A 72,089-nucleotide genomic window follows, 5' to 3' on the forward strand; every position below is an offset into this window, starting at 1 on the left:
GAGAACTTTCCAGTGTTTTGATACTGTCTAAAGACGGAACAGCTCGTCTTACGCTTTGAGTTTCTCTTTGTGAGGGTCTGAAGGAGCAGTTTGCAGGGATGTGGTAGGGCAGGTGCAGACGGTAGAGACTCTGCCCTAAAGCTCCAGGTCCTCATTCTAACTTGGACCTTTATGATCTGTCTGCGTGGTTTCAGGCAAGTTATTGAACTTCTCCCAGGCTGTTTTCTCATCTGTGAAAACTAGGATGAGAAGCTCTCTTTTGCTTTGTTGTTGGGAGAAATAAATTATGTGGCACTTAGTGAGCGCCTGGCGCAGAGAAGGGACTCAGTAAATGAGTGTTTTCTGGATTCTTCTGTTACAGGTGGGGTCTTTCTTTTCTTGAAATGCTGCTTTCTCAACTGCTACTGCTACTTCAGGGATTTTATTTGCTTTAAGCAGCTGTAATCCATGAAGATGATATAGCTTGTGTCTTATTCTCCTTGCTTAGCATAAGGCTGTGTGCAAAGAAGGGCCTTCATAAATACTATAGATGAAACTTAATATGGAGTCTTAGCTAACAGTTCTCATACAAGGCCAAAACTTGTATGAGAATGCATCTCTTGTCTACCCCTAAAATTAAACCCTGAGTCACAAGTAGACACATTTGTTCACGCAGAATTCCGTGCACAGACACACCTGCATGCACACACACAGATTGCACCTAAGCAAATGCACATGGTATGTAGACAAGCACGGCCACGCACACCCACAGACACAGACAGGCAGACTTTCACTTCCTGCTCCCCATAATAAGAAGATGGAAGAAGAATGTGCCTGTGGGATGAGTCACAGAGGCGGCTGGGATGAAGAGCAAGATTCAGCATCCCTGGGGAATCTTTATTTATAGCCCCGGCTGCTGGAGAGGGGGCCTGGAATCATTCCTAAGGAGCTTCAGTGATGCGGAGTGATAAGATAACCAAGAGATGTCATTCCCACCATCGTGCTCTCTTGGAGGCAGGCGCCTGTTGCTGCTGGAGCCCAGAGAAGCAGAGAAGCGCTGTGTCACTCCAGGGCTGTGGTTCATGGGGACGAGTTGAGCTGACTGCATTCCAGGTGGTCCATCGGCAGCCGGCAGCAGCCGCTGAGCCCCTTTCTCCAGTGCAAAAGCAATCTCTATGCTAATCGGAGCAAATCCTCCCAGGTCCAAACAAACAGAAACCTTTCTGGGCCTGCAGAGGCCACTGATCATGATCCTCCGTGATCTAAACTACATGTTCGTAGTTTAGATTCAAAATGATATAGTCTAATCCGCTGGCTCAGTGGTCCCGCCTCTGTCAGCAGTGTGGTTTCTGTAATGAGTAGAACAACTGGCATGGAGAAAATGCAACACAGGACCCAACCTGCCTTCTCAAGGGCCAGGGTGGGGTGGGAGGAAGCAGCTGACTCTTCCCTGGGCTTTGAGGGACACCAGCAAAGTCTCGTAGGGGGTGGGCAGTGAGTTCTTTGTGAGTGCAGACACTGTGTCTCACCTCCTGTTGCACCCTCAGCACCCAGCACCCTGGCTGACATAGAGGCAGTGCCCAGAAGATGTTAGTTGACAACTGGATCCATTCATGATCTCTTTAATTTCCCAGTGTCTGAGGACCCCAATTTTAGTTCCTGGGTACCATGCATGGTAGAGAGGAAAGAACATTTTCTAGGGAGCCAGGAAGACTAGGGCTCTAATCCTGCCTCTTCCTCTAGAAGACCTTGGGTGGGTCACCTAATCTCTCCAAGCCTCAGTTTGCTCATCTGTAAAACGGGACTCACAGATCCCTACTTTGTTTGGGCGGCAGTGCTAAGGATAAGAGATGGTGCAAGTATGTTATTTCACTATAGTGTGTGTGACCTGGGAGGAATGGGATATGAAGTTGTTATCAGCTAATAACACTTCAGTTGAATTTATTGGTCAGATTGCACCTGGCAGGACAAAGGGTCCCCATCCCATACCTCAAGACTGCCCAGGACTGTTTATTATATTGGCTCCTTACTTCTGAGCCCTCCTGCATGGCCCGGAGCCCAGCTCTGAGTGTGGGTCCTCCTCTCAGCTCTTGCTGCTCTCAATTGGCTCCTATGTGAGCCTGGGCCTTTGTTCCTAGCTGAGGCGGGAGACCCTTTGGACTGGGCGCCAGCTGTCTAGTGCAGACCCTGTGTCTGCCCTCACATGCTCTTCCTTTTGGCCCTTGCCCCTCCCCTTGGCTCCTGGCTTAGGTAATAGCCGCTGCATTTCTTTGAACTCTGTTGATTCAAGTGGGTCACCCTGGGCCTGCTGGTCCTGACCTCCCCGGCACGTCAGAGTTGCCTGAGTCTTGCCTGGTGTTTGGTTCTGGCAGTTTCCACCTCTTATTCATGGACCTATTTCAGCCCTAGAGTCCTGAGGGAACCAAGCTGAGGAGTCTTGAACCTGTTCTTCCAGGATAAGGAGGACCACAGCCAGCCCTTCAGCCTTGAAGTTATTCCCAGGCGGGAGGTCAGAGGGCAAGGAGAACAGGAATGAGGCTGGGGAGAGAAGGAAGAATCAGGAAGTGGAGGACAGTCACCTTAATGATGTAAAGCTCATCGTTATCCTTGAGATAAAGAGTAGTCACTCCAGCCACCGTTAAAACGTCATGCCTAGACTGGAGAATAATGCAGTGGTTGTTCAAAGTCCAGGCTTTTGAACCAGACAGACCTGAGCTTGAAACCTGGCTATGTTGCTTGCTAGCTGTGTGGCCTTGGGCAAGATGCACCATCCATCTGAGCTTTGGGTTCTCATTTGTAAAATGGGGTCGGTAACAGTACCAACCTCATAGGGCTGTTGAGAGCATTAAATGAGATGATGGATGTAAAGTACTTAGCACAGCGCCTGGCACGTAGCAGGCAGTCAATAACATGGCGGCTATGATGACTGAGATTTGTTCTCGTGACCCCTGCCCTAGTGGCTGCTCAGGGTCATCAGGAGGATCTGATGAGATAAGAGATTTGAATGCATTTAAAAGAGGGCTGGAGAGCATGATGTCAATATAGAGTATTAAAATAATTATTTTATTTCTCAGTTTTTGAAATTTGCCAACTGATACACTGTTGGACGTGGATTGGGTGCCTGGCAGCCAGAGCACGTGAGGGACTCCCCAGACCCGGCTCCTGTATGACATTTCCGTCTGGTGTGGTGGGATGAACCGGCGCTGACAGGGCCCTCCTGTTGTCGTAGGGCCTTCTGAGGCCATCAATGTTGCTCAGTCCTTCTGGTTTAGCAGAATGGTGTATAAGTGGGGAGGGCACATAGGACCAGGAGGTAAAGCTTTATTTGCTAACCATTTCCCAGAGCCTGTGGCTCCGAGGCTGCCTGGAACTGAATGAGCCAAGAAAGAGGTGACAAGGAACCAGGCAACAAGCCCTGGTGTATGACCCAAGGCTCCCATTCCAGAAGGAACATCATCAGCCCTTTGGGAAAGAGCTTTAACTAGATAAACTGCCCTTCCAGCTGTGGGATTGAGTCCCAGGCCTGCTCCCAAGGGTAACCCCTTTTATGTACCCCTTAGGGGGAAGAAAACCCAGACAGCAAATTCTGGGACTGGGTCAGGATGGGAACCTGCTTCCTACTTGCCAGGCAAATACCTGAAACACAAGCACCAAGCTTCTAACAGTGGAAGGGAGGGGTGGTGGGGTTCATAACAAATGATCTTACTGTCAGCTGGGCATACAGAGTCCAGAGGAAGGGACAAATAGTCCTTTATTTTGTTTCCAGCATTATCTTACAACCCCTATAGACACCATAGGGGCTGATTCTGCCCACCCACATTTCAGCTCTTCCCCAGCATCCCAGTTGATATGGGGCCATTATAGTAGAACCTTGGGATGCCCTGCATGGCCGCACCTTTCACAGGTGGTGAGTGTTACAAACACCTACCATTCTCCCCATCTTCCTTTTTAGCAGAACTGTGTGGGCAGCAGTGTGCTAAGGTAGACTCCTTCACTAGATCCAGGGATGAACCATGTTTGGTCTCACTCAAACATGACAATTCCATTCCCATTTGCCAATGATTGGTTTAAGGGTGGTCATGTGGTACAGCTCTAGCCAATGGGACCTGAGGCAAAGTCTTCTGGAGTCTTCTGGAAAGAGTTTGCTCTTTGTTAAGAGAAAGACATGGGAGAAGAAACTCCGGTCTCTCTTTTCTTTTATATGTCATTGGGGGAGGATGTGGTGCTTGGAGCTGTGGCAGCCATCTTGCCACCATGAGGAGAAAGCCAAGAACACTGCAGAGAAGCTGATCCAGAGTCTTGAAATTATTGAGCCACTGATTTAACCCTGTACCTAACTGCCGACTTGTAGACTTTCTGTTAAAATATTAAAAGTCCTTATTGTTTAAGCAAATTTTAGTCAGATATTAAAAAGCATTCGAACTAATACATCAGGGAAACCTTTCCTCATTTGACCTTCTCTCTTTCCTCTTTCTTCCCTGCCTTAACCCAGGGGACTCAAACTTGGATACCTGCAGAGGCCAGTGCAGTAACACAGAAAAGCGAAACTGGCTGTGTAAGCGAGGCAAAGTGGAGCGTGAGTGCTCCTTGTGAAGGCGCTGGTGCTGGCTCCTCAGCTCCAGCTGGTGGTGGCCATGCAGGAAGGCTAGCACGATGTGGCCAGACATTTTTATCTTTTAAGAGAAATTGGAAAACTGTATCTTTGTGTAGAATCTCTCAATTTTATATGAGAGATTTTATATTTAAATTTTAAAGAAAGACACTGTACAAAGCAAACCAACACATCTGAGCACTGTGTATAGTCCTGAGGTCACACATTTGTGACCTGGCATTAGCCTCAGGGCTCCATCTCTTCCTGGGCTTGATCTCAGGTGTGGGCTGTCAGCGACTTCTTTCAGACTTTGCTGTTGGGTGGGGCTGTGGCTGTGGGCTTGGTGATGTAGGGATGGGAGATAGAGGATGGGGGGAGGAAGGACAAAGGACTTGACTGTGGCCTGCCATTAAGGTGGAACATTGGCAAGATAACAAGCCTTTACCCTGTGGGATAAACCTCTTCACATAGGTCCTGTGTGTGATTTTGCTAAAAAGGTCACTGTCACTTTCTCTACTAAGTCCCATTACCAGAGGCCCACTTCTCTTATCCAAAAGCATCACTATGGTTCAAGCTCTAAGAACAAGGTGGGAGGAGAATCTAGTCCACTAAAAAGCCATAAGGCTAGGAAGTTGGATGCAACTTCCTAGGAAATTGCCATCCTATCTGACTTCATTAGCGCTGTAGAGATACATGTTTTGTCTGGGAGCAAGCTTCCTCAAGCCCATATAGCCCAATAAGTGCTCAGTTCTTTTCAGCATAATAAAAATATCCCATGGAAAGGCCAAGGACACTGTCTGCAGAAAGGCTTGCACTGAAGTCTCATTCCCCTTCCATGCTAAGAGCATTTTGATGGGTGGGTAAGTTAAACACGTCCCCCTAGGGAAGGCTAGGACAGCTATGGACGTTTTAGACCTTTGCTGAAGAAACTTTCCATGGACCTGGGGACTCTGTTTCTCAAGGGCAAGTCCAGAGTCCCTGCATTATCCAGGTAGGTTGCTTAATTTAAGCCTACACGCTGTAAAATTGGAAATCTTCATGTTTGTCTCTAGGTCATCCAATTGAAAAGTTTTTGGAGTGCTTTTGTTGAAACGCATCAGAGAAGAGCTAACATGAACCTCATACAGTGTTCTGTATATAGCCCAGTGATGCCCCTCGATGACAAGAGAGGATGAGTCACCACCAGTTTCAGGGATTCGGAAGAAATGTCAATGAAGTCATGAATAATAGGCTCTGTACCGACACCTAAGAAGGTTAAGGGCAGGAATTAGTTGGCAGGGAAGAAAACAGTATGTGGGGGAGGCCCTCTACCGTCCCACAGAGCTTCTGTAGCTCATTGCCGTCTGACTGGATAGCCAAGAAAACAGAAAATTTCTTTCCTTTTAAAGGAAAACAACATGTGGGTGTTGGAAAGAGAGGTCTTTATTCAAAGGCAGAGAGGTGGACTTGATGGCTTCTGGAAGCCCCTTCAAGCTCCAGGCCTTTATCATGGCTGAGGGGGCTAGCAGTCAGAAATCAGTGAGTTTGAGTACTTCTCCAAGCTTTCTGGGCTCTTGAGAAGGAACATTCTGCAGAAAGAAAGAGCCCAACCTTGGCCACTTCTAGGTAGACCCCAACATCGCAGAAGTGCTAAGGAACGTTAGGACGTGTTTCAGTCCCCACCGTCAGGATAGTAAGTGGCTCAGAAGACATTTCCTGCCTCTGCCTAAGAAACAAGAGAGGTTAGAGAGCTGGTGGTTGTGTTTACATAGACCCGCCAATCAAATACTTTCCTCGTGATTCATTGTGGGGGGACCAGCAAAGGATGATCATCAAGAAAATGACCAAATGCCTTGCCATCTGACAGCATCCCCACTTGCTTGTCAGTCTAAGTTAACCAGAAAATCTCAGTGAGGGCAGATTTAGAAGACTGTAGACTGTCTAAGAGGAAAGGAGGTGACACTACCCCAATTGCTCCCACTGTGATGGATGTTGCTGCTCCGTCAACTAGGATGTATAGATTGAGGAGTTACAGGCCAAGATGAGAACATGAATAACAACAAAGCCTGTCACAGGTTGGGTTCTCTAGAAGCAGGTGCAGAGACAGGGTTTGGCATTAGGGATTAACACCTGTGGAAAGAGAGGGCAGTGGGAGAGGTCAAATAGAATAAATTTCTGTTGTTTTAAGCTGTTCAGTTTGTTAGAGGAGCCCTGGGAAACTACACAGACCCCAACTTTCAGCTACATTGAGTCACTGAGCTATTTCCTGAAAGCCCAGTTTTGGCTGATCTCAGGTCTTTGATCATGTTATACTGGACACGCATCATATTTATATTTAATGCATGCAAATTTAACTATTTATTTGGCAAAAATAAAGAGAGAGAGGCTAATTGATAGATTGAGAGAGATAGCGAGCGTGAGAGCAAGAGTGAATTAATAGTGAAGGTACTGGGGACATCTCTGCCTGCTCTCCACATGGTAAGTGGTGAGTGCAGGGTGCAGGAGGCAGGGCAAGGCCTGCTCCTTCTCTCTGCTCCCATGGACCTCGCACTATGTGTGAGTTCAGCATTTAATAATTCATATTTTTCATACAACACGGCACCTCAGAGCAAGCTCGCAGATGTATCTGATGCTCAACTGAAGCAACAGTGATTGCTTTCAGGACTAGAGGCCACACTGGCTGCATTAGATTTCTTGTGAGATAGTATGTCATTCTCCAACATGGTCCCTGCTGAAGGGATTTTCAAGGGTACTTTTGTCTATCATTTAGTTATGATTTTTCTTGGCTTTATGCATTGCTTTTAGAACCCATATGCTGAGTAAGATTTGATTCCTTCGAATTCACTTTGCTTAGAATTCCCTGGCATGCTTCAACATGTCACCTTTTCCAAAAAATTCTCCCTTCATGCCCTCGTCTGTGTTGAATTTGTAGCTTCTTCAAACTGCCATAACTGTTCCCTCCATATCCCCGATGTATCTTCGCTTATAGGATCTTGTGTACATAGCAGCCTCCTTTACAGGAGTTTCTTGAGATTGGGGACTACATATCTTTGAAACCCCCATAGGTTGGATGGATGGTTTGATGGATTGATGAATGGATAAACTGATGAGTTTATAGATTTCAGAGAAAAATCACGTGGAAACTAACAGCTGAAGTAAAGAAAGCCTGTCTACACTTACACTGTCTAATGTGAGGCTTGATGCACAAATTGAGACTCAGATTGACAGGTGACTCCATACCCTTGCAGATAGCTGGCTTCCTTTCTCTGTTGACTTAAAATAAGGCCAGGCATGGGGGCACCCCTTTAAGCCACTGGTGCTGGGATATGTTTGTAGTGCAACTCAGCTTAAATGTCAGTTCCTCAGAGAACTCTTCCCTGCACCTCCCAGTCTAAATGAGTCCCCTTCCCCTCTGTCATATGCTATCATGGCATCTTCCTTTTTATCTTCGTAGCAGTTGTCATAGTTTGAAGCTATATTTATGTTTTTGTGACTTTTAGTTTAATATCTTTTATACTCTCCCACCTCCTTGCTGACTTGAAACTCAAGAAAGGTCAGATTCATGTCTGTTTTCTTGACGCTGGTGAAATAGTGTCCAGCTCGGTGCCTGACATACCACTGCAGCTCCCAAAGTCTAAGATTGGTCGACTGTGCATTATATGCCAGGCGCTGTTCAAAAGTGCTTTTCCTAAATCATCTTCTTTCATCTTCACAGCAACTCTATGAGCAGGAACTATTATTATTCGCATCTCATAGATGAGGAAACAGAAATACAGAGAAGCTGACTTGCCCAAAGTCTCACAACTGAAAAGCGGCAGGGTTGAGATTTAAACCCAGCCAAGATTGTCCCAAAGTCAGGACCAGTCACTGAATATTTGTTGGATAAATGAATGAATCATGATAAATATTACTGTGTATTGAGGGACTTTGGGACTCAGAACTGGGAAGACAAGTATATATCTTCTGGGCTAACATCTTAGCCTGTGCAGAAATGTCTCCTACAGCTACTCTGAGAGTTAGTTCTCCAGATCCTTCTGAAACACTTTTGGCAGCGGGGACCAACTGGCTTTTCTAACTGGGCAACTATAGCTATTGGGATGCTCTTTCTTACACGAGGCTGAAATCCACTTCCATGGTACTTCCACTTGTGGATACTTGTTCTGCCCTCAGTAGTTTAAAAGAACTTTAGTCCCTCCCACTTAGCTCTGATAAGAATTTCCTGTTGGATGACAGCTTCTGTCCCAGGAATAGCTCCAGCCTCTGGCCAAACCCTAATGTACTGTTATCCCTATTAAACCTTGGTGTCCATATCTGGAAACAAGGCTTTCCAGGCACGGTTAGTGTATGGTGGAGAAGGGTGGGATTTTTCATTTCTGTATCTCTGGGGACTGATGTGCTTCTTGTTGTTGAAATCAAGTGATTTCATAGTGGGCATAAAAATCCCTTTATTTTATAGTTGAAAAGTTACAAAACACTTTTGCATGCAGCCTTCAGGACTGAAACACCACCGGAAAGATACAACTTTTCAACACTGATTATCAACTCCTTGTGGGAACTTCCCAAGGACATTTGTCCAAATCCTACTCATTCTTCACAAGTGCTTTACATAAATCATCTCACTAGCTCAGCTGCTATCTACTCTGAGTCGTCTTTCTCAAGCCTTTCAGCTAGAATGAAACTTTCCCTCCTACATACCACCCTAGCACTTCTCATCTCTCCCATAAAACTTACCTAAGTCTGCCTTGTATTATGGATGTTTTCCTGTTTCATTCAGCAATCAGTATTGATTTATATATTCACCCTCCATTTATTATTTTTGTTAGACATGCACCAAACCGAGCACTTTGCATGTTTTGCCTTTTTGTGTTTTTTTTTGCTTGACCTTCTTTACTCTTTACAATGACCCTATGAGGTGGGTGTTTATAACACCACCATTTCACAGATGAGGAAACTGAAGCTTGGAAGTTGTCATTTTCCTGAGATTACGTGTTAAATTGGTGCCAAATCTCAGTCTATGAGTTCCTGGAGGACAGAGGCCATGATCCTTTATTCTCCCCACTTGTTAGTATAGTGTTTTGCACACAGTAGGTGTTTTAATGATTTTTTTTTTCTGTTGCTTATTGCCACAGACCCAGAAAACGTCACACCACACTCAGAGTGTAGAAAGCTTGTGGTGCCGAGGAATCAAAGCCAGGTGGATACGCTAGGCATTGGACTGGGGTGAAAGCTGTTGTTAGGTTGAGCAAGGAGGGCGTTGAGGAGCTATGTTATGATAGCAGCTCCCTGCCAGCTCTCACTGTGTGGCCACAGGAAACACTGAAAGCAATGGGCAGTGGTCTACATCTTTGATTTTAGTCTTAGGTGGAAAGAGAGGAAGAACATTTTTATTGTCTTAGCAGTCGGTCTGAGAATTCTTTCTGAGGAGAGATTCAACTTGGTGGGAAAAAACCTCTTGAAAAGCCCACTTACAGTAGAAGCTGAGGCTCTAGCTGTGCAGCGTGGCTGGGCCTGAGCAAAGAGGAAGAATGTATTGTTGCTCTGGAAAGGGAGAGGGAAATATGGGCGAGATGGGGGGTGGGTACAACCAGCAAGATGGTGACTCGGCTGTGCTGGGTTGTGCATGATGTAACTGCTCCCCAGAATTGTGTGATCTTCAGTAAAGTCTGGAAAGCTTAGCAAATGGTTGGCACAAATAGGTTTCTCTTGGAAAAAGGGGAAAAGACTGTGCCTTGGGTCATGGAGGTAGAATGGTGACAATGAGCGACATGATAATATTCTCAACACTGGGAAACAGGGAAGATCTTGAGGACCATTTAAGTCTTTCCCATGCTGTGGAACTGGGGGTTCAGGGCAACATCACTGAGATCTCAAGAGTTTTGGGGGGCAGCTGTCTGTCATTTGGTAACACAGCCACAAGTGATCATATGACTAATTTGAATTCAATTGAACAAAGAGTAAATAGACATTTTTTGAGGACAAACCCAACACCAGGCACTCTGTTAGGTTGGACATCATCCCAGGGCTGACTAGGAGAAATTGTGAACTTGACCCATGGGAGTGCTTCCCTCATTTTTTCTGCTGAGAATTCTTTCTCAGTTCTGCTGGTTGCTCACTGGTTCCTAAGGTAATTAACCCAGATTATTCTTCTAAGTGCCAGGACCTCAGTCTAGGAGCTTTCTGCTTTTTTTTTTTTTTTGTGAGGAAGATCAGCCCTGAGCTAACATCCGTGCCAATCCTCCTCTTTTTGCTGAGGAAGACCAGCCCTGAGCTAACATCTATTGCCCATCCTCCTCCTTTTTTTCCCTTTTTCTCCCCAAGGCCCCAGTAGATAGTTGTATGTCATAGTTACACATCCTTCTAGTTGCTGTATGTGGGACTCGGCCTCAGCATGGCCGGACAAGTGGTGTGTCGGTGCGTGCCTGGGATCCAAACCTGGGCTGCCAGCAGCGGGGCGCGGGCACTTAACCGCTACGCCACGGGGTCGGCCCCTGGGAGCTTTCTTTTCCCCACTTTCTCCCTTCAAAACTTGTCCATTTACAAAAGGCGATAGGATTTCTTTGAGAGTGTTGTGAACTTAGACTTGGGAGACCTAGGAGGAAATCCCTGTTCCAGAACTTTCTAGCTGTTTGACTTAGGGCAAAGCATTTCACTTTTGGGAGTTGTATTCATTTCGGTCTCTCTCTCTATAACGATTTTTACATATCTGTCACCCCATATACTGTGAGTGGCTCAAGGGCAAGCAGCGTTATCTTGTCTGTATCTTTAGCATCCTAGCACAGTGCTTGACAGTCAATAGTTTGTATAGGAATGAGTTAACGAATGAACACATACCTCTCCTTGCTACTTCTGTGAAGCTCGAATGAGTTAATGAATATGAAAGAGGTTAAAAAAAAACTCCATAATTTGCTTGTTTATTAGAAACCTCATCACAGCCAGCTGCCACATTAGAAATTATAAAGCTAAACCAATTTATTTAAGGCATTAATGCTTGAGAGTTAGCATTATAGGTTACCTCTGCTGGGGGCCTCTTGTGTCCTCATGTATGGTTTTTGGGGAAGAGTATTTATATTTTACAAAGGAAATTTAATTAATCCACAAAAATTATGGACAGCATTGATGGGTATACTGAAAAAGGAATTTTTGGACAAAGATCCAAACATCTTGGTTTCTTCAAGTAGGAAATAAAATCTGCCACCTTCCATCGTCCCCACAAATGCTACGACTATAGCGTCTTTTCTAAGACTCCTGGAAAAAAGCAGTACAGTGTGACAGGCTGTATCTTTAACTCAGTCTCCATTTAAAACGAAGCACAAGAAGCCAGAAACAAATGACCAAGCCACTCAGCGACTGAGGAACTTGGCGATCAGCGTGGGCTACGAACAATACGAGTCACATTTTCCTTTGGGTTTCATGCAAAACCTTTTCCCATTTCATTTTAAGTTGCATCTGCTTTGCACAAGTGATTTTTTTTTTCCAGAGCACCATGAATGATTTATGACTTTCTGACGCCGCATCCCACAAGATTATGTAAGAAACAGAGAAAAACAAGTGATTGAGCCAAACTTAAAAAAAAAAACCAAACATTTTCAAAAAGTAGATTTCACCTTGGCTTCAGTCAGGTAACAGTTTTCTGCTCACCGAAAGCGCTTCCTCATTCCAAAGTGCACCCAAGTTATGCGAGGATCCCCCCAATTTCCTTCCACTGTTGCAAGACACTTCCATCCAATTAATGTTGGCGCCGGTGATGTCCGGAAATGTCCAACTGCCCCAGTTCCTCCTCTTCTCCCCCAAAGTGACCTTTGCAGTTGGATTGCATAAACGGCCTCATTAGTCTGGTTAATGATTGGGCAAAAGCATTGATGGGAGTACTATCTACCAGGCTCGTCATTTCTTAATCATAGGATAATAGAATTTCAGAGTTTGCAGGAGCCTGGGACCATCTATTTCTATCTGTTGTCTGACAGATAAACTGATGACAAGAGAGCTGAAGTGACTTGCCCAAAACCACATAGCGAGATTACCTCAAGCAGAGCAATGGACATAATTTAACGTTAGAGCAGGGTAGTCTGTGCATAGTTACCAAGAAACTTTCATCTCCTTATTTAAGTGGAGGTGATAATATTATTTTTCAACTACAGGAAATTTGGAGGTTATCTAGTGAAATTTCTGTTACTGACTTATTTATTAAGCCAGAGCTAACCTAGGGAAAGTGGCAACTGCTCACAAGTTAACGGCTTGGGTTGAGGGTTTAAGTACTGGGTAGCAGGCTGGACAGGGCGAGGTGGCTCACCAGAGTGGTCAGAAGCGGCCAGATCATGAGGATGAGGGTGCGTTTGAAATCTGAGGTCAGGGTCAGTGGGCCTCCATGCAGTACTTGGCGTGAGGGGTAGGTGTCAGATGACAAACCGAAGGTGAGACCAAAGTGACGAGTCAAGGAGGGACAGAGGGCAAGACAGTTGAGATGAGTGGTCAGGATGTGGGCTGTGATGGAGTAGTGGGGCCACCAGGTGGGGCAGGGGCCAACTATTGGCTTAAGCGAGCAGAATTGGGTCATGTCACTTCAAGTGTAAAGGCGATGATTGAAAACCCACTACCATTACCTACAAGAAAAGCAAGTTACAGAACAGCCTGTAGAGTATGACTCCATATATGCATTAAACTGGCTCAGCAGGTGGAACGGAAGGTGCCTTGTAGTTTTCTGATTAAGAGCACTGACTTAGGAGTCAGAAATCCTGAATTTGCTTTTTTGCTCTGACTCTTACCAGCTGTGTGATTCTGGGCAAGCCACTTAACCCCTCTATGCCTTAGATTTCTTAACAGTAGAATAACATCTACCTTATCAATTTGCTTAAAGGTCTGAAAGAATGCATATAAGGCACTTAGCACAGTGCCTGGCACACAGTAAAAATATAAAAATATGATAGCTGTTTTTCTTTTAGATTTGACCTTTGGAATAAGGTGAACCTGGATTTGAAACCCAGCTGTCACTTATTAGCTGTGTGCCCTTGGGCAGGTCACAATGTCTCTGAGCCTCAGTTTCCAATCTGTAAAATGGGGATAATTGCTACATTATGAGAATGTTGTGAGAATTAAATGTGGTAACGTAAAGAGCTTAGCCCAGCTTACTCAAAGAAGGGTAGTTCTGAGAACTGGAATCACCAAGATGAGGTTAAAATGTTGGGCAGTGGAGTCAGAGAAGTGAAAGGAAGGATGTTCATAAAAATGTTGACAGTGATTCTTATTTTTTTCATTGTTGGTGTCTGTGTTGTTTGAAAAAAAATTGTGTTTACAGTAAGCCTGTTTTATTAAAGAGAAAAGAATGGCTAGTAAATAGCAAAATTTAAATAAACAAAGATAAAACCCACTGCTCACTTCACAGTGCTCTAGTGCTAATGATGAGAAGGTAAAACCAAAGAAAGACAAGCTAGGCTCAAAGGAGATGGATTGATGTCTAGAGACTTCTCTCCTAGGTGGCTGTTTTGGATCCAAATAATCAAAATTTGGATCAAATTTTGATTTGGATCAAAATAATCTCTTTTTTTTTCCAAATCACCTTATCAGGCTAAGTGTTTTGAGCGTGTAGATGTGGTCACAGCCAGCAGTAGAGATATCTTAATTTTTTAGTCAGTTGATATACTGAATTATGGAATTCTAGAACTGGAAATAATTTCAGCCTTGCCATGAGGCAAGCTCTTGATGAACCTCTCCCTGCCTTGGGCCACAGGGAGGAGTCTAAGACCCCTCCGAGGAGGTGCTACTGCAGTGGTTGTCTCAGTTGCTGTCACGTGCCACTTACTCTCCATCACTCCTTCTAATTTTGGACTCTGAACTGCGTCGACTTCCACCTTCCAACCTCATCTTCTATCAAGAATGCAGTTTTGGGGCCGGCCCCGTGGCTTAGCGGTTAAGTGCGCGCGCTCCGCTGCTGGCGGCCCGGGTTCGGATCCCGGGCGCGCACCGACGCGCCGCTTCTCCGGCCATGCTGAGGCCGCGTCCCACATACAGCAACTAGAAGGATGTGCAGCTATGACATACAACTATCTACTGGGGCTTTGGGGGGAAAACAATAAATAAATAAAATCTTTAAAAAAAGAAAAAAAAAGAATGCAGTTTTGCCCAATGTTTATACAATTTGGAAGATCTCTGAAGGTCAAAATATGAGTTTTAAAAGAAGTCCTGATTGGACAAAGAAGATGTGGTATATCTACCATGGAATACTACTCAGCCATAAAAAAAAGACAAAATCATCCCATTCGCAACAACATGGATTGACCTGGAGGGTATTACATTAAGTGAAATAAGCCAGAAAGAGAAAGACAAGCAGGGCATGATTTCACTCATATGTGGAAGATAAACCAACACACGGACAGATAGAACTGTTTGGTGGTTACCAGGGGCTAGGAGGGTGAGGGGTAGGCACAAGGCGTAGAGGGATGCACTTATATGGTGACTGATAAACAATAATGTACAACAAAAATATCACACACACACAAAAAAGTCCCAAGCTTTTTCTCAGAGGGAAGATTCATTCAAATACTCATACAATCCTTGAATCAACAAATATTTGATGAGAGTTTATGTACCAGGTACAGAGCTAATAAATAAATAAATAAATAAATAAATAAATAAACGAATAAGAAAGAAAGAAAAGAAAAAAAAAAAAGCAGAGCTAAAAGTAAAAGGGTAGATTTTACTTAAAAATTAGTACAGAAAAAAAGGTGTTCCGGGGGCGGGCTGGGTGGCACAAGTGGTTAAGTGCGCGGACTCCGCTGCAGCGGCCAGCGGTTTGCCAGTTTGGATCCGGGCGTGCACTGACGCACCGCTTGGCAAGCCATGCTGTGGCGGCGTCACATATAAAGTGGAGGAAGATGGGCATGGATGTTAGCCCACGGCCAGTCTTCCTCAGCAAAAAGAGTAGGATTGGCAGATAGTAGCTGATCTTCCTCACAAAAAAAAAAAAAAGGTGCTCCAGAGAGACTAAGGCAGAGGATTTCCCTCTTGCATTCATAAAACCAGTAGGTGGCCTTGGCTGCCGCACCTGGTTTCAGACTGATGTTGTTTGGAAGGAAGGCGGCTGAGCTGGGAGTTTTCAGTGTTGGCGGCAAGAGACTGGACCCAGGGGTGGGCGCCACTCATGGATCCAAACTTTGTCACAGGAAATCCAAAAGCTCCTGGAAGTCAACGCTGAGATCTTTCCTTTCACATCTCAATCTCTTTCTTTCTGTCCAAACTGTGAGTTCATTCTGGTCTAGCAGCCTCAAACTTGGCTTTCTAGTACAAACTAATGTTTTTAAGTTCTTCAGGGTTTCTGCTCCCGGCCACACCCTCAAGATGTGTTTGCTCGGCATGTCTTCCCGGGGAAGAGGGGACCCACTTCTGCATGGAGGCGTAGAGTCTGCCCACCCAAGTCGACTGCCCTTCTCGCAGCTGTGAAAACACATTTGGCGATGGTGACAATGGAAGATGCTGACATCCTCCTTGGCTGCTAACATTTGATTCTAGAGTGATGGGACATGAATGACAACGGACTTAATCCCTTGTGTTCTTGGAGGTGGTTGAGGTGTCATGACTTTGCAATGGATAATTCTCTCTTTCCTGCCAGTCTTGGAGGAAGAGGGTCCCAGCCTTCAGCAAGGGCTTCCCAGGTGCTTCCAAGGGAGGCTCCTGCTGAGACGGAGCCAATGCTCAGAGTGGTGCCCACCCCCACTGACCCACTCTCCTGGGCTGCCTTTGGCTTCCAGCACTAACTTGTAGTGTCACCAGAGACATGACACTTCATTGTTCCACCTGAAAAAGGGGGAGATGAATTAAATCAGGGCTTTCCACCCTATGCTCCAAGGCACTCTAGATGTTCTTCACAGCTGTCTGTGTCTGGTGGAGGGAGGTGATGGGGCTTTGGTACTTAAATCAGATAATTTCTCTTTAATCTCTTTTACATTCTGAACTTTGTTCATAAGATTTCCTTTGGAGAATGTGTCCTCTTTTTAAAAAAGAAAAAAAAAACTTTTTAAAGCCAATAGAATAAATGCACTGCGTTCATTAATGCAACTTTGTTTTTGAGCACCAGCAATGTGCCAGGCCCTGCTATAGGCACTGAGCAGTCCAGCTGTATCAGCTGCTGTCCCCTGCTCCCACCCCACAGGAATCATCCTTCCCTTGCTCGCTCGCTTCTTATTGCGTGTATCTGTGACTGTGCCTGAGGGCTTTCTTGGGCTGCAGCAGTATGCTCAGCCCATGAGCAGGGCAGTCTGGGGACTGACATCTGCAGGAGTAGCCTTCAATTCATGCACAGGAGTTGGTAGGAAATACCCCTTGTTGGGGGCAACTCTGAGGCATCCTCTCCATCTTCTCCTAGAGATCCCCATTGAGAATATGACTCAGTTGCTCATTAACACTTCTTGACTTGGCTGCCTTCCCTTCTTCCATCTTACTTCTCCAGTCACCTATGGGTGCTTCCTGGGATCACTCCGCAAGTTAACCACTAGCCCTTGAGTCCTTCACTCAGGAGCTGCCCTGGGAAAGGTGAGGGGGACCCCAACCTGTCCTTGTGGAACTTACAATTGTATGTGTGTGTGTGTTTACTAGATGACAACTAAGGTCCCTGTAGCTCCAGCTTAATCAAGGAAGCAGAGCCAAGGACCAGAAGCTGCCTTGGATGGGGGCAAGCCCCCGTCAACATTTTAACCAGTCTTCTGATGAAGTTGCCAAATAGTCACTGAGTGCCAACTGTGACCCGGTCCTGTACTGGGCTCTGGAACAGGGAGCCAAGCATTGGATCAGAAAACGAACCTTTAAGATCCCTCCTTTAAGATTCACTGGAATTCTCTTGATTTAGGGAAACAGGAGATATTTCTAGCCTGGTAAGAGAAGGAAGGACTTACCCATGAACTTTAAGAATAAAAGCAAGGCAATAGACGATGAAGGTTTTTGGCTTGTGTTACAGTTCACAGGTACAAGATAGATATAACATTAATGTTAATATTAATTATATACATGTACGTGTGTACACACACACATACACACACACACATGCACTACTTCCTAAAATTAGAGAATAAGTGTACCAGTAGCAAATGGGTTCCTGCCTTAGCCTTTGGAGGCAGAGAGGGGCTTGGTTCCTGAAGCAGGCTGGTCTCCAGAGCACATCTGATTAGGGGCAGAGGGACCCTCTCCAGGGGGCAGATCACAGAAGTCAGGGGGTATTGCATTACAAAGTATAGTGTAAGCAGCAGAATGTTCAGGTCTAGAACGGTATGTAGGTCTTTTCAGGATTTACAAGTGAAACTCCACTGGGGGAAGATCTAACCACTTAATAGGGTCCAGCTTCAAAGAGCACTGTTTTCCATTAAGTTCCATGGGGCCTTGGACCTTCCTTACACATAGACTGTTATGCTTGACTTTCTCTTCCAGCAATCACCTTGGCTCATGGCCCTTGATGATTAAGTTGTATGTTTCATCAGCCCAGGCAGGCGTGCAAAGCTGTTATGTGAGAAACTTTGCTAAGTTGCAGGAGACTCTGAAGGCTATGTTGCCTGGCACTCAAACAATTGGTCTATTTGTTCAAATAAAACGGGTCAATTTGTTTAAAGAAAACAAAGCCAATGTGGCTTGTTGTTTGGCACCAAGAAGCCAAAACCACTGGCTGAAGGAGGAAGTCCTCATCTTTCACCAAGCGGCCCAGCCATGTCCAGTCTGAGGCTCTCTATAATCACACTTGCTCAATTTTTTTCCCTTTCCCTTTTTATTTTTAATAAAATAAACTTCTGGATTCAATAGCTCAGATCTCAGTTGGCTGGAAAGGATCTCTTTCCTTCTCTTGGCTCCCCCATCTCTCCTCTGTCATTGAGATTATGAATTATCAAGTGGCCAGTTGCCGGGGCGGGGAGGGGGGCTGATTTGGATGGAAAGAGGCTCTGGAGCCTGTCATTGTTTCCTCAGGTTTAAGTCCGAGCCCCAACCCAGCTGCAACTGTGCCTCCAGGCCAAGCAGCTGGCCCCTTTCATTTCCCCACAGACCCAGAAAGAGGCCCAGCCCAGCCACTAAACTACATGGAGTTCCCGGGAAAGGAGAGTGGTGCTGGTGGGTGTCTACTGCGTGAGACCTGGAATATCCCGAGGGTCTGGGCAGTCCCCTTGTAGAGCTCAACTCAGTTTAACCCAGTTCCATCAGCCTTCAGAGACTAGAACCAAATACCAGGTCTGGGCTTCCTAATCATTTTGCTCCTCGGTGATCAGCTTAGTTCAACCCCTCAATAGGCAGACTGTGAGGAGGTGTCTCCCTTCAAGTTGGTGGCATAGTGAGGACCAAAAGCTGGCTCTCCTACCTTCTCATCAGGCTCTCTGTTGGTCCATAGAAGGAGGCATAACTTCTAAGGAAATTGGGTTCTAAAGTGAGTATGTAAGAAGGAAAATTCGGTGTGGTCGAAATTTCCCTCGAACATCCCTCAGAAGGACTTGCCCTTGTTGGAGATTGATGGAGTCAAAATAGCCATTTTCTCCCAGTATTGGACCAGACTGCTGCTGCTTCTTAAATGACATAGCTGGCTTATATTTAGGTGAAATGAAGAAGTGTGCCTAGAGTTACTTTCTATATGCAGTGGTGATGATGCTACAAAAGACAAGCGGCCGTGCACCGACTGTCAGAGCACATCTTCTATCTGACACTCACCCTGGGGTCTGTGGTCGGTGGGGAGAAGGACATGTGGGACCACCCACACTATTATATTATTTCTCTTTCTCGTTATTTTGCTTGTTTGAATGTATCTAGCTGATTTTGCTTAAGTTACATGTGGCGGTAGGGTGAGTCCACTGTCTACCATGGTTAAGACCAAGAATTCTGGAGTCACGCAGATGTGAATTCAAATTTTGGCTCTGCTGCTCTCTTGTGATCCTGTACTATTTACTTAATTCTCTCTGTACTTCTTTACTCATCTGTAAAATGGGAATAATAATACTAATACTTATACTACTACTACTACTACTACTACTACTACTACTACTACTACTACTACACTTACTTCCTAAGGTTTCTGAGAGATTCAAATGAGAAAACATGTAAAAAGTGCTTAGAACATGGCCTGGCTCATATAAACACTCAAGAGCTGCCAGCCCTGAGGATGCACATGAGGACAAGACAATGATAATTTAATGGTATTCCTGGGGGCTAACACTGTACATATCCAGAACCCTCCTAATTTGGGATTTCAAGCATTCTATTTTCTCCCTCCCTTCTTATGTCCTCCCTATCTCTTTTAATTTGGCTTGGTTGGCTCTTCCACCAGACTGAAAATAAAAGCCAAAGCAAAGCAACAGAAGGTGAATTTTCTTGGGTTGTGCTGCAGATCACAGGCACAAGGTGTATATATATATGCCTGAGTGAGATTCTCCATCTCCCTGGGCGCGAGATAATGTCTTTTTAGCCCATGTCTCAAAGGAGAAGGAGCATGTTGGACTGAGTGTAACTTTGATCTGATTAAGGACAGAATAGTTGCATTGGGGATGTTAATTATCCAATAATTAATAATTTAGACTAATTATTATTTATGCTCAACCAAGGTTTGGAGACGTAAAAGCCGGTCCTGTGTCTGTTTCATATTCACAAGTTATCCTTAGGCAAGTCACTTCACCCTGGGTCTCAGCTTCTCTCTTTGTACAATGAAGAGGTTGAATTTCTTTTACTAGTAAAAACTTTTCATCAAGCAAAATGCTACACAAGCTCCAATATAAAAAACAGATCAAAGGGGAGCCCTTCTGGTGAAGAGCTCATGGGTGGTCTAGAGCTTTTCTAATTTGGGGTCTTCCTCTCCCAAGAGAGCCTCTTATGGACTCTCAAGATACCCCTTGGCTCCAATAAAAAACCCGTCTGTCCTCAATAGTCTTAATTAAATGGTGCTTTTACCTTTAATAGTCTAGAATCCTCTGGATCGCAGTGAGACAGGGACTAGATCTAAGATGGAATTCCAAAGTGGCCATAGGAGTAGAATGCTATCTTCATTTTTGGACTGCTTTCTTTGAGGCAAGCACCATGCTTAGCATCTTGCAAAGGTCATCTCATTTAATCCTAACAACCTCCCTCAAAAGTAGCTACTATTATTATTCCCATTTTACATTTAGGGAAACTGAGACTCAGAGAGGTTAAGTGGCTCAAGGTGACAGAGCTAGGATTTGAACCAGGTCTGTCTGTCTCCAGAGCCCGGGTTCTTAACCATTTATCTAACTTCCAGCTGCTGAGACCAAGGAGAGAGATTCTGCAGGCTCGAGGACAGCTGTTCTATTTTATTATTTCACTCACTGCCTAAAACCACAGTTACTGTAATTGTTTAGAAGTGGTTGCCGGATGTAATTTTTGTTACTGATCTGTGTAAACTTGCATGTTATGAACATAAATAATTCACACCCTGAATGAGCTTGTTCCTTGGAGTGTGCTCGTCATCAACCCTGAGACACCCTGGGAGAATTGTTACACGTGTACTCTTGGAGACAGACTGGAGGATGAGTTTCATAGATGACCCAGTTGTCTTGGGGCTGGGCAGGGAAAGTTGCTTTCTCCTTTGGCTGCTGTCTTAGCTTTCTCCAGTCACTGGCCAAGTTCAGGAGCTCCTCCCCATGCAGTTGTCCAATCAAGTTGGAGTCAAACTCCTGGCTGGCCAGGCACCTGTTAATCAGGATGACTCAAGCCTAGGGCTAAGCCAACAGCCGTCTTGACACGTTAAATGATGCAGACAGCCCAAGAAACATGTTGGCTCTGCACTGTCCTTCTGACTCATCATCCTCTACGTGACTTGACTCTCCTGTCCCCCTCTGCCACTTCTGAGGTGTTTTTCAGTTTACAAAGCATTTTAAAATTCATTATCTCATTTGATCTCCAAGTCACCTCTAGGAGCTAGATAATTCTGGCTCCAGTTTCCAGATGTAGAAACCAAGACCCAACGGGATTTCATGACTTACCCCAAATCACATGGCTACTGATTAGCAGAACAATGACTCAAATCCAGGCTTTCTGTCTGCAAATGATATATCCCAAGTTTGACTCAGGCTATGGGATTTAAAATTCTCTACCTTTCTTTTCTCTCTGAGTTTGACCTCGGACTTTATAAGCTCCAGTCTCTCAGTGCCTGATTCCATTACAGTGGCTGGTAATCTCAGCTTCAGATCCTTATGGACAACACAGTGGCTCCATTTGTTTTCCTGTTTGTTCCCTCACTTTGTAATCCATTCACAAACATTTATTAAGCACCTATTGTGTACCAGGCACTGTTCAGGGTTGAGGCTACAAGAAAGAACAAGAGACCATCCTGACCTCTCTGCCATGTTGGATGCCATTGACTAGGTTCTTCTCTCTTTCCGTCATTGCCTCCTTCTCCTCCATCCACGCCTTAAATGTTGGTTGAAAACAACAAAACCAGGAGGAAGGCCTGAGCTGAGAAGTGCAGATCTAGAGTATTCATGTGGGCCAGGCTGGCGTGTGCCGTGGAAAGTCATTGCACATGCCTTGTGCTTAAAGCTCAAAAAGGAAGGAGATTGCCTAGGGAGAGGGCACAGAGCAGGGGTGCCTGCAGGCTAGATCTGCTGTTCAGATGCTTGTGGTGAACCTACACTGAATTTTGGAAAAAAGCTAATTAGTAATCAACATTTAAAAATCAGAAAAAATCTACATAGAAATTGAGGTTCCTGTTCTCTTTAATGATGGAAAGATCTGCCAATACTGGGCCCATATCACAAGGCAACACGTGACTGGAGCTGAGTTGCTGTTGCCCCTTTAGAGAGGCACGCACGCTCCAGGTCCCCACTGGCCCCAGAGGGCCTGGTCCTCTCATTTCCACAACCTGCCTGGCCCCTGAAGACTTCTGAGTTTGTGGTCCTCATACAGAGTAACGGGTGGGAAGGATGCCTGGGGAACACTCTTATTCATCGGATAATGTATTCCTGGGGAGATGACTTTTCTGGTTTCACCTCAAACTCTTCCTCTTTGATCCAGATTCTATTCATGTGTGTTGGGTCTTCCTAAAGAGAGGGAAGGAGCTCCTCGGGGGTGAAGTTCAGTGTGTTGCTCATTGCAGTGGGTGCAGGTTGGGGTGGTTCTTCACTCCACTAATAGAATTAAGCCCATTCCCTGGTCTCTAGAGCATTTGTAAGTAATCAATGCCAAAGACAGTTGGAAATTAAAAGAGCCCGCAGTCTTGCCTACCGAAGAGAAAGGATCAAAAGAGTTGGCAGTTCAAGGTGCAGTTTTGGAGCCAGTAACCACTCAGACCAGGGCTGGGGAACCATCTGGTTCCTGTTCTCCAATTGCCACTGGACTGATCTCCCCTGTGATGTAATCTTGTTATCCTGTGGTTACACTGGACCACGTAAATTCATCCTTTGTTCTCCAACAAGACAAACACCCTCTTGCCTGCCCTTTTTTGCTTTTATAAAAAAATAATTATGGTATTTTCTACTTTAGCCTGAATATGCTTTTATGAGAAAAAAAATTAGGAACCCAAAGGTATAGCTTGCACATGCTCCAAAGAAAACAGTGTCCTGGGTTCTGAGTTGTTTTGTGCTCTGCCTGAATTCTTTGAAAACCCAGAAAATTATATTATTTCTTTCTTTTTTTTTGTGAGCAAAGTGGCTCATTGTAGCTGAGGCCTTCCATAATAATAGCCCCAGTTCTAGGGCTTCAAAGAGAGGAGCCACTCACTTCAAAGGTGCCTTTAATTTGTCCTTTCTTAAGACACTATCAACTTAGTGACCTGAATACAGCGTGTTGGGTAAAGCATTCAACTGGGAGTTAGAGTTCTGGATTCTAGAACCACTCGGCACTAGCTTGCTGTATGACCTCAGGGAAGTCACTTTTTCTCTCTGGGCTTCAGGTCTTCACTTGTAAAATGAATGGATTGGATTGGATCAGGCTTCCCAAAATTCAGTTGCTCAAGTACCACATTCAATGATTTTTGCTGCAACCTCATGTTATCTGTCTTTTTGTTAATATACTATTTTTGGCTGATTTTTTTTTTTTTTTTTTGCAGGGAAGGATTTTCCCTGAGCTAATGTCTGTTGTCAATCTTCCCTCTTTTTGTTTTTCTCCCCAAAGCCCCCCAGTGCATGGTTATGTATCCTAGTTGTAAGTCCTTCTAGTTCTTCTATGTGAGCTGCTGCCGCAGCATGGCAACTGACAGATGGGGGGTGTGGTTCTGCGACCGGGAAATGAAGTCGGGTCAGCAAAGCAGTGAGATCACCAAACTTTAACCACTAGACAATCAGGGCTGGCTCTTGGCTGACTTTCAAGTACAGTCATGCGCCACATAAGGACATTTCGGTCAATGATGGAACGCATATAGGATGGTGCTCCCATAAGATTAGTACCATATAGCTTAGGTGTGTAGCAGGCTATACCATCTAGGTTTGTGTGAGTACACTCCATGATGTTTGCACAATGAAGAAATTGCCTAATAATGCATTTCTCAGAATGTATCCCTGTCATTAAGTGACACATGACTGTACATCTCTTTTACAAACACAGCTGTATTGCTATTAAAAATGGAAAACAATATTGTGTCCCCCAAGTAGAAGAAAACCTAGGAAATAAACACAATGAGAACAAAGCTGTTACATTCCAGTCAGATACTGTTGACTGCCAAATGGTAGCTCACTTTGGTTGAGGGCTCTGTGCCAAGCCTTCCCATGAAGTTACCCATTCAATCCTCATGGTAACTCTTCGAAAGAGAGACTATTATCCCCATTTTACAGATAAAGAAACTGAGCCACTGAGAAGTTACCTTGCCTGAGGTCCCAGAGTCAGTGTGCGCCTTAGCTGGGATTCTAACACAACGAGGCTGTGCAGGGTTGCCTGCCAGTGTGGGTCAGCTCTCTCTTTGTTAAAAAAGGGAGATTAGCTTATGTCAGAGGGTGTTAAAGACACACCAGCTCTAAAGGAGAGTTTCTCACTGATGTAATCAGAAGGTGTAAAAGAGAATTGAAAGAGGACAATTTGCTCACCAGATGGTTCACTATCCCCTACCCCTTAACTCATCCCGTGTGCCCATCATCTCTAATGTCCACCTGACTGAAAAAAGTTCTGTTCTGTGATTCGCTTGCTCTGTACCTAAACCCTTATCTTACTCATTTTCAATGGTTGAATATCACATTTTGCCCCTAGTTATTTTTCTTAAACTAAATTTTAGAAGAAAGGCACAAAATGGGATTTTTCACCCAAGGCCGCTCCCCTCCATTAGGAACACAAAGGGAGTCTGAGATTAGCTGCAATCAGTGAAGTCCCCATAATGTTGCAATAATGACTTGGAGTATCTTTTAATAGCAGTTAACACATCCTGGAGGGCCAGGGTGGCTCCGTGGCAATTGGCATTCATGTCACTCAACATCTCTCTCTCTCATTTTGGGTTCCTGGGGGATTCAGGGCAGTGGCTGGTGGGAGTGGAGGGACGGGGGTGGGAGGTGGGCAGGGATGGAGATGTAGCCTCAGGACCATCTCTGGAGCGAGTGTGGTGCTGAGTTGGGACTGCAAGGCTGACTCCTAGCAGGCCTGGGGCCAGATCCATGAAAAGTTGATCCAAACATTTGCGCAAAGTGCTTCCCTGATGTGCGATAAAAGGCCCCCATAAATGTGACACATTCCCCGTTTTCTAAGAGAAGCAGTGTCAAACGCGGCTTGCAGGTGCAGCGGCCTGGAACTTCCTGCCAGAAGTACGAGTCGTTCACACTGCCCAGCTCTCACACCCCGGGCTGCTCCTCCCTGCGTCTGAGGAAGGGGTCAGGTGGTTGTGGCGTGGTGGGTTGATTTCACAGTACAGAGGCTGCAGGCCTGATCTTCCTTTTGCCTTAATAATCACACCAAGAACATTCATGGAGCCCATGCTGTGTACCGGGCCTTAGGCTAAGTGCTCAACACACATTGTCACATTTAATCCTCTCAACAACTCTATGGGGTCAGTGCAATTATTATCCCTAAACTAGAGAGGAGGAAACTGAGCCTCAGAGCAGTGAAATAACTAGGAAGTGGTGAAGCCAGCGTTTGAAGCCAGGCAGTCTGGCTTCAGAGCCAAAGCGTTTAAGCCCTGTGATATGCACGAGGAAAGGGCTTATTGGACAGATCGGCGGGGGCTCGCAGAATGGAAGGGAGAGGGATGTCGGGTGGGACAGCAACCAGGGCAGATCTGGGACTGTTTCTTTAGGCCACCGCCATTAGTGACTAGTTCAACCAGCCTTCAGCAGAGGAAGATACATCAGCAGCTACCCTTCTGCTCTGTGGTTTGGAGGGGCCCCTGATCACAGAATGTGCTGTGTTTTATTACTCTCTACTCTAGGCTCAGCTCTGGAGTTGGAGGTATAGGACTGTATGCTGTGTGACCTTGGGCCTTAGTTTCCTTATCTGTAAAGTAGGGGCAAAAATAGTACCTATCACAGAGGGATGTTGCAAGAATAAAATAAGTAAATATTTGCCAAGTGCTTACAATAGTGTTTGACACTCAGCAAGCACCATAGAGTGTCAATAAAGGAAGGGTGGCTGGTAGGACACTGACAGCCATGGATCCCAAACACTCTCACAGGGTCCTCTCTCTCCCCTTAGACTATGCTGTCAGCTCACCCTGAGGAATGTGACCACTTTGCCTGCATCATCCTCTAGAGAACTTTGTTACTCAAAGTGTGGTCCATGGGCCAGCAGCAGCAGTACTATCCATGAGCTTGTTTGAAATGCAGAAACCCAGGCCCTACCCTAGACCTACTGAGTCAGACTTTGCACTCACCGAGATCCCTGCCCTGGGTGATTTGTAGACACACTTGAGTCTGAGAAGCACAGCTTTGGAAACTTTAAAAGCAAATAAAAGAAGAAAAAAAATCTAGACTCTCTCCTTTATTGGAGATTCAGTTCAAAGCACGTACTTCTGGTTTCCCAAGCCAGAACCTTTAGGATATTAATAATTCACGTCAGTAGCACTTTGCAATTTGATGAAAGGGCCTTCACACCTGCCTTTTGCTTGCTTTGCAGTACCAGCCTGTACGGAACACAGAGAAGCCAATGTTATCTCCATTTTACAGGTGTGAAAACTGAGGCCCAGAGCCTTCAGTGATTTTCGAGAGTTACTCGGCTACCAACTGTCAGAGCCAGGAGTCAAGCCCAAGTCTTCTGATTTCCTAATGCAGGGCTTGTTGCAGTTTCCACACTGTTCATCAATGATGAGAAAATCATTGCCCATTCTTTCGCCTTCTCAGTTACCTAGACACAGCCTGTTACCAAGTCCCATGACTCTGTTCCATCAGGATGACTTGGATTCAGCCAATTGTTATGATTTCCCTGGTTCTAGCTTCAGCTAAGCTCTTGTGATAACAGTATTAGTTGCTGCATATTGAGACTTATTCTGCTAAGATCATTCCTTGTATTAACTCATTTAATTCTCCAGCCACCCTAAGAGATGGTAATATGTATCATTATCACCATCTTTTCACACATGATGAAACTCAGGCTCCAAGTGAGAAATTTGTCCCAATCAAACAATAGCTTGTTTGATACTGAGATTTGAATGTGAGGAGCTGGCCATGCCTCAATTTCTGCACTAGCTTCTGAGCCGATCTGTCCACCCATGGTCTGCTCTCCAAGTCTTTGTAGCCACAGGTCCCCCTTTTCCCTTCCCTTCCCCAGCCCTCCCCAGGAAGCCTTTTCTTGAATAGCATGGTCCAGTGAAGCTCCCTTCTTTTCGCATGTCACAGCACTCAGAAATATCCATCATACTTTACTGTAAATTACTCATTTAATTTCATTCTCATGAGAGTGTGAGCTCTGTGGAGTCAGGGGCCATGTCTTCCTGGTCATAGCTGTTGTCCCAGCACAGTGACCGGCACATAGTAGGTGCTCAGTAAATGTTTATTGAATGAACACAGCTCATTGCATGAGTTTGGTTTCTTCACCTAGGCAGTAGTCATATAAGAAGAGCATCCAAAACTACTTTTGTATTCCCCACAGCACATAAAATAGTTCTGGAACCATGTAGATCGCTATCATTTATTGATACAAAGCCATGTGTTCCCCTCAGTTATTCATTCACTCAACGAGCATTCACTGAGAGCTGAACAAGCATTGGTATTTAGTTCTCTGGGGTTCATATCTCTGTCTAGGACAAAGGGAAGTGAGGCCCTTGTAATCACCATGCTTGTCACCAGCAGGATCCCGTTGGAGATTTCCAGCCAAGGATGGCCTATGGTAAGGAGATACTCTACCTCAGATGATATCTTGGACACAGCTTGAGATCCTGTGCAATCAGTGTCTCCACTGGCCACAGAATGAGCCTGGGCTCATGTGTCAGGCAGAAGCCCTCAAGAAGGCCAAAGCTTGTCCCCTTTCCAGCTTCTTGGCAGAAACCAGTGCTGATAAACCACAAGAGGATTTTTTGCCTTTGAGTCATGAGCCAGCTGAGTGGCTGCTATAGATCAGCTAAGAGAATAAGTCATCCCAGCCTTCCGTGGTTCACCCAAGGGCTGGCGCCACAGTGGGGGCTGGGCAGATCTTCCTCGGAGGGTTGGGAGCTGCTAGAGATAACAGCTGAGCTCAGGTGAAAGCTTTCTGTATGGGGACACCCAGGCTTGAGGGTGTGCCAAGAGCTCTTTCGTCTTCAGGGCACAGTCTCACAGCCCACCTCTTGGCTTGTCTTCTTTTTTATTTATTTATTTATTTATTTATTTATTTATTTATTTATTTATTTATTTATTTTTTAAATTTTTTGTTTATTGCAGTAACATTGGTTTATAACATTGTAAAAATTTCAGGTGTACACCATTGTACTTCTATTTCTGCATAGATTACATCATGTTCACCACCAAGATACTAATTACAACCCATCACCACACACATGTACCGAATTATCCTTTTCACCCTCCTCCCTACCCCCTTCCCCTCTGGTAACCACCAATCCAATCTCTGTCCCTATGTGTTTGTTTATTGTTGTTATTATCTACTACTTAATGAAGGAAATCATGCGGTATTTGACCTTCTCCCTCTGACTTATTTCACTTTGCATTATACCCTCAATGTCCATCCATGATGTCACAAATGGCTGGATTTCATCGTTTCTTATGGCTGAGTAGTATTCCATTGTGTATATATACCACAGCTTCTTTATCCATTCGTCTCTTGATGGGCACTTAGGTTGCTTCCAAGTCTTGGCTATTGTGAATAACGCTGCAATGAACACATGGGTGCATGTACCTTTACAAATTGGTGTTTTCAAGTTCTTTGGATAAATACCCAGCAGTGGGATGGCTGGATCATATGGTAGTTCTATCGTTGATTTTTTGAGGAATCTCCATACTGTTTTCCATAGTGGCTGCACCAGTTTGCACTCCCACCAGCAGTGTATGAGAGTTCCCTTCTCTCCACATCCTCTCCAACACATGTTGTTTCCTGTTTTGTTAATTATAGCCATTCTGACGGGCGTGAGGTGATATCTCATTGTAGTTTTGATTTGCATTTCCCTGATAATTAGTGATTTTGAACATCTTTTCATGTGTCTGTTGGCCATCTGTATATCTTCTTTGGAGAAATGTCTGTTCGGGTCCTTTGCCCATTTTTTAATTGGGTTGGTAGTTTTTTTGTTGGTAAGATGCATGAGTTCTTTATATATTTTGGAGATTAAGCCCTTATCAGAAGTATGGTTTGCAAATATCTTCTCCCAATTGTTAGGTTGTCTTTTCGTTTTGTTGATGGTTTCCTTTGCTGTGCAGAAGCTTTTTAGTTTGATGTAGTCCCATTTGTTTATTTTTTCTATTGTTTCTCTTGCCCGGTCAGACGTGGTGTTTGAGAAGATGTTGCTAAGACTGATGTCGAAGAGCGTACTGCCTATGTTTTCTTCTAGAAGTTTCACAGTTTCAGGTCTTACATTCAAGTCTTTAATCCATTTGGAGTTAATTTTTGTGTATGGTGTAAGGTAAGGGTCTACTTTCATTTTTTTGCATATGGCTATCCAGTTTTCCCAATACCATTTGTTGAAGAGACTTTCTTTTCCCCATTGTATGTTCTTGGCTCCTTTGTCAAAGATTAGCTGTCCATAGATGTGTGGGTTTATTTCTGGGCTTTCGATTCTATTCCATGGATCTGTGTGTCTGTTTTTGTGCCAGTACCATGCTGTTTTGGTTACTACAGCTTTGTAGTATATTTTGAAATCAGGGAGTGTGATACCTCCAGCTTTGTTCTTTTTTCTCAGGATTCCTTTAGCTATTCGGGGTCTTTTGTTGTTCCATATAAATTTTAGGATTCTTTGTTCTATTTCTGTGAAAAACGTTGTTGGAACTTTGATAGGGATTGCATTGAATCTATAGATGGCTTTAGGAAGTATGGACATCTTAACTATGTTAATTCTTCCAATCCAAGAGCACGGAATATCTTTCCATTTCTTTGTGTCTTCTTCAATTTCTTTCAGCAATGTTTTATAGTTTTCCGTGTACAGATCTTTCACCTCTTTGGTTAGGTTTATTCCTAGGTATTTTATTCTTTTTGTTGCAATTGTAAATGGGATGGTATTCTTAATTTCTCTTTCTGCTACTTCGTTGTTAGTGTACAGAAATGCAACTGATTTTTGTATGTTGATTTTGTATCCTGCAACTTTACCATATTCGTTTATTACTTCTAAAAGTTTTCTGGTGGATTCTTTAGGGTTTTCTATATATAAAATCATGTCATCTGCAAATAGTGACAGTTTCACTTCTTCCTTTCCAATTTGGATCCCTTTTATTTCTTTCTCTTGCCTGATTGCTCTGGCTAGGACTTCCAGTACTATGTTAAATAGGAGTGGTGACAGTGGGCATCCTTGTCTGGTTCCTGCTCTTAGAGGGATGGCTTTCAGTTTTTCACCATTGAGGATGATATTAGCTGTGGGTTTCTCATATATGGTCTTTATTATGTTGAGGTAATTTCCTTCTATACCCATTTTATTCAGAGTTTTTATCATAAATGGATGCTGTATCTTGTCAAATGCTTTCTCTGCATCTATTGAGATGATCATGTGATTTTTATTCTTCATTTTATGAATGTGGTGTATTACGTTGATTGATTTGCGAATGTTAAACCATCCTTGCATCCCTGGAATAAATCCCACTTGATCATGGTGTATAATCTTTTTAACATATTGTTGTATGCGATTTGCTAGTATTTATTGAGGATTTTTGCATCGATGTTCATCAGTGATATTGGCCTGTAATTTTCTTTTTTTGTGTTGTCCTTGTCTGGTTTTGGTATCAGGGTAATGTCAGCTTCGTAGAATGAGTTAGGGAGCTTCCCCCCCTCCTCAATTTTTGGAAGAGTTTGAGAAGGATAGGTATTAAGTCTTCTTTGAATGTTTGGTAGAATTCACCAGGGAAGCCGTCTGGTCCTGGACTTTTATTTTTGGGGAGGTTTGTGATTACTGTTTCGATCTCCTTACTGGTGATTGGTCTATTCAAATTCTCTACTTCTTCTTGATCCAGTTTTGGAAGGTTGTATGATTCTAAGAATTTATCCATTTCTTCCAGATTGTCGAATTGGTTGGCATATAGCTTTTCATAGTATTCTCTTATAATCTTTTGTATTTCTGAGGTGTCTGTTGTAACCTCTCCTCTTTCATTTCTGATTTTACTTATTTGTGCCTTCTCTCTTTTTTTCTTGGTGAGTCTAGCTAAAGGTTTGTCAATTTTGTTGATCTTTTCAAAGAACCAGCTCTTCGTTTTATTAATTTTTTCTATTGTTTTTTTGGTCTCTATTTCATTTATTTCTGCTCTGATTTTTATTATTTCCCTTCTTCTACTGATTTTGGGCTTTGTTTGTTCTTCTTTTGCTACAGATCAGCTAAGAGAATAAGTCATCCCAGCCTTCCGTGGTTCACCCAAGTGCTGGCGCCACAGTGGGGGCTGGGCAGATCTTCCTCGGAGGGTTGGGAGCTGCTAGAGATAACAGCTGAGCTCAGGTGAAAGCTTTCTGTATGGGGACACCCAGGCTTGAGGGTGTGCCAAGAGCTCTTTCGTCTTCAGGGCACAGTCTCACAGCCCACCTCTTGGCTTGTCTTCTAACTGCTGAGAGGCCATAGCTTACTGGAAAGAATCTCCCCATTGGGTGCATTCATGTAATTTCGGTGGGCAGGAGCCCTCTGTTCTGCACTATGGGGTGAGAAGATCCTTCTGGTTGATTTGTTGTGAAGGAGTTGTCCTGTGGTCCCTTTTGCCTTGCAGCCCAAAACTGGGAGGGCTAGTTCCCCCCACCACCCACCCTTTGCAAGAGTCCCATTCTTGCTCTTCCCAGACTAAATCCAGTTGAATTTCCATGGATGTGTGAGGAGTTCTACCATGAAGGTCTCAGAAGATGCCTTAAAGCAGTATAGGGAGAAGGGTGGGGGGGGGGAGTTGTGACTGTAAGGAGGGGGAAGGGTCTCCTAGGGTAGGCTTTTGAGAACTATCCCACCAGATGCCCCACCTCCTGCCCCTCAATCTTTTTAGTACCCATCCCCCCCCCCAGCCCTTCTTCAAGTTGCTTTCTTTCCTCTGATCCTCAACCCCTGCCATGTGGACACCCCTCCCCACAGAAGGTTCTGAGCCCCAGGGATCAGAACCTTCCTGCAAATGACAGTTGGCTCAGGCAGGAAGTGGGAGTGAGTAAGGCATCAGAGTGACTTGTAAGGCAAGACGATTTATTGGAATACTAATTTGTTTTTGAGCTTCCTCAATTCTCTTCTTGTCCCATTTTAAGCTGGTAGCTTGGCACTTTTGGGCTCCTTTCTCAAGGGATTCCCATCTGCAGAAGCAGACTGCAGCCCACAGCTCATCTGCGTCTTGTGAAGAGACACCATTCGGTGTCCTTGGGGGAGGAGAAAGGGGAGGCAATGAGCAAGTCTCCTCTGGAATGGAAAGCGAAGAGAGACCAGGGGCAGAGGCAGACTGGAGTAGGGACAAGGGGACACATCTAGGCACATTCTCGAAGAGTGGTGCTTTCTGCACTGTGTGGAGGTCCTTTGGGACTTGTGGACCGGTGCACTTTTCTGTGGCAGCTCCCTAAGAAGATAAGGAAACCTTGTGAGGATGGGCAGCTTGGGGCCGCTAGGAAGGCAAGACCCTGAGACTGGGGACCTGGGTCATGACAGAGTTCCGTGCCATACGCAGGGCTTGGAGAGCGAGTAGGGCTGCCATGCTTCAAGAGGTCACTGTAGGGGCGGACCTTGACTACCCTGACCTTCCACGTTAGGCCAGAGATTACAGACCCTTTTTCTGTTTCCGGAGCATCACATGATTGTACTGCGTTCTTATTTATGGCTGGGAGGGGAGAGGGGTGCTCCAATAAAGACTCTACCCCTCTATCTCCAGGCTGGCAGATTGAGGGCTCGGAGTAGGAAATCAACTTATTTTAAAAAATAAGGAATGTGATATGCCTTTCAATCTTGGGTTTGTGGCCTGCAATTTGTACTTGTCTTCTCGATTCCAGGGTACAGACTCATCCAGATGAAGGGAGGATCTTTTCCTTTGACAATATTTCCTTTACAACTTGTACAATCCTCTATTCCTTTGGCGTTTCCATTTATTCATTCATTTCATAAACATTAATAGAGAGTCTATGATTTGTTAGGTACTGGGTTGAATGCGGAGGATACAATGAGGTACAAAGCCTGCCCCTGTCCTCCACGGACCTTACAGTCTGACGGGGGAGACATGTATTCATCAAATAAGTGTACAAATATTTATATATCCATATGTATGCCTGGATAAGGACTTACAGGGAAATAGATGCTGCTGTGAGGGTGAGGAGTAACAGATCTGATGTAGTCTGGAGTGGGGTTGGAAGCGGAGGGGGGTCAGGAAAAACAGGGAGTGATGTTTGAGCTGAGCTTCCACAACTAGCTGAGGCGTGCGTGTGTTTGTACGTGTGAATGCGTGTGCAAGAATGAGCATGTGTGTGCATGTATGTACATGCATGTGCATGCATAGGGGTATTTAAATGAGAGGGAAGAACTTTCTAGAAGGCCTTGAGGTGGGGGAAAGAGCCCAGTGCCTTTAAGGAACTGAAAGAAGCCTGTGTGGCTGCCGGAGGAGGTGATGCCCTGAAGGGAGTGAGCAGCAAGGTCCCCCCTAAGGCCCTTGAGGTCGAGGTCAAGGTTGAGGTCGAGGTCGAATCATGCAGTTTGGCTTTTGTCTTAAAAGTAATAGGAGGCCAGCGAAGGTCTTTAAGCCTGGAGGTACTAGGATCTGATTTACATTTTAAAAAGATTATTCTGACTGAGGTGTTCAGCAAGGACATGAGAAGGCCAGAGGCAAGCAGAGAAACCAGGATTTTATAAGGAGGTAGATCTAGCTGTAATCATGGGGGAAGGAAGATGTTTAAAACATTAGGAAGAGAAAAATAAAACAAAAACAAGTTGCAGAAACATAGTATGATTTTACTTGTAATTTTAAAAAGAAAAGGCATATATATGCATGTGTATTCTGCATATATGCTTGTATATATTCACACCATAGACGTTCGTGCGGGCGTAGCTTGTTTCCAGCCCTTTGCTGTTACTGACACTTCATTATAGAATGGAAAACATCCTGGCCATGGGCCCGCAGAGTTGGGCTGCTGCTCCTAATTACTGACTCTGGGCACATCCTTTAGCTTCTCTGTGCCTTAGTTTTCTCATCTGTAAAATGAGGGTATTGGGCCCTATGAGCTCTAGACACGAATTCTTTCTGCTTCTGGATTCTTGTAACTGCAGGCAGAAAGAAAGTGCAAAAAAGGGAGGCAGCGTACATTATGCAGGCAAGTTGTATAACCCCAGCGCTATTTCAACATTGCAGAGTTAGGGTGACATTCCAGAAGAGACTGCAGGACTGCAGAGAGTGAGAACGTCTCCCACAGCAGCCTGACAGTAGGAGGAGTGGGCAGCTGTCTCTGCGCTGTGATTTACAGCCTGCCTGGACCAAAATAGCCCCACCTCCTGGCCTGCTCCAGGAAGCTCCTTCCTGGTAAACATGAAATCCACTTAGGACTGCTGCTAGATGTACATCAAGCTATTCTCCTCCAGGATCCCATGAGCCCAGATGAAGTAATTATACTGGTGGAAATGAAAGAAGGGGACCAGAGGAAGGCAGGACTCAAGGCCTAGCCAATTTTGAAAGGAGGAGTCTTGGAGGAGCCCCCCCTCCCCCGCTTATGACTGGCCTGATTGGGGTGAGGGTGTAAGCAGCATTGGGAGCAGGGTGACTGTATTGTTTACATAAGGCTGTACCTTGAAACACAAGTTTGCAGGATGCAAATTATTATTCAAAATGGAGATTCTATGGTCCAATAAGTTGGGGAAACACTGGCTTAAACAAAGTCGAGCAGGTTTTTCTACCCTAGGACTTCTTAGAGCTCTACTAAGTTAACTTCACCATGAATACTTGGGGAGGAAAATAATACACAATGTATCCACATTTTGGAAAGAGCACTTTCCAACAGAGGTCTTCCTCAAATCACACTGTCTGAGCAATAGACTAGGCTGTAAGTCTGGTTGTGATAAAGAGGGGCCTGGGTCTGACTTCTACCTGAGCACCCAGCACCTAGACAGTGATGGGTCCATGGAGGGTATGTAATGATTATTGAACTGAAAACTTCCAAACTAGTTTTGGTTATTTTAAGATGTGACTGGGGATACACCTGGATGCCTAAATTCCCACCTATTATGGACTGAATGTTTGTGTCTCCCCGGATTCATATGTTGAAATCCAAACCCCAATGTGATGGTGTTAGAAGGTGGGGCCTTTGGGAAGTGATTAGGTCATGAGGGTAGAGCCCTCATGAATGGGATCAGTGCTTTTATAAGAGACACGAGAGCGTGCTCTCTCTCTCTGCTCTCTGCCATGTGAGGATATAATGAGAAGAAGGCCACCTGCAAACCAGGAAGTAGCTCTCACCAGACACTGGATCTGCCAGCGCCTTGATCCCAGCCTCCATAATTGTGAGAAATAAATTTCGGTTATTTAAGCCACTCAGTCTATGGTAATTTGTTATCACAGTCTGAACTAAGACACCATATAACACTTCTTAGTTCTCACTGTATGGGTCTTCTGTTAATATCAGTGGATGATCATAATAACTTCACCCAGAAGGGTTTCCTCATTAACTTTGAGAGCTTTGTTCTTTATTCCTTGAGAAAATTTCAGTGTGCATCTATTGAAGGGTAAATGAATGACCTGAATATTAGGAGACCTGAATCTAAGCTCTACTGGTAGGTATTAAATAGCTACGCTAACTAGCTAATGGCCTAAAGTTTTAGGGCCTCAATTTCTCTGTGTATGAGGGATTATGTACTAGTCAGCTTTGCAGTGGCAACAAATAGTCCGCCAATCTCAGTGGCTTACAATGACAAAGGTCCATTTCTTGCTCATGTTCCATGTTGACCATGGATGAGTTGGCTCTCTGTGCCAGAAACTGGGAATCTTCATTCTGGGCCCAGGCTGAAGGGGCAGCCTTGGAGGGGGTGTGCTGAGTTATGTAATGGCTCTTACAGCTTCTGTTGCAAAGGGCCTACTTCATGTCTGCTCACACCCCATTGTCCAAAGCAAGCCATATGGCCAAGCCTAACATTAACAAGATGGGGAAGTATATCCCTCCCATGGGAGGGCACTGAAAGTCACATGACAGTGGGAAGATGCTTAATCCTTTTACTGGGGATCATTGGAAATGCTGATGCAATCTGCCACTAGATGATATTTAAGCTCCTTCAGTTCTAGCTTTAGCATTCCTAGTTTTCTCCCAGAACAAATCCAAGCTTTAATATTCTTAGTTTTCTCCTAGACTGGAACTTTTGAAAACTGGTTTTTAATGGAATTTAATGACAAAGAGAGATAGACTTCCACTTGTTGGCAGTTGGCAGAAAATTCTAGAACGGATTTTGGCATAGACGGTGATGAGCAATTGGATTAGAAGTGATTGCTGTGATTCAGCCTGGTTCTCTAAGAATCCTGCCAAATATATCTCAGCTGGTTTTAGAGGTGTTGTGAGACTGGTGGTTCTGGGGAATGACATACATAGCAAGTCTGGGTTTCAGCAGAATTTTGGTAGGATCTTTTTTGGATGAGATGAGATGCATGAGTAGGATGGTTCATTTTTTTGCTGAGTGAGCAACTGTGTCAAGGAAGAATGACAAGGTTGATGGTTGGCCTCAGGGCTTTGCACTCAGGATCCTCCCATTTGGTCCACACTGTAAGCAACATTTGGGTTGAACAATAGTTCATCCTATCTGTCCCTGACACTAATTTGGGAATGGTAATGAATGCATGATGTGGTGGAATTGGGATCCCAAAATGATCATCAGAAGTAAGAATCAAAGGTAAAACCAGCAGGATGAAATTGAACAGGAGTAAATATGAAGGTACAGTATTTAGATTCCAATAATCAATTACATAAAGAGAATATTAGGAAGATGTGACCTGATAATTGTCCTTCTGCTAAAAGATTATAAACTCTGGAAGTTTGGTTGAGAGGAAGTTTAACATGAGCTAATATAAAATGACTGCTAAAAATATTATGTGGCTAATAATTTTAGATTTTATTAATAAAAGTGTAGTGAAGTCTAATTTCAAGTTTATGGACTTGGATGGGGCAGCAGGATTAGAGAGGGAGAGAGGGAAATAGGGAGAAGGGGGAAGAAGAGCGAGAGAAAGAGAACTTAAATTGTGCAGAAGCTTTGCTTGCCTTGCCACTCAATGAGTGTGTGTGCCTCAGGCTAAGAGTTGGGGTTTGTTAATCTGATATTCCCGTTGCTAATTTCCTTTCCTTTGTGTCTCTCTAAGTATGAGCACTTCCCTGTGCTGAGTCTGGCTCCACTCTACATCGGCACATCTCATAATACCACGTGTTAAAGCACCAGTGGCTCCCTAAATGTGAGCAATTGATTTGTGATCAAGCAAAGAGCAATGATATGTTCTAGCAGTCGTGGAAAACTGTAGGTGTTAGATTTCTTGAGAGGTGATGATGCTGTTCTCTAAAGTGGTACCTCTTTTCCAGGGTGATTTAGGTGGCACTCAGTTTCTGCCTTGTGTGCTGATTTTAAAGTCCACTTTCTATCTGAGCTATGACTCCACTCTATAGTGTCAGGATTGATGGATGTGATGGTACTGCTCTAAACTGAGAGGGATGCTCACAAAGAGGGGGTGAAATGTCATTCAAAGAACAGTTGAGGGAACTGGGATGTTTTGCCTGTAGAATGGAAGCTTGAGAGGATTGTGAGAACTGTGTTTGATTATCTGAAGGGCTGTGATGTGCCTGAATATGCTCCTCCTGTCTTGTTCTGGGAACAGATTCAGACACAGTCTGTGGAAGTTATACATGACCTGATATAGGGATGATTTTTCTAATAATTTAGCACAAAGAGTGGAGTAGACGACCCTCACAAGGTGGCGAGCTCCCTGTCCGTTGAGGGAACCTAGCAGGAACCGAATGAACACGTGGCTGAGATTGGCATAGGGGGCTTTTGTTTTGTCAGAAAGCCTCCATTCCCCCTTCTTTTGGTTATCTGGTACCTGATTTTCCTCTAAGAACTCCTGATAAGAACTCCACTCACAATCCATGTGTTTCGAGTGAAGTGACGTTGACTCCATCCGTGGGATTCAGGCCTGGCAACTCATCCTTCTGGCTGTAGTGATTGGTTAGGGGTAGACATGTGACCTACTTCCGGCCAAAGAGAACCGTTGAGCAAGAAGCATGGCTTTCTTTTCCATTAGGTTTGACGCAGGAAGGATATAAGCCAGGAGATGGTAGCCCTCTTGACACCATGAAGAGCTTGACGATGGAGAAATCATGAAGGGGAGTAGAATCAAGAGATGGAGACGGACCAGTCCTGATGACCAGCAAACCAGGCCTGAAGTTAGCAATCCTGCAGGACCTACCAGTTATGTGAGCCAATACATCCCATTTTGTGGGAAGACATTTTGAGTACGGTTTTCTATCACTTGCAAACAAGAGTCCTTGGTAGCTATAGTCTGTGCTGTGAGGTTATTGTCTATGATTCTCCATTTGGTGAGTTACAATATTCACCCATCTATCTCTCAGATGTATCAGTGGAGGAGCTAAATGCCATCATGAGCCTCATGAGCAAGAAACACATTGCGAGTGGCAGAAAACTCTGAGCACAGAGCTGGAGCCGATTTCTCCGAAACGCTTCTGGATGCATCCCTTCTTACGCTAGGGGTGGAGTCAGTAGTAAAAAAAGAAAAGGAGAGCATTTGATTTGAACACCCAAAGTGGCTTTGGGTGTTGTCAAAGCCACTTAAACTTCTTAGTTCATAGTCACTAATTTAACCAGAACTGCCCTATGTAATTGTACATGGGTGGTGATGGCGGTAGCAGAAGCAACAGTGACGCGGGAGGTTGGAATTGCCTCAGAGGAATTTCACGAGTTCAGATATGACAAGAGCAGGGGGCAAAAAGATTGTGGAGTCATCTAAACCTAGAGATGACAAAGACACCCTCATGAATCCCAGGCCTATGTGACTTGATATGATGGTTTCAGCACAGTCGGGGACCTCGGGGTGCCCTTAGTGGCTTTTAATTCCAAGCTCCACTTCCTTCTTTCTCCTTCATCACTGACAAGAAAGACCAATTCAGAGTGAGTGTGCTTTCATTCAATAAATATTATAGATGCTGGCTGAGACTTTCAGGTGCTGGGAATATTGCAAAGAACAAGCTAAGACCCTGTCCTCATGGAGTGTACGTTCCGAGAGGAGAGACAGGTATTAAACAAATAACATGCCCTATAACTTCAGTTAGTGTATTAGTTTCTTGTTGCTGCTGTAACAAATTTCCACACACTTAGTGACTTAAAACAACACAAATTCATTATCTTACGGTTCTGAAGTTCAGAAGTCTGACATGGGTCTTACTGGGTTAAAATCAAGGTGTTAACAGAACTGTGTTCCCCTTGAAGGTTCTAGGGGAGACCCCGCTTCCTTGCCTTTTCCAGTTCCTAGAGGCTGTACACATTCTTTGGCAATTCCCTTCCTCGCATCACTCAGACCTCTGCTTTTGCCATCAGATCTTCTTCTCTGACTCTGACCCTCCTGTCTCTCTCTTATAGGGATCCATGTGATTACCTTGGGCCCACTCGGATAAGCCAGGATAATCTCCCTATCTCAAGATTCTTAACTTAATCACATCTGCAAAGTCCCTTTTGCCGCATAAGGTAGCATGTTCACAGGCTCCAGGGTTTAGGATGTGGACATCTTTGGGGACTACTATTCAGCCCAGCACTGTAGTTGTAGGTGTTAAGGAGAAAATTAAAGCAAGGGGAAGGAAGAGAGAATGGAGTCTGGAGAAGAAGGCCACTTGTGGTGGTAACATTTGTATTGCAACATGAAGTGTGGTTATCAGCGGTGGGAAAGCCGAGAGGAAAGGCTTTCAGTCGGAAAGACCAGTGAAGGCAAAGCCTCTGAGGTGGGAATGCGCTTGGGCTGTTTGAAGAACCGAAAGGAGGGCTGAATGCTGGAGCAGAGGGAAAAGAAAATGGCGAGGTTGATGAGGCAGGCTGGGCCTGGTGTGGGGCTCGTCGTTCCTGCCAAGAGTTAACATTTTATTCCAGATGTGATGAGAAAGTGTTGGAAGGTTTTGGTCAGGGAAATGACACAATTTGATTTAACGATGGAGAAGACCCCACTGGCTGTTGTGTGAGCAGACCACGGGGGCCGGGGCAGCAGTGGAAGCAGAGAGACGAGCTGAGAGGCTTCTGCAGTTGTCCTCTGACAGAATGACAGCGGGACTATGGTGCCGGGTAGAGGTGGTGACAAGTGGTCAGATTTAGGGTACATTTTGATGTTAGAGCTGACAGGACTTGCTGATAGATTGGATGTGGAGTGTGAGAAAAAGAAAAGTGTCAAGGATGACATCTCTTTAGCCTGACAACGTGGGTGAATTGGGTGCCGTTTAGGCTATGGAAAGAACTGGGAGAGGAGTAGATTTTTTTTTTAATGGGAGTTGGGGAGGGAAATCAAGAATTCTGCTTTGGGCATATTGAGATGCATAAAAGATGTACAAGAGGCCATGACAGGTGAGAAGTTAGATAATCCAAGTCTGGAGTTCAGAGGAAATGCTGGGGCAGGAGATATAAATTTGGGAGTCAGCATATGGGTGGTATTTAAAGCCGTGGAGCTGGATGAGATCATCAAGGGAGTGAGGTTAGAAGTTGGAGAGAAGAAGAGCCAGGGCAGATCTCCAGGGTTCCTCCAACATTGGGAAGTCAGGAGTACGGCAGGAAAAGAATTAGAGAAGGAAGTCTAGAGAGTTGATAGAAAAACCAGGAGAGGGTGGGGTCCTAGATGCCTAGAGGCAAGGAGGGGTGATCAATTGCGCCAAATGCTGCTGGTGGTTCAAGTAAGAATTGCTAGTGGGGGCTAAGGATTGGCAGCCCATTGGGTTGGTGACTTGGAGATGTCTAGGAACATTAGGGGGTGTTGTTTCTGTAGAGTGGAGAATTGAAAGCCTGGCTGAAAAGGATGACAACGACAATGCATGGAGAGCGATTGAAGGTGGCAAGTAGAGACAAGTTTTTCAAGGAGATTTGCCCTAGGGGAGTCAGAGGATAGAGAGTGGCCACTGGAGGGGGGTGTGGGTGCCCACGTGCTGGGAGTTATTAGTGCGTCTGTAGGCCTAAGGAATGACCCAGTGAAGAAGGAAAGGCTGTTCACATAGGAGTGCATGGAGAGAAAGATGTCAGCACAGTCCCTGAATGGGAGAGGAGCAGGGGGGCCCCTGCACAGAGGGAGGCGTTGGCCTTAGTCGGATGATCAGCTGGGATTTGAGATTTGTGTCCTGAAAGTCATACTAAGACTAGTCAGCCTTGTCTGTGTCTTCTTTTCTAATGACAGTGAGCTGCTTGGGGGTGGCAGGAAGTTGGATTTATTCAGGCTGGGGTTTTGCCAGGAGGTTACCACAGAGTGGGAGTGCAGCGAGGGTGAGGGTGTCTGTAGAGAGTGACAACATTGATCACAGGGAGGGAAGGGAGGGACGTGAGGGGCCTGAGGTTTTGAGCCGAATATGATCGCAGCCTGATATGAACAGAGCTTGGAGTTGTGCAGACCTCCCCAGGAGTCTCTGTGCCTGACTGTCCTCTGGCCGCGTTCCCTTCTTACCTTAACTGCCCACTCCCGCAGCCCAGATGGGGCAGTGTTTCTCAGTGACGGCAGAAACCCTGGTGCTTGCTAAAAAGGCAGACCTCTGGGCCCTATTCCTGGCCTACTGAATCCAAATCTTTGGGGATGGGCCCAGTGGCTACACATGAAGCAGGGGCCCCGGTGCTCCCAGCCCCGCCGGGGTTGAGAACCAATGCCTTTGGAGCCTCAACTTGCTTTTAAAAGGAACCTTCACTTAACTCTCTGCTCTAGGTCATATTAGCTACTTGGTTTGGAGAAACTGCCAGGAAATTTTGTTTCTTCCACTATTCTTCCTTCTAATCAGGACCGTAACCACCCCCCCTTTTAAAAAAAATTTTCCTTCCCTCCTGAAATGCTACCATGCGCACTGCCCTTCCAGTGGAAAAGCCTGAAAGACGCTAATATTTGGTATCTGGAGGTTCTCGGTGTGTGGTGTGTTTGGCTAAGAAAGCAGAGCTTTGTGGACTCATGAATAAGCTCAAAGGACATATTCTTCTCTCCTTGAAAGTTTATTTCCCAACAGGAAAATCATCTGTTTTTCCACCACCACCCTCAGCTCCACAATATATAAAAGCTTGTTTGCCCCTTCTTTTTGGCCATGAGCACATGCCCTTTGGCTTCACAGAGGCATCCCTTACACTCAGAAAGTTATTTCACATAAGATGTACAATTTTAAAACAAGGGCTACCAGGGTACATGTTCAAGGAGATTTGCTCCTCTTGTCAATGGGTCAATGCCAGTTGCTGTGAGAATCTTCATCTTTTCTCCCTTGATGTCTTGGCTACCCTGATCTGTGTTCAGTTTCTTTTTCAGACCAGGCTCTTTCCTTCCCCAGGGCCTTTGCATATGCCATCCCCTCCATCTGCAAATCTCCTCCCTCCACCCCCATTTCACATGGCTGGTTCCTTTTTATTCTTCTGACCTCTGTTTAAATATCACCTCCTCAGAGAGGCTTCTCTGACTATTGTGTCTACTGTAGCTGTTCTGACCACTGCCGCCTCCCCCATTTCTCATCTCAGCACCATATTTGTATCCTTTATTGCTCTTGCTACAGTTTGTGATTATTTTACTATTCATTTACTTAATCATCGTCTATAACCTCCAATAGATTGCCAGCAATAAGAGGGCAGGATCTAGTCGGCTTTCTCTCTCATTTTGTCCCCAGTGCCTGGCAAATTATGAGTCCTTAATTTGTTAATTGACTAATTTGAATATGTTCAACACAGGGAGTGGGGTGATTAAAATATGTTTTGGTTCATCTTCCTTCTGTACCAGTTAGGATGAGGTTCAGTAGCAGGTGACAGAAAACTAAAAATAACAGAGGCTTGGACAAGATAGGACTTTCTTTCTTTCTCTGGTACGGTGGTTCCATGGCAGTCAGGGACTCAGATTCTTTCCAGCATTTGGCTGTTGGGCTATGGGTATGGCCGTTGTACTCAAAGTCCAAGATGACAGCTAGAGCTCCAGCCATCACATCCATACTCTAGGCAGAAGTTTAGAGGGAAAGGTGAAAAAGAGTGCTCATGCCAGCTATCTTTGAAGAAAGCTTCCTAGAAGCTGCCACCACAAGATTTCTGCTTTCATTTCACTGGCTAGTACTTAGTCACATGGCCAGATCTACCTGCAAGGGAGCCTGGGAAATGTAGTCCTTTTGGGGGGCACATTTCTGCTCTAAATAAAATTGGAGAGTTTTATTGATAAGGACGGCAAGGAATACAGAAACTTGGTCCTCAGTCTCTGCTGTGCGTCTCTGCTCAAGAGCCTTCTGTGGTTCCCTAGCACTTATGTCAGGAGTTCTTAACCAGGGTTGTGTATCGGAAACGCTTTGGGAACTTTTTCAGAAGACGTATGCTTGGGCTTCAACCTCTGAGATTCAGTAGATCTGAGGAGGATTTTGTTTTTGGGGCTTCAGAGGGTCGACGGTATCCTCCCCCAGCCCCAACAAAAGCCTGAGTTCTGAACCATTTGAGGAAACACAAGAATCAGACAAGTGAGGAACAAAAAGTTGCCCTTCTACTTGATGAGGCTGTTTGGGGAATGCGGCTTTTGTTGTACTGACCAATAGGCTTTCTAGTACTTCCATCCTCGGATTAGACAGACTTATCTGGTTGTAGGCAGAGTAAGACCAGCAGGTGCCTCCCCGTGGGAAGACCTTTGCTCTGACGCCACGGTGGGGAGCAGACTGGAACACAGGGACAGAGCCACCCACGCCCATTTCTCTCAAATCCACAGATCAGATGAGTTGTGCCTGTTTCCTGTCCCCCTCCAGGGGAGGCGTGAGTAAGAAGTGAGGCAAGAGACCAGGAGGGTTGCTCTGGGAAAGCTGAGGAGTGGGGAACAATGTTAGAACCTCTAAACTGCATCGTACAGCTCAAGTTCCCCGGCAAAGCATCTGAGCACCTTTCTGACCTGCCTGGGACCTATGTTTCCGGCTTTATCTCTTCCTTGTTCATGGTCCCTCTGCTCCAACATTTTCTTACCCTAATGCCTTTGCTTGTGCTATTTTCCTGCCTGGAGGGACCTTCCTTTTTATCTCTGCAAGTTGGACACCAATCCCCTTCAGAGTCCAGAGCCCATGCCACATTCTCCAGGAAATCTCCATCAACCCCATCATACCAAATCCATCTCTCTTTGCTCTATGTTCCCACGGCACCTCATTTATGCCACGTACCCCATCTTCTCATTATTTACACATGCGTCTGTGGCAGACACTGCTAGCTGCCTGGTGGGAAACTACAAGAGGGAGGCTTGCATGAAGGGAGGTGGGACAGTGGAGGGCTGAGAGGGCAGGGAAGAGATGAACGCAGGGCGGCATTTGTTTGGAGCAGACTGATGGCTGCCCCCTGCAGACTGGACATGTGCTCTCTGGTCACGATCCGTCTCACTGTGCCCTGCATTGCTCACACAGGGTCCGCCTCACATAATTACATGACCTGCCTGGCCCTTGTAGGTGTTTGGCCTTGTAACACATGTTCTACAGCCTCCCTGGGACGTGGCTGAGCCCACTTTGCCTGAAATACCCTCAGAGAGAGAGAAATCCTCTCGCATGGGTCAGCCCATGGCCTTGCAAACACCACCGTTAGTCTTCCTGTAACTTGTACTCAGGGGGCCAGTCCTAGCTCTTGGGGTCACACAGATTATACTGACAGTCTCTTGCACATGACGATCCCTCTGACATTCAAAGTCAGAGGTATTGCCATTGTTTCAATCTCTTCTAGGCGGTAAGCACTCAGCGACAGTTGTTTTTATGAATGATGTTAATAATGTTATGACTGATAAATGCCATCTATGAGCATTTAGCAAATAAAGTAAGCCTGGGTCAGCAAAGGGAAATCAGAGTGTTGGAATTTTATGGGCATGTTACAAATTGTTAGCTCAGGGATAATAGACAGCCTCATGGGTTCACTGATAAGTGGCAAGTGGCTGCTTGGAGCATGGTGCTGATTCTCAGGCCACATCTGGGCTCCCTGGGAAAGGATTCTGGGATGGATTAGTGAGGGCTGCCAGGAAGGGGAAAGAGGAGACTGTGGAGGTATATCAGTCATTTGCCATCTCTGATTTTACCCAACTTCAAAAGCCCAGAGAGGTAGACAAGGTCCCTCATGGAGTAAGGTGCAGTATGGGATCTAGAATTCCTGACTTCCATTCTTGAGTTTTCCTCCTTCTGACCAAGCTGCCTTACTGCTGTTGGCGTCTCCCAAAGAAATCCAGAGACCAATGAAATGCTTATCAAGACTTAGTAGATTTTTTTTGTTGTTCCCTCACTTTCTTACCTACTAGCTATCTCAGCTACGTCCTCCAAAGGCTGCCTTTTGGTTAATCTGCCTATGCATCTCTTTCCCTAGTTAAATAAAAAAGAATCATCCTTCTGCTTCTGCTGCCATTCTTTTTGGAAAAACACAATAATCAGTCTTTAATGAGCTTGCGACTCTGAACCGAGGTATAATAATTTCGGTGACTCTGCAGCTTCCGTTGATGGAAATATATTTATTTTAGAAGCTGATGACCTGTGGGAAAAGACTATTATTCTAAATATCATGATGAGGTCATGGGAGCTGATGGAGGTCTTGGGGAGAGGAGGAGGAGAGGGAAAGAGAACCAGTGAAAATTAGAATTGCATATGCATGAAAATAGACTGCTTTCTATTCTGAGCAAGAGTCTGGTTTTGTGATTCTTGAGGGGTGTTGAAGCAAAATGTACAGATGGGAGAAGTTTCTTGAGGTTGTCTCAGCCCTTTGGGTAGGGTTCCATTGGGTGACATGAGGGATGGTAGCTGAGGTCAGCCTTAGGTCCTAGGATGGAAAACTAGCGGGTGCTAGGAGTGGAGACTGGGATGGCCAGTGATCATGCTTCATGTCTTTATAGGACCTTAGAGTTGTTCCTGCACTGAAATTTTATATAAAGTACTACACTTTCTGTTATATAAAAGCTAGATAGCAAAAAACAAACTAATAAACAAACACAAGTGCATAGTCACCTATAATCCCATCCCTCAGTCATTACCACTAAGCAGATATATAGATATATACATATATATATTTATACACACACACCAATTCATATATGTATGTATACACACACACGCGCGTGTATATACACACACACGTATTTTGTAAGATGGAGATCTCAGTAGACACATTCTTCTTTAATTTTTTACTGTACAGTATGTTGTGATCATCTTCCTTGGTCAATAAATACAGGTCTGTGATGGCATATTGGACATTCCTTGATTGCCTTCCAGACAACTGTTCCTACCTTCTCATTCCTCATTCTCATTCCTACTTTCTTAAGAGAATGCCGAATTTCCAAGCCAAGTGGTTTGGGTGAGTCATCCTACCCCAGCTCCAGAGTGGATTTTGATTAGATTGCACCGATCAGCTTATCTTATTATCCAGAGCGTGGCAATTTGTTCAGAGATGAGCACTTGACTGAGTTTGGACCCAAGAGGAGACATTTGCTGAGGACTTCTGAGATAGAAAGTTTCTCTCTCTTTCATGGAAGCATCTGGAATTGATGCTCTCTCTTACCTTGGGTGGTGTGATGTAAGAAGGTGGGCTTAGAAGTCCAGTGGTCATTGTTACTAACAGGATGGGGGCTAGCTGAGACTGAAGCTATACAGAGCAGAGTTGAGAGTATGGCAGAAACATGAATCAGAGTCCAGACTCTATCAGGGACCTCTGGATAAAACCATGCCTGAGGCTCGTGCTACCTCTGGGCTTTTCAGTTAAATGAGTCAATAATGTAAACCTGTTTGAGTTACATTATCTGTTACTGGCAACCCAAAACACCCTAAATAATACCTTCATTTAAAGTAATTGTATACTATTCTACTACATGGATGTGTTAAAAGCATTTTCATGGGGCTGGCCCAGTGGCGTAGCTGTTAAGTTTGCATGCTCTGCTTCGGCGGCCTGGGGTTCACAGGTTTGGATCCTAGGTGTGGATCTATGCACTGCTTATCAAAACATGCTGTGGAGGCATCCCACATATAAAATAGAGGAAGATGGGCACAGATCTTAGCTCAGAGCTAATCTTCCTTAGCAAAAAGAGGAGGATTGGCAATTGATGTTATCTCAGAGCCAGTCTTCCTCACACACAAAAAAGCATTTTCATGTTTACTATGCAATTTGATCTTTCAGCAGTCTTATGAAATACACAAATATCTATTTGGCAAGTGTAGAAACAAGGCTCAGAGAGGATCTATCCAAAGTCACACAGCCAGTTAGTGGCAGAACCAGGCTTCCTGCCTTCTTGAGCAGAGCTTTTAACGATCAATAATTCCTCAAGGCAGAGAGATTATGGACCAGTGAATAAAATAATTCTGAAGGATGGTACCATACCTTTAGACTGACAATTAGGATGTAAAAGTGACCTGTCATGTGAATCAGCTGCATCCTGGATTTGAAACCTAGGATGTAAGGCATGGAAAGGTTTAGAGATTAGAGCAATGGTTCTCAAACTGTTGTCTGGGGACCCCTGGGAGTTCCAGAGGTCTTTAAAAGAGGTTTGTGAGGTCAAAACTATTTTCATAATAATCTTGAAATGATATTTGTGCTTCCATTCTCATTCTCTCATAAATGTACAGTGGAGTTTTCCAGATACTACATGACATGTGACACACAAGGGACTGAATACAGAAGCAAATAGGAGAATCCAGCTGTCTTCTATTAAGTCAGACATTGAAGAGATTTGCAGAAATGTCAAACAATGCCACTCTTCCTGCTAACATTTTTGCTGTTGTTTGGAAAACACAGTTATTTTTCAAAAATATGTTATTTATGTTAATGTATGATGTTTTTATTATTTTTGAAAATGAATTTATAAATAAATAATTTAAAATTTTTTCAGTTTTAATTTTGAATACAGTCAGTATGGATAGATCTAACCTTCATAGACAAAAGCTGTCTGGGTCCTCAATATTTTTAAGTGTGTAAAAATGTTTTGAGGACGTGAGAATGGTTGGATTAAAGGATAAATATGATTTTCAATTAAACTTCTTTCAGAAGACTCACTCAGGCAAGTCTAGTTTCCTATTGGCTTCTGACACCTAGACTCCAGGCACAAAATACAATGTGAGCTGGAGAGTTAGCCACTGATGGGCAAGATGATCAGTATGGTTTAAACCAATTTGTACAACTTTGGCCAAAAGTTCCTTTTGGGATCAAAAGGAATTTGTTGTTTACTTTGGTCAAATTGACCAGAAACTGACTAGTTCTGCTCGTTACTTTGCAGACACACAGCGTCACTAGAGTTCTGTGCAGCGAGAGGCACCTCCCTCACTGACACAGCATGTAGGAGTCAGAGTTTCTGGTGGCAAGCAACAGAAGCTAACTGGCTAATTGAGCAGAGAAATTGTTTATCGAAAGGGTGTTGGGAGCTTTCAGAATTGTTAGGAGAAATGGAGAGCCAGGCTTGATGCTGAGCTTACAGAAGCAAAGAAAACATCATTCCATAGAACTGTAATGATGGGGGGACTACTTCCTCTGCTGTTGTCCCACCAAGCCCTTGAGGAAACCACCACTGCCAACGTGCCAGGATCTCAACCTTACAAACACTGTCACCCCAAAAGTCAGACCCCTTACTACTCTTCTTGCCAGCAAGATGGATCTCCTGGAAAGTCTCTTGCATTGACTGGTCCTTTTGGAATCCAAGTTTATAGGAGTGTGTTTAACTGGCAGAACCTGAGACACACACCTCCCTTCAACTTGCAAGAAAGGCTGGAATTTGATTTTGAGTTTTCTAGGTTCTACCTTGGAGAAGTGGGATGCAGAGGGCTGAAATTATCCCAAACACAGCAAGGGCATTTAACAGGACCCAAGAAGTCAGAAAACATGACTGACGTCTGCAGCACATGGTGTAAGAAGTCACTGAGTTGTGGTTCTGCGGCAACCTCCAAGGTTAGGCAGATCTGGGTTCGAATTCTGACTTTGTTGCTGCTACCAGCTGTAAGACCTTAAAAAAGTCACCTAAACTCTCAAAGTCTCAATGATCTCACATGCCTCCTTGGGTAGATATAAATATTAAGTTAATTTCCTGGATACAATAATATGTAATATAGTATTGTGTGCACCTAATAGGCATCCAATAAGTGGTAGCCATTAATACTACCAATCTTTAGACTCTGCCATTGACACATTTTTCCCTAAAAGGGTAAAGGGAAGCTGAGGTACAAAGAGGCCAAAGGACTTGAATAAAATTTGAGCAAGAACTAACATCGGGATGTGCTTCTGAACTCACTGATTCTGGGTCTAGCTCCTATCCAGTTCCTAAGCCCCATCACCTCGTTGTGCAATCGAAAGATGGCAGAAGGAACAAAGATCTCATATTGCACAGTTATTTTGGGCTGAGAAGATTTAAGGTGAGTTTTACTTATCTTCCTTATTCTTTACTTTCTTCCTTATTCTATTCTTTAATAGCATTAAAGCTGTTTTCATTCTAGGGGACGAAGATCCGTCTCAGTTTGGGTTCTCCTCAAAGCTGATCCTGAGTTGAGGCTTTGGAAGTGGGTAGTTTACATGGGAGACGGTTGAAGTCTAGGTGCAGGTTTTCTAATGAACTAGGGCTGTCAATCTAGATGAGCATTTCCCAAGCGTGGATCAGCGATCAAGAGAGTGTTACCAAGGATTACCCCAATAACAGGGCTCCATGCTGAGATGAGTTTGGGAGATGCTGGGACAAAAAGGCTTTTTCATTGCAGGAGTTCTCAGGGCCTTCGCCCTGCTAACGCCCATTGAGAATCTCTGAGAGGGACCCTTGCACCAGTCCCCGGTCTTATCCCAAGAGGACTTTGTGGGATTATTATTCTTGGGAGCACTTTGGGAAATGCTGGATGATCTCAGAGGTCACTTTAAGATACAAAGTTAGTGATTTCTATGATGTCAGCTAATCTTTTCCCCAAGTTGGTAAGATGAGGAACTGTGTTCAAAATCACTCGTTAAAAGCAAGAAGACAATTATGGGCAGAACCAGGGCTCAAATCCAGATCTTTTGAGCCAATTTTTTTTCTTATTGGATACACAGTGTGAGGAGGCCAGGCATTATGGGTTGAATTGTGCTCCCCCAAAGTTATATGTCAAAGTCTAATCCCCAGTACCTCAGAATGTGACCTTATTTGGAAATAGGGCCTTTATAGAGGTAACCAAATAAAAATGAGGTCATTAGGGGGGCCCTAATCCAAACTGACTTGTGTCCTTATAAGAAGGGGACATTTGGATACATATGCTCAAAGATGGAAGATGGGGTGAAGACATGGGGAGAACAACACACGAAGGACTAGGCAGAGACTGGAGGTGTGATGCCACAGCCAAGGATTGTCTGGGGATATCAGAGGCTGAAGGATGCCAGGGAGGAACTTTCTCCTATGGGTTTCAGAGGGAACATGGCCTTGCTGCCACGGTGATTTTGGACATCTAGCCTCCAGAGCTGTGAAATAATAAATTTCCGTCGCTCGAAGCCGCTGAGTTTGTGGTACTTTGTTACAACAGCTCCAGGAAACTAATGCAGCAGATGTGACACGAGCCCTGAAATGTTGCTTCCAGGCTCCTTTTCAGTCAGACCTAAGTCTGAGCAATGAACACAGCAGTGCACAGCGGTCCTGCAGGGAAGGCTATTGGCCTCAGCGCTGGGGAAACAGTGCTTCTGTTTAACAGCTGAGAACAAGGAGAGTCTCCATACTCGCTTGGACCCCATCTCCCTCCTCCCTCGTCTTCTTGACTCAGCAGCAAACAAGAGAAGTTGGAGGATCATAAACCTTTTATAAACAAACAGAGCCCCTTCAATCTTCACTGTTCCAATGTGGCTGGGCAGGGCTGTTTCCTTGTGCTGGGCTGCCGGGCCGTGGAATGTGACCTGTCTCTGTGGAAAGAACCAAGAGCGAGCTTTGCCAGCAGAGCTGGCAGGTACTGAGCTGCCCTCGGTGCAGACACCTGTTGCTTGAGTCTATTTGTGGAGACCTCCTGGGCGCTCACTGCCCCAGGCAAGGTTTGAGCCTCCGACTGTGTGAGTCACTTCTGCATCAGCATAGTAAGACCCTCCGATTATGTGCCCATCACAGGTTACTGAGGTGTTAGGGGCACACAAACTGATTTAATCTCTGCATTTACTCTACAAAATAGGCAGGGCATCCCCATTTACTGATGAGCAAACTGGGGCTCAGACGGATGAAGGGACTTTTCCCAGGGTCACAGAAGTAATTCACAGTAGAGCTAAGACTCTCCTGAAACGGAAGCTGCACACGGTTGGATATGATATTGACCTCAGAAATTGTAGGTTCAAGGCAGTGAGTAGCTGGTGGGCGGAGGAAGGGGCAGCTGCCCAAGGGAAGCATTGAGAAATGGGAGACTGGGGGCCAAAGAGCTCCGACTTTGGGGTCAGAACCGGGTTTGAATTTAGGTTCTGCCAAATACTAGCTGTGTGACTGGGCAAGTTGCTCTCTGTGCCTCAGTTTATCTGATAAACGAAGAATATAATTGTACTTACTTCATCAGGCTGTTGTGGCCATTAGGTGACAGGAGACGTGTATTTAGCTTGGCGTCCTGCTGTGCGGGACCCACTCACTAAATCACAGTACAACCGTGCTGCTGGTCATCAGCAGCCTCTAGAGGAGCTGCCCTGGTGGACGCTGGTCCCTCTGTGGTAGGTAGGCTCCATTTTGGAAAGAAGACGACCGCACTGACAAGGGGTTGGGGGGGTGGCTCCAGGCCGGCAAAGGCTCTCGGCAGCTTGGGGGAGCTGGGGGGCAATAGGGGATCCAAGCCCGCAGAGGCTCTTTCCGCAGCTTACTCTAAACGCCTGTGAACAAAACAAGACAAAACTTGGTACAAAATTTCCAAAACACTCTCGAGTGCTGCCAAGCCTGGAGCTGCTTTCTGAGCCACACTGGGGCAGCTTCGTCTCCCACTCCCTTCAGAGGCGAGGCACTGTGACCCTGGAGGGGCAAGACTCTGTCCTGAGCAATGTAGCAACCTTGCTTGTTTTCCTAGGGAGGCTCCTGGCTCCCACCCTGGCGCCCCTCACGCTGAGCTGCACCACATGGTGAAGAAACAGGATTGAGCAGAAATGCAGGGCCAGGGGTGAGCTCTGCTGACGGTGAGTATCAACACCACAGCCTATCAGGTATTGAGTGAGAGAGTGAGTCCTCGATTCTTCACTCTTCTCATCCAGCAACGTCTATTCCCTGCCTCTCTCCCGAGTAGATCTCAGTGACACTTCCCTGTTTGAGTCTTCTATGGCTCCCTATTGTCTATAACCTACAGGGTGAAGTCACAATTTCTTAGCCTGGCATTCAAGGCCTTGAGGGTCTGGCCTCGGTCTTGCTTTGCAGCCTGTCCCTTGTTGGGTAACACACGAACCCACATCCAGCCATACTCAGTTCCTCAAATGCACCTGGGAATTCTACTCCACCCTGTCTTTGCTTGCACCCGTGGGAAGGACTGGTGCAGTGGAGACATGGTAGGTGCTCGATATGTATCTGTTGAATCAAATCATACTTTATTTTTCCCTCTCGTCATCTTTAAAAAACACAATAAAGGGGCCGGTGGCACAGGCGGTTGAGTGTGCGCGCTCCGCTGCGGCGGCCCAGGGTTCGCCGGTTCGGAACCCCGGGCGCGCACCGATGCACCGCTTGGCAAGCCATGCTGTGGCGGCATCCTGTATAAAGTGGAGGAAGATGGGCATGGATGTTAGTCCAGGGCCAATCTTCCTCAGCAAAAAAGAGGAGGATTGGCAGATGTTAGCTCGAGGCTGATCTTCCTCACCAAAAAAAAAAAAAACAAAAAACAATAAAAATAAAGACATAGACACGAATAGCTGTGAAAAGTCTACCTTAAACAACAGGGATAATTGAAATAAATTTCCTGATGCTGCTGTGTCCCTCTCGAGCCAGGACTGCAGGAGGCTTGTCCTAGCATTAAAAAGAGCAAATTGGAGCTATCTTCCTGCTTTTGTCTGGAGGCAAATAGCCCTGGAATGGAATATCCCACCCACCACTAGCCTCCATCACTTTTTACCCCCCACTCTGCATTACTTACTCAAGCAGAGAACGGGCGCCTGTGGAAGAAGCCTGGTATGCCAGAGAATATGGAGATAAAACAACATTTTGTAAGAGGGTACTTGTTTTTTCTCTGTTGAGCACCAATTCATGCTGCTGCTGATTTGGTGGCCAAAACCATTTTGGATGTAGGCTTCTTGGGTTAAGAAAGACCTGTGTCAACCCCAGGAGCCTTATGGTGTTAGCTATGGTAGGGTCTGTGTCAGTCCTCATCTGGGGGCATTTTTGCCCCCCAGGGATATTTAACAACGTGCAATGCCTGGAGTTGACTTGGAGTGCTCTTCTCCAGATTGTCTCATGACAAGGTTTGGGTGGCATGTGTGTGGCCTGGGGTAGAGTAAGGCAAGCGAGCTGCCTAGGGTGCAAAATTTAAGGAGGCTGTGACTCTCAGGGCTGACTCTGAACTTGCATGACTTGGAGAGTGAGGGTTTCCTTAAATTTTGCACCCTAGGCTTCTCACTGGCCTGACCTGTGCATGGGGGGAGTGTGTAGGGGAGGGAGGAAGGCCAGATATGAGTCGGGGGAGCCACATCTATAGGTCGGGCTGAGTGTAGGAGACCCCAGGAAGTGGACGGAGTGGCGTGAAGGCCAGCAAAGGCCAGTTTTGCAAGTGGTGTAGATTCTACTCTGACTTCCCTGCGTGGGGGGAACTGGGCAGAGCGTGTCCTATGCTGATAGCGCCACTGTTTGCTTCCCTGATGTTGCCACATCCTCTGGAAGCCTGGACTCAGTCCTGCCCCAAATGACCCCAGGGGAAAGTGTGAGAAAGCAAGGAGCAGCGGTTGTTTTTATCCCCAAACCAAGCAAGGAAAACAGTGGTCCACACTGTGCCCGGGTGTAGGGCATCAGTCTTCCTGCCTGTCCAGGGCCCCCCAGAGCTGCTGGGGACCATTCATGGTGGGTGGGACAGGTGCCAGCTAACCCAGAGGCCCCAGGAGCTTGCATAAGCCTCTGCCTGCTCTGCGTCCCTGGGGGCAGACATTGCCCTCAAGGCGCTGTCCTGACAAGGCGGAGGCTGGGCCTTTGCGGAACACGGCCTCCCTGCCTCCCCAGTGGAGCTTAGCAGGAATCTGGAGGAGCAAGACTCTGAGCAGCTCCTCCTGCGGCCTCTTTGGCTTTCCAGCCACACGCCTGTGGTTTGGGCCCAGTGTCGGGGACAGCTGGGCTTGTTTTGGTGTTTAAACTGGGGGAGAGAGACATGGTTTTAACGTGGAAAAAATAAATTGTTTCGAAAGAGAGAGAAGGCTTCCAGCGGGAGCCCTTGAAACTCTAACCAGTGTCAGAGAATCAACGCCTGACGGGAGCCAGCAGTCAGCAAGCAGCCCCAGGAAAATGAACAAGCAATGTCGCAGGAGTGGGACCAATTATGCCCAAGACATTGGGAGGGTCTACATAGCCTCAGCACAGGGGTCTCTGGGACCCCCTCATTTACCTGGATCCTTGCTGCAAGGTACTTGCAGTTTTTAATACCTGCAGCACGTGTCTGGGCCTCCAAATCCTGTGGGGGCTGCTTGAGGGAGCTGGGGGGAGGAGGGAGTCTGGGGGGTAGGAGAGATGTGACAGCTGTCTGTAAATGTTGGATGCTGGAGAGGCTGTCAATTGGAAATGGGAGAAAATAGACTTCTCTGGGACCTCAGACTATACAATTAGGACCAGAGATGGCGCTAAAGCAGACACATTTTCCTGTTAATATAAGCAAAACAACAACAAATCCAAGTTTTTTTTTAGTAATTAGGGATGTCTGCCAATTGTGTGTCTGGTCTCAGTCACCTCCTCAGAGAAGGCTTCCATGAACTCCTCCCGCATTCTCCCATCTAAATTTGATCCTCCTCCCAGTTATTTTGTGCCATCAATCTGTTTATTTCTGGCAAGTTACTCATCAAAGTTAATAAATATCATGTCTACTGCCTGCTCGTTGTTTAGTTTCTGTTTACCAGTCTGGGTGATAAGCTTCACGAGGGCCGAGATCTTATTGCCTCGTTAATCCTTGCTTCACCAGTGCCTAGGATGGGTCCTGGCACATAGTAGGAACTCAAGAAACAGGTGTTGATTGAACAAAGAACGAATGAATACTTCAGGAGGGCGTGAATTCCCCACTGCTAGAAGGATTTAAGCGGAGGCCAGTGGCCAATAGTCAGGGATGCTAGAAAACTCTCCTTCTCCTGCTCCCTGTGTTGGTTAGTCATGCCAGCTGCTGTGATGAACAAACCCAAACTATGTAATGGTTCAGTCATGACGGAGAGTTATTTTTGCTCATGTAAAGTCTCAGCTGCCTGTTTCTGATGGGTAGGAAGCTCTTCTCCAGCGGATGGTTCAGGGACTCAGGCCCCTTTCATCCTATGGCTCTATCATCTTCAGTATGTGGCTTTTTAGGTCACCATACTCAATCGCACTGAGCAGTTAGAAGTGGAAGAGGTGATTATAGGCCATACCTGGAAGAGGGACACATCCCTTCTGCTCGCACTCCATTGGCTAGAACTCCATCATATCTAATTGCAAGGTGTGGGTCACGGCCCGGGAGAGAGTGGGGCTAAGTTTGGTTGATAATCCATCAGGCTGTGTAACGTGCACTGGGCAGGAGGTGGGAGTGGAGGGCTTCGGGGAGCCTCTCCAGTTCCCAGCACTTGTGTTTGAAGGGTTGTGTTTCCTTTTTGCAACAACTTAGAATTTAAGGAGAAGTCAGGTACTTGTCACCTCTCTTTCTTTTCTAGCTTTGTAATTCTTTCTGTTTTGCTCCAGAATTCCCTTAGGCATTTCTGGTATGTCATTATGGACAGTGAGAACATTTGCTTAGGCAACCACAAAAATGCTGAAGTTGGACACACCTGCCCAGGAATCTTAGCTTTATAACTCCCTAGGTATGTGGCATTGGGCAAGTGATCCAACCTCTCTGTGCCTCTTTCTCCTCTAGAAAAGAAGGGCAGTAACAAGAATAACACGGACTTTCTAACATTGTGAAGCTTAAAAGACCAGAGGTAGGTACCATTTATGGTGCATTTACTCCAGGTTGTTGTCCCAAGTGCCTTATTTTTATAATCTTATTAAGTTTTCACAGCAACTCAGTGAAGTAGATATTATTATCAGCCCTGATTTTACAGAGGAGAACGGGGCATCACCGAGAGATAAAGCAGCTCACCTAAAGTCAGGCAGCTAATAGATCGGGAACGGGGCTTGAACGAAGTCATCCAGTTCCAGAGCCCAAAAGGTACGGAATTGATGTTAGCAACCCCGAGTACCACCGGGATGATTTTTCACTGTTATTCGCTCTAGAGGCCAAGCCAATCCTAGGCTTACTTGTAATATCAGTTATGATTTGCCAAACATTTCACTGTCTATAAAGTGCCTTTATGGCTCTTAGCTCAACAGTTCTTCACAATGACTCAGAGCTACTTTCACTATGCTACTCCTTTTAAGGGGGATAAAAGGAGCCTCAGAAGGCTTGCATCACTGGTCCAAGGTCACACAGCCAGAAACTGGTGGAGGTGGCAAGATCTGACTTTTGACAAGGCCGTTGCGCTGGTTAAATTCAAGTTAACATTTGTTAAGCACTTAGAATGGTGCCTGGCACATAGTAAGCATGATATAAGTGTTTATTAATAAATAAATATCACATCCTACTGACCTCTTCAACAAATATTTCTCTAGCACCCGCGACCATCTTGGAAATCAGGGGGTTGTAGCTGGGAGCCTAGGTGTCTTGTCGCCACCCTCTTCCTCCCTTGTGCCCAGTGTCCTTAGGCTGCCTCTTGGTCAGGCTGGTCTGTTCACCTTCTCCCCTTACTCTGGTCTGCTCTTTTTGGCAGCTCCCTACTATCTGGACTCCTCCCCACAATTAACAAAAAATTTGGCTTCTCACTGTTCCTCTTGTTCAGGCCCCTGCTTGCTAGTCTGATGGAATCATCTTCTAGGAAGGTGTTAACTAACAGTGATCTGGTGGGTCACAGTGCCCTCTCAGATCGCTCATTTATATTCTTACAGGGGGCTTCAGTTAACCCAAAAGAATGATTCTTGGCAGAATTTCACGCCTCTGCACAGGCCAATGGGGGAAACATTTTTGGATGAGAGGGCCTGAGATCACACCACAGAGACTCACGGAGGAGGAGGGCTGAGCCTGCTCAGGGTTTTCCATGAGTTCATTCTGACTGGAAGATTGACGACGCTTCTTTTTCACTCTGCCCTCTTTCATAAAAGCTCTTCCTCATGTTGCCTTAGAAGATTCCTAACATTCCTTGTCAAATTGGGCCCCAAATGATTTCTAACTTGTGTTTTTAATGGAACAAACCCAGAAATTCCCAATAAGGAAGTAAAATTGAGAAACGTGGACACACTTACTCAACAAGTTTTATTGAGCCTCCTTTACACGTCAGGTACTGTTTCAGGTACTGAGGAGGAAAGAACGAGCAAGCAAGCCAGGCCTCCCCAGGGCTTTGAGACGGCCTGTGAAATGCGGTTCTGCCTTTCAAACCTAAGGTGGGAGCCACACAGGTGATCCCCTAGAGTCTCTTGGGCTTTAAGATCTATGATCACATGACATGACAACCTACTGTTTTGGTAGTTCACAGAACTCCTTCCTTCTACAAGTAAATACATCATGAAAATGGGGTGTGTCGGAGACTTCCAGCCGCATCCTGACATCCCTTCTCTATTCTTCTATGTAATAGACTCCCCAATTTATAGCTGGGCATTTGGCTTCAGAGGACAAAGACTATATTTTCCATCATCTTTGGCAGCGGAGAGTGGTCATGTAACTAAATTATGACCAATGAGATGTGAGCAGAAACGTGTGCAACTTCTGGTCATGCCCTTAAAGAGAAGGGATATGCTCCCTCCCATTTCCTCTTCTTACTGGAGAGAGTGAGGATGTGGCGATGAGCCTTCATGGGCCATACAGATGAAGGTACCCCCCTGGGATAGTGGAGCAACAAGATAGAAGAAGAGATGTAAACAGCTTTTTTTTGGTTTAAGCTACTGATATTTGAGGGCCTCCACCATAGCATCCAATTAGTTTTATCAATTAGTGAAAAAGTGAAGTTAAAATTTCCTACTGTGATTATAGATTTATCTATGTATTCCTTTGATTCTGTCAATTTTTGCTTCAAATCTTTTGAAGCTTTTTATGAGGCATTTACATATTTATGATTACCATGTCTTTTTGATGAATTGACCCTTTGTTATTTTGAAATACTCCTATTTATCTCTGGTATCACTTTTTTGCCTTAAAATGTGTTTAATTTTAATTTAATATAGCCACTGCAGCCTTCTTATGCTTGCTATATGCATGGTCTAGCCATTTACTCCATGATGTGCATGGAGCATCCATTTACTTTCAACCTATATGTGGCTTTATGTTTAAAGTGTGAGTTGCAGACAGCATATAGTCTAATCTTGCTTTTATGTCCATTCTGATAATTTAGTTCGACTGTTTAGTCCATTACATTTTTAAAAATAAAATTTATATTTTAAAACAGTTTAATAAGAGTTACAGAAGAATTGCAAAGATAACCCAGAGACTTCGGATATACTGCACAACTGGTTTCCCCTATTAGTAACATCTTACATTAGTGGCCCATTACTTTTAACATAATTTTTGACATGGTTGGATTTAGATCTACCATTTCAATATTTGATTTCTGTTTTTTATTCTTGTCTTCGTTTGGATTATTTTAATTTTAGAATTATCACTTAATGTCTCTATTGGCTTTTTAGCTATACCCCTTTGCATTACATTTTTAGTGGTTACTCTAAGGAACTACAATACAAATTTTTCACATTTCAGAGTTTGATTAGAATTAATACTGTGCCACTGCCTGTAAAATGTAGAACTCTTGCAATGATGTAGTTCTGTTTACCCTCCACACTCTGTCATCCTGTATGCTATAGTTGTCATATGTAGTCTATCCATTTATGTTATAAACCCTACAAGACAATGTTATAATTTTTCCTTAAACTGTCATATATATTTAAAGAAATTAAGAGTAAAAATATAGCTTTTATATTTATCCAGATGTTTACCATTTCAGATGCTCTTAATTCCCTCCTGGAGATTTGAGTTTTCCTCCGGTATCATTTCCTTTAAGCTTGACGAACTTCCTTGATCATTTCTTGTAGTACAAGTGTGCTGGCTACAAATTGCCTTAGTTTTCTTTTAGCTGAAAATGTCATTTCAGCCTCCTTTTTGAAGAGGTTGGATATAGAATTATGTCCCTGAATATAGCATTTTGGATTGACAGTTTTTTGCTTGTAGCATTTTAAAGATACTGCTCCCCTATCTTCTGACCACCATGATTTCTGATAAGAAGTTCATGGTCATTTCTGTCATTGGTCCCTTACCTGTAATGTGCTGTTTTTCTCTGGCTTCTTTCAAGATTCTCTGCTTGTATTTGTTTTCCAGCAATTAACTACAATGTTTTAGGCATTTTTTCCCTTATGTTTCAGTTTTGTTGTGTATTTTGAATCTATAAATTTATGTCTTTCAACCAAATTTATAAAGTTTTCAGTCATTATTTCTTCACGTATTTTTTTCCCACTCTATTTTTTCTACCTTTCCCCTTCTGAGAATCCAATTACATGTATGTTAGATCTTTTGATATTATCCTAGAGTTCTCTGAGGCCATGTTCATTTTTTTTCAATCTTCTTTTTCTCTCTTCTTTAGATTGCATTATTTCTATTGCTCTGTCTTCAAGTTTACCCAATGCTTTTCTGTCAACTCCATTCACTATTAAACTCATCCAATGATTTTTAAAAATTTTCAGATATTAAATTTTTCAGTTCTAGAGTTTCCATTGGGTTTAAAAATATTTTGCATTTCTCTACTTAGATTTTTTTTAATCATTATAAGTGTATTTTCTTTTTTCTCATTGATTATGGTTGTATTAGCTGCTTTAAACTCCTCGTTTGATAATTCTGACATCTGTGTCGTTTTGGAGCTTGGTCATCTCTAGAGAATGATTCACGTTTTCCTGGTTCCTCATCTGTTGAGTAATTTTGAATTATATCCTGGATACTACAAATGTAATTTGTAATTGTAATTTGCTGCATTGTGAATACTCTGGATTCTGTTATATTCCCTGAAAGAGTATAGATATTTTTGTTTCAGTTGGTGATTAACTTGGTTGGACTCAAACTGCAGATTATTGCCTGTAATAGGTGGCAGCTCAGATGTTGGTCCAGTTTTAGCTGCAAGATGCTGTGCGTCTGCTTTGCACATGTATGGTGTAGGGGTTAGCCAGATACTTAGAAAGATTTTTTACATAGAATTTGAGGCACCCCTTTTCTGGCCCTCTCTTTTCTGTTTTTTTCCCCTCCCTGTCTAGAAACTGTGCTTGACTAGTCTCTGACCTCTGGTTCTTCAGGTTAGAAAGATAGTGGGTTTTCTTTGGAGTTTTAACTGCTTCATGTGGCACCACATCTTAGGTCTCACCTGAGGCTAAAGCTATAAAAACCGGAAACTCTCTGTGTATGAATCCCTTCTTCCAAGTTTTGATTTTTCTCCAAAATAGGCCTGCTTTTGTTCACTTTATGGAGCCTTCTGATAGTTGTTTATAAAAATATTCTTCAGAGTTTATAGTTGGTTTTTGGAGGATGGCCAGTCTGTTAGAAATTTAATTTGCCATACCAAAATGGAACTCTGGAACTCTGAATGTATTACATTTTTATAAATATATTCCAAACTATTTGAAAGAATCTAAAAATTCTGAACTTATGTTACAGGACATCAACTTAATGGCGTATTGTGCAGGCATTAAAAACAATTACGACCAAGTAGCAAGCAAGAAACATATTTATGCTTAAGTAAAATTTGCATGATATAAAACCATATCTCCACTTTGATTACAGCTGTGTAAAAATTTGTGAATAGGTGTAAAAAAGAATTGGAAAAAAAACTTGAAAAATAAATTTTTTTTTTGGAATGTGGTCTCTATTCTTTATCTCTTTAAAAAGCATTTGTGGGAGCCAGCATGGTGGTGTAGTGGTTAAGCTTGCACACTCTGTTTCAGCTGCCTGGGGTTCGCTGGTTTGGATCCCTGGCGTGGACCTATACACCGCTCATCAAGCCATGCTGTGTTGGCATCCCACATACAAAGTAGAGGAGGATTGGAATACATGTTAGCTCAGGCCCAATCTTACTCACACACACACACAAAAAAGCATTTCTGTTGTTCATACAATAAATTTCAATGTTGTTAAAAATAATTCAGGGAGAGAAAAATTAGATTCAAATACTATACTGAATTTTAAACAGAGTATTGGAGGGAAAGGGAAATGAAACAGTCTGACTCTGGGCAGTGAGCTGAGTGTCACTGGGCCAAGGCTTCAAGGGGAGGGGTAGAGAAGCAGACACCAGCTAGACTTGGAAACCACATGCACCTTGGGGCTTGGAACGTATCCCATTTCCTCTGAGGGCCAAGTCCTCTGCCCTGGTGGGAAACGTAACTTCTTGCTTTAAAGACAAGTAGCTCAGAGCAACTCCAACAGTCATAGACTTGAAACAGGCCCTACAAAACATGGTGATAATTTGGGGGAAGCAAATTAGAAACATATGGATTAAATTTCTCCTGAAATTACATAGAGATTTTAATAGACAGAAAAGAACATTCTCAAGGGAACAAACATATTTTGGCATTCTTTACCCAAGTTCCAAACATTTGGGAGATGCTTTTGAATAGCTTCTTAAAAAAAACAAAAAAACCCCTCCAAACCCTCCTGCGTCTCAGAACTTGGAAAGCAAGCTGAATTATCATGTCTTCTCGTCCTCAACCACTCTTTCTACGTAACAAAGGGTTTTCCTGGTATAATATTGCCTCAGTGGAGGTCAAAGTGAAAAAGATGACCTGTATCCAAGATCTGTCCTCTGCCATTCACCACCTCTGGGAACTGGGGGAGGTTATTTAGTAGCATGAGCTTTAGTTTCCCCATCTGTAAAACAGGGCTATTGTACCTTCTTTGCAGAGTCGTAGATAAGAGATAATACCTGCAATGTCTCTGTATAAAATTTCTGGCCCATAGTTAACCCTTGATAAGACCCTGGCGATTGTTATTATTATATTGCTAAATAAATCTGTCCGCGCAACATAAGGTTTTTCTTATTCTCTTAACTTATAGCAATAGTTATCTTTTTCTGGTTAAGTTACTATTTATTGTTTGCATTAGAGGAAGGGTACGCTGAGGACTGAGCTAGAAAATTGGTTAAATATGCTATTTTTAAGTCATCAGAACTGGATTCAAATTCTGCCTCTACTAGTTGTTGACTGATGAATTTGTCAAGGGATTTAACTTCTCCTTCATCTGTAAAATGGGAATAATAGCACCTGCCTCTTAGTGTTGTGAAGACGAAATGAAACAAGAGATGAAAACTGATTGGCATAGTACCTGAATAAAGTAATTGCTCGGAAAATGGTAACTAACATCATCATCAGCATCAGCATCATCCGTGTTCTGTTAGATGGCAAATATTCTTTCCTTTCCTTACTCTTCCCTACAGTAAATATCCCAATCTACTCAGTTACCAAAAATAACCATCTAAAATAAAACACTACATACAAATATGCCAGATACTTGGCTTCTTTCTTCTCTTCTTGGGCCAACTTTACTTAGTATTACTCTTCAGATTTATCCCTAGGAAGCAATGGCAGCTACTTCCTGCTGGAAAGATGGTGTCTAACCATAGATTCCTTACAGTTAAATTCATCGTTACCATGGAATTGACAAGTGTTGATGTCGTAGTGAATGATCGTTGAATGAGCTGCTTTCACGCTTCTTCACTTGAAGCCTGGGAATCCAGGGCCCTGATTCTACAAAACGAGCAGGTGACTCCAGGTATAACTTTACCTTCTGTGTCTCCTCGAGAAGTCTGTTGGAAGTCATCACAGCATATAAGTACTGGAGGTCACTTTGGAGGCAACTGATAGATATTTATTGATCACCTGCTCTGTGCTCAACATTGCGCTAAATGCAAGGACTAAAAAGGAAAATGTGCAAGATACTGTCCCTGACCTCAGGGAGCCCACAACCCAAGTACGATATTAAAGGCTACTAAAATGCAAAACTTCCCCAAGGAGTAATATCTTCGGCAGGAGACATTAATTGGGGATTTGGAGGGGAAGGGAGGCTAGGGAATAAACGAGGTGAAGATCTAGTGGTACTTTAAATGAATTATCTCATTAAATTCTTGTAACATCCTATGACACATGGACTTTATTATCTCTATTTAGCAGATGAAGTAATCAAGACCCAGAAAGGTTATATAATCTCTTCTACCAAAAAAAAAACAACAACAGTGACTCTATGATTGTGCTGAAAGTCAGACCCAGACAGAAATGATCCTTCTAATTTAGAGAAAAAAAAGCAGGGCAAGTCTTACCACTTTTCCCACCTGTAAAATGGGTTAATAGCTACTAGGAAACAAAGAACAAAGGAGACAAAGTGAGATCCTCTATGGGAAATACATATATATATATATTTTGGTTAGAATACTATAAAAATGTTACAGTTCATACTCAATTCTGTGCTTGAAGTCTTTTCTTCTTTCTGTGACAATTTCCCTAAATCAAGTTGGCTTCCAAAACAGTGCTCTGAATGTACTAAAATATCACCCCACTCCACATAATAAAACACCATCCAGTCTACATGTAGATGATTTTTCCGATAACGCTATAGTAACAAAAATCAAAAAGTTTCTTGTTGGAACATCTTGGTCATTAAAAATACATTAATAGCTCATTATTCAAGATACTGTACTAATTCTGCTCATTTCTTATTGAAACTTATTAAATACTAAGAGCCTAATCAACCAGAAGTAGTGTTCGGTGGCCACAAATAGTATGCTCCATTACAGAAAAAAAAGAATTATGACCAAAACAGTAATTATAATACATTGTATTTATCTGGCACTGAGCTCCTCCAATGGTTGAATGGCTTTGTAACTCATATAGAAAAGGGCTGAGGATGCAATATGCTCAAAAGTAAAATGAAAGGAGTGTGTGTCTATGTGTATGGTGGCAAGCTATAAGGTCTTAAGGGCTTTTTAGAATTCATTGGAAACGAGAGACTGCTAAAAGTGCTTCTGCAATGGATTTTCCTTCTCCTGTCCCCCCTCCCCACTATTTTAATATCTACAGATCTAAATGATCGGAACCAACTCTGAGCTACTTTGCAATCAGAATTCTCCACTCTACTACAGATTAGCAGCGTGATTTTGGACATTCTCAGCACTGTATTTGGCCTCCAAACTTGACTATCAGATTTTAGGTGTCATTCTCTGGGTCTCAGTAAAATCACACTGAAATAATACTTCATACCTTGTGGGGGTTGTGCTAAGATTTAAGATTAAAGCATGTGGAATATAGACACACTGTAGACACTCAATAAATGATGCTATCACTGCTCCTACTCCCACAAGATGAGTCTTTGTAAGGGCAGGGATTGTGTTTTATTCAACTTTGTATCCACAGCACTAGCACCATGCTTGGCATATGGTAGATATTCAGGATCAAGTTTGTTGCACTAAACTGGAGTCCCAAATCTGAAGCAATGTTTGATCTTTAAGATCCTTCTAAGCATCATAGCATCTTGTTCTCTGTGGGTGCCAAATAAATGTTTGCTTTTGACTAATCAACAATAATGTACTGATTATTCATTAGAGACTGAGCTCTGTTTTCATCCTCAAGGAGCTTAAACTTGATTTGGAAAAGCAAAGTTTATATATATGAAACAATGGGAGAACACTGCCTGGGATGGATCTCCATATTTCTTCTCTGCCCAACATCCATTTCTTCTTTTTCTGGCCACACAACCTGATTTTCCTTGCTGGAATTGCCACTCCACATTCTGTGCTCTTAGGAGCTGTTCAGCATTCTCCAAGAAAAATATACTATTAAAGAATCCAACACTATAGTCACTTCTGCCATTTGGCCATGTGGAGCTGCTCAGGTAGTCTTTTGAACCAGGCCTGACCAGTTGAAGCATCACATTCCTCTGGCTACAGCGATTGGTTCAAAGATGGGCAGAAAGTCATCAGAAGCTTGTCAAAAATATGCTCTCTGAACTGAGCTCTTACAGAAGTTGCAGATTACTCTGATGAGCTTAAAGGATATATTATCAGCAGAATATACCAGGAGACAAGAGGCTGTGGGTTGTTCGGAGACTTCAGCTTCTTGAGATGCCCCAGTTCCCCAGAAGGTGTTCTTGGGTTGGTGGTGATGAAAGGGCCCATTAGGCATGAGGTCCTGACAGATTTCAGGAAACTTCCAGTGAAGCATCATAGTGTAAAACTGTGGCATCATGGTTACAAAAACTGACTTTAGCAAGCCTCATCAATTTCTTACTTTGCCATTAACACCAGCATGCTGCATTGTCCACAAGTCATGTAATAACAACCAAGTGTCCCTATGTCGGTGCCACAACCATCTAAGCATGACAATCATCTCTGGGGTCCAGGAGGAGGTGAGCATAGCAGGCCCACCACACGCACATGCCCAATCAGACCCAGTAAGACTCCTACCTGGGAATTCTGTGGAACTGCTAGGAAAGAGAATCGTTCTGCTCATGCTGTTAAGAGAACAAGATTCAGCATGGAGCTGCTGGCAGCCATCATACCATCCCGAGATGGAGCTCTTGAGAAAGGAGCCCACCTGGAGTAAGAGAGAAGTGGAGAAAATCACGCTGAGTTTTGGTGCTATCATTTGAGCCTCAGGATCCAGTCATGCCTGAAGTGAGATTTACTCCTGGATTTTTCAGTTTTGCAACTAACAAATTGTCCCTTTTTATTTTTGCTTAAGACAATTTAAATTGTAAATTGTCACTTGCAAGCTACAACACAAACAAATGCGTGACTCAGATTACAAATGTGGTGATTTCAGAGAATGGAGCAGAAATTATTCCCCAAATAACTAGGTTAACTTCTTGAAGCATATGGACCAGACATTGGTGTTTGAAAACTAGAGAATATTTGGGTTAGTACAAAAGGGAGGATTCTATGTGCTGGAACAAATTTATAAAAACAACATGAAAGAGAATAAATGCAGAAAAGGAACATGGAAACAGTCTGGTGTGACACAAAGGGCATGGGACACAGGTTCAGGGTTCTAGCCCTTCCTCTGCCACCAACTGACCATGTGGCCTTAGAAAGTCTGCTTTTCCTTTTTGAGACTCAGTTTCCCCTTATGTTAAGCACAGAACTAGACTTGTAAGTCTCTAAGATCCTCTCCAACTCTACCTTCTATGGATCTATGAAATCTTAACAGGCTGCTCAGAGTCCTGTATATTTAAACACCTCCACTTAAGAGTGAGTTACACGCTCTTGGAATATAGATTCTCTTTGGTCTTTAGTCTTCCCTTCCACCCCCCACTTCTAATCCACTTGCCAAAGAGAAATCTCTTTCCCTCATGTTCTGAATGAAATGGAAATAGACAAGCTACATTCACTGAAAAGCCGTGACTTTTAAGCTTTGAAAGCACTTGATTGTGCCCAGAGAAAGCTCATATCTGAGTGAGGGTGATGAAAGCAGTGGGAAGGGGCCCTCTGCCTAATTGTGCTTCCGTGGAGATTAAAGCCTGAGCGAGGAACTTTGCTCTTTCTGAGCTGTCTTCCTCCGTCCTCTCCCCTTTCTGTGGAAGGGCTTTGGCACCCAGGTCTAAATTAAGATCCAAGTTGTATTGTATGCAAATCAAATACTGAACTAGTGGTATAACTGTGCAGCCTGTAGCATTTGCTGCAGTAGCATTGTGTATCCCCAAAAGAAACATTTTCATGTTTATAATCCAATGAAGACTGACGCTAGTTCTCATCTGGGCTCCCATTCTTGGTTGGAACGTGTTCTAGGTTAAAAATGTTGTAGAAAGACTTGTAAAAAAAATTCAGGCCGGATTTGAATGGGGGACTTAGGCAAATATCCCAAATTCTAAGTCCCCAAGTCACTATCTAACACTATTATGCAAATTTATTTGTTTATTTACTGTCTGTCACCACCTTGAAGGTAGGGAATTCATCTTGTTTACCGCTGAATACCTGAGCCTGGCATAGAGTAATTGATCAATAAATGTTTATTGAGGGGCCGGCCCGGTGGCGCAAGTGGTTAAGTGCACGCGCTCTGCTGCAGTGGCCCAGAGTTCGCCAGTTCGGATCCCGGGCGCGCACCGACGCACTGCTTGTCAAGCCATGCTGTGGCGGCGTCCCACATAAAGTGGAGGAAGATGGGCATGGATGTTAGCCCAGGGCCAGTCTTCCCCAGCAAAAACAGAGGAGGATTGGCAGATGTTAGCACAGGGCTGATCTCCTCACACACACAAAAAATAAATGTTTATTGAATGAGTGAATGAACAAAAACGTTAAGTAATAAAGGATTTATGTGAGCTCTTTCAATTAAACCAGAAGCATAAGTAGTTGTCTACCAGAGTTTTTGAACAGATGAGAAAACCACAGATACCACACAGAGCTGATATGATTCTAGCCCCCAAGAAAGACACCTGGCATTGTATGCACCTTCATTGCAGAGAAGTGTGCAGTATTTATCTGGCTTTTGGAACTATTGAAAAGAGTTCACGGTCCTAGGGGTTCAGAGAACCCAGTTTGGTCACCTTTGACCTCTCTCAATCCCTTCGTCTTGCATGTAAGGTATAGAAGAAGATCTGTGTTCTCAGCAGATGCCCGAGACTTCCGTTTGAAGAAAGCTCCGGCGTTATTGAGGTGATGCTTGGTTGGATACGCCAACTTGCCCAGGTGAGTCCTTGCAGTCCATGAATGTTGGCCAACCTCAAGGCTTTTGAGAAAGGTCCAGAACTGCTGCACTCAAGACATTTTTGGAGTCCTAGGGGAAGGAGAAAGAGGAGTTGAGAGAGGTGGCCAGATGGGGTGGAGTGAAGGCTAGACTGAACTGCGTGCTGTGACTCTTCTCTTGACCTCTCAAATTGTTTTTAAAGTCACTAAACCCATGGACTCCTAGTTGCACTTTCAAGTTTTTTCTTTTTTGGGGCGCATGGGATCTGAGTTTCTCCCTTGGGAATGTTGGTGTGGGATGGACAGGGAGAGTACTTGAAGATCCAAAGTCAAAGATGCCCACGATAAGGCGTGCCCTTGAGGATCTGGAGAAATTATGGTCTGCCACAGGCTGTGGATAGGGAGACGTTTGGGTTAAGTTTATTTAGACGTCTGAGGGATGGGCGGCGTCAGCTGACACTGGGGTTGCATACAGATGAGGAAGCCTTGCCAAGGCAACAAGACATTGATAAAAACAAACAAAAAACAAACAAATCACAACACAACAAAAAGATTTCTAATTCTAGAACCAAATGCCCTGGGATTGAGTCTGAATCCCAGCTGGCCTACAAATTCCATGGCCCTAAGCAAGTCAAAAGTCCTCTGGGCCTCCATTTCCTCAGTCCCTCCCTCAGAGGTTTTGAAGGAGAGGAGATTAGTCAGCTCTTAGCACAGAGCTCAACAAGTAGTTCACATTATTTCAGGCTTAAGAGATTCACTCAAAGCATCTAGACCAGAAAGTGCCAAAGCAAGGACTAGACCCTGGTCCTCCTACTACCTCACTGGCTGCCCTTTTCCCAGACTCTGAGGCTCCATCCCTATTTTCAAGGTAACAACACAGATGGAAGTGCCAGCTTTGTGTTTTTGAAGGCCCAGCTGCTGCTTGATAGAAAACATCCTGCCCAAACTGGATTTAAAAAAGCCAGGACATCTTGACTATTTTAAATAATAGGGGTGAATTATGACTTCCTTTGTATTTATTAGGACAACACTACAAATGGGAAATTGTTGTGGTGTCCTTGGGGAGACGAAGAACATAATTGCATGGGAATCCCGTTGTATTCCCCCATGAGGGCTCTCCTTGCTGAGGAGAAATCACATTTATCATCTGAAGTCTGACATGACATTTAGAGTCTCGTTGAAGCTGTTTGCAGTGTTGATAGGCTGCTGCTCCAGTCGTCTGAGCTTGGAGCCTCAGTGAGGCAGTGAAGCCGGGAGGGAGTCTGGCTGGATGGGGAGCCCAGACGTCTGTGTTCAAGAACAAACTCAATTTTTTGTGTGGACATAGGGGGATCATTTCCCATCTTGGGGCCTCAGTTAGTGAAAGCAAAAGGTTTAAAGGTTTGGCTTAGACAAATTTTAAGGACGCTTCCAGCTCTAATTTTACATTATTCTAATAATTTGAAGCCAATTTCATTGCTGGTCAAACGGGAAGTCAGTCCTTTGCTGATATTTGCTTTGCGTGCTCTTTGCAGAGGGTCTCCACGTGTCTGCGTGCCGACTGCACAGTAGGCAGCTTTCGCTTTTCAAAGCGCAATTCCAGGCAACTGAGCTCTCAATTAACGACTTCAAATTATCAGCTTTGTCCAGCCACCCAGGAGCCTCTCCTCACCCTGTGCTCTGCCCCTGGGATCTGCCTGGGCCTGCCCAATGGGATTCAGCTTTATGTGGAATTCACATGAGGTCTTCTTTGAAGACAACAGACTCCTTGTGGGTGCAATGAGGAGATTGTTGGACTTACTGTATAAGACATTTTGGAGGTTCTATATGATGTCATCTTTCTCTAGGGAAAACTATTTTCTTCTGGCCAGCAGTTAGAGGAGGAACAGATCCCGCCTATCCAATCAGGGCTGGAGATGGGTCTAGACTGAGAGTTAGTGAGGTTTAGTCTATTTCCAGTTGGTCCTGACTCTTGGTCTTGACTGGAAGCCTGGCGGGTTTACTAAGGCCCCTGTCCTTATGTCTATGAACTCCACCTTTGTCTCCCAGCTTGTGAGAGTTAGTGTTCTAGCTTCTGACCAGCTGCCTTCTGCTTGGTGTCTTGGCCTCTCACTCCCACCCCGCCTAGGATGCAGCAAATTCCATAAGGTAGAAAGTGGAGCAAAATGTTAGGCTCACTTCTCTGGGGGTCACTTTCCTCTGGAATCTTGTGCCCTCAAATCCTGGCTGCCTTGGTTGTTCTCTGATGACATCAAACAGACTCTTTTTTGGTTTTTAAATTTAATCTAGCTTTTATAGTTATTTTTAATTAAATACAATGGGAGGGTTGGTCTAAATCAAGCTCCTCCATCATAGTCAGAAGCAGAAGTTATATAATGGGTTAATTTTAACCATAACCTTGAAGAGGCAATTGCCTGAATGCTGTGGTAGAAGAGCCTCAGAATCATACAGAACCCAATTTAAATGTCAATGCTGACTTTCACTGATTCATTCAACAAATATTTATTGAATGCCAACAATATTCCAGGCATTGTGTACTAAGTACTGGGTATACAATGCTGAACAAACATAAGGTCTCTATTCTTATAAAGTCTTCTTGAGAAGTATATACATTAAATAATACAGATACACATTATAGTAAGATCTTTGAAGAAAAAGAACATGGTGCCCAGTCAGAGAATGACAAGGTGGAAATAATTTAGAGGGGGATGGTGGTCAGGGAAGGCTTCTTTGAGGAGTCATTTAGGTTGAGAGCTGAAGGCTACATGGAAGTTAGCAGGAGGGAAAATGTAGGTGGTGGGTGGGTAGAGAAGCATTCCAAGTGTAAGGACCAGCGTGTGCAAAGACCATGAGATAGTCAAGAGCTTGATGAACTTGAATAACTAAAAGTAAGCAAATGTGGATGAAACACAGAGATCAAAGATGAGATGTGGTAGGATTGGGGCAGGGACTAGAATTGCCGGCCCAGGGGAAGAGTTTAGGTTTTATCCCAAGAGGACTGGGGAGCCATTGCAAGGTGTTTAAGCACAGAGTGATGAGATCTGATTTATCTGATGAAGATTACCTTGGCTGTCGTAAGGAAATGGATTTGTGTTAGGATAGGGCAAGAGTCAGGGTAACTTGATGTAAAATGATTGTGGTGACCCAGCTAAGAGATGATGGCGGCTTGGATGATAGCAATGGCAATGGAGATGGAAGGAGGTGATGAATTAGAACTATTAAGGAGGAAAAACATTAATAAGATTTGTTGATGGATTGGATTGGAGGGTAAGGGAGAGCGAGGAATCAATAATGACTCTCAGGTTTCTGCCTGAACAAGCTAATGGCCATGTGACAGTCCACAGTCACTATATTAATTTACTATGGCTATTGTAACAAAGCATCACAAATTGGTGGTTTAAACAACAGAACTTTATTATGTCACAATTCTGGAAGCTAGAAGTCTGAGATCAAGGTGGCGGCAGGGTTGGTTCCAGCTGAGGGCTGTGAGGAAGGATCTGTTCCATGCCTCTCCCCCAGCTTCTGGTGGTGTGCTGGCAGTCTTTGGCATTCCTTGGCTTTACCCCAGTCTCTGCCTTCATCTTCACAGGACATTCTTCCCCTGGGCATGCCTTTATGTGCAAATTTCCCCTTTTTATAAGGATACTAGTCATATTGGATTAGAGCCCACCCTAATGACCTCATCTTACTTACCTCATTACATCCTCAATGACTCTATTTCCAAATAAGTTCGCATTGTAGGGTACTGGGGGTTAGGAGTTCAACATAAGAGTTCTGGAAGGGATGACATAATTTAACCCATAACAGTCTCTTAACATCACCATGCCCCAGTTTTTTCATTTGCACATTGGGGACAAAAATACTTACCTCATAGAGGTGTTATGAGGAATAAACAAGAAGATATAATTAATATGTCAATAATCATATTTGACACACAACGGAATTCAGAAATTGTTAGTCTCTTTCTGCCCTGTTACCTAACCCAGAGAGAATGGGGAACTTCAGATGGAGAGAGAGGAGATGGGAATCCATTAGGGAGGCTTCCCAGTCTCATGGTGTCCTCAAAATCACACTCTGTTGGTGAATGCCTCCAAAATAGGGCAAGTTGGATTCCCCACGACTAGGCCAGCCCAAGAGTTGGAGGAATGATTGAGATTGTACTGCCCAGGTCAGGGAAACAGCACTGGTCTGGGA

Source organism: Ceratotherium simum, chromosome 4, assembly GCF_057802395.1.
Source record: "Ceratotherium simum simum isolate JZ-2026a chromosome 4, ASM5780239v1, whole genome shotgun sequence".
Taxonomy (NCBI): Eukaryota; Metazoa; Chordata; class Mammalia; order Perissodactyla; family Rhinocerotidae; genus Ceratotherium; species Ceratotherium simum.